Source organism: Diospyros lotus, chromosome 3, assembly GCF_014633365.1.
Source record: "Diospyros lotus cultivar Yz01 chromosome 3, ASM1463336v1, whole genome shotgun sequence".
Taxonomy (NCBI): domain Eukaryota; kingdom Viridiplantae; phylum Streptophyta; class Magnoliopsida; order Ericales; family Ebenaceae; genus Diospyros; species Diospyros lotus.
In genome coordinates, this window is record NC_068340.1 from 27,567,572 (window position 1) to 27,639,660 (window position 72,089).

The window sequence follows — 72,089 nt, forward strand, 5'->3', positions numbered from 1 at the left end:
CGCTCAAATAAGTAAGAAATTAAAGTGGCAGAGTATCAGTAAACTCGAAAAGAACATATCTTGACTTATGATTAGACTCATTTATATAGATGAGAGAAGGAGGGAGTTTTCTTGTATGTATGTTTGCATCGGGTGTAGCAAGGTGATGGGATTGTGATATCCGGCGCTAGGAAGACTTTTTGATGAAGGCATGGTGTCGATGGGACCGACAATAAATGTGGATGGAACCTGTAATAAATACAGATGAGATCTATAATAGGTGCGAGGGTGCCAGTATGTAGTGGCGATGATAGAATCCATAGTAGATTGAAGTTGAACCGAGATCAGATTATGAGGTGAGCGATCTTTAGATCTTTTGAACTAGGCTAGATCTGATTTAATCAGAACGATCTAATTTCTTTTGTTGTGAGGGTAAAAAGACTTTTTTTTTTATATGACGAAGATCCCAAATCAATTACTATTTCTATTTATTATTTGTATCGTTGTCCATATGAAACATTGTTCAAAGCAAAATAATAAAATCTATATAATAGGCAAATTACTCGAAAATGAAAAAAATAAAAGAGTCGGGTATGGTTCTTTGGTTGCTCTCTCTCTCTCTCTCTCTCTCTCAGAATTCTCGCATTTTCTCAGTCTGCAAACTTCTTTTCGACCTTGATATAATCGATTCTTCGGGATCAGACGGGAGTGGAAACTTTCCCATGGCCATGACTCGAGGTAGGAGCGAAAGGATTTGAGATTTTGCTTCGTCAATGGCGTCGCGTCAGTTCATCCCCCATTCAGTCAACAATCGGGTTTGCGTTTCTCCCTCTGCTCATGTTGTCCGCCATCGACATTCCAAAACGGTGACGTGTCTGCACAGGATTCTGCGCATAATCTCTTCCTTCCCACCGCCGACTGAATCCCCCAAATCGGAGCTGTCTTCGAGTTTGAGAGGTGGAAGTCGTTTGGCTTTGTTCGATGTTGACTTGAACCTTCGATTTGGCTCGCCTGTTTCGCCCCCATTAGAAACGGTAGAGACCGAGTGTTCGCCGGAGAATGCCGGCGCTGAGAGGAGCTCGGTCGCTGAATGTCAATGTGATCTCACAGTAATAAACTTGCTCGGAAGTGGCAAAGAAGCTGATGTTTTGGGGGGAAAAGCACTAGATGTATCAGAGATCACGGCGACGGAAGTTCCGTGCCTGGAGATGAACGGCGATCAGTCTCCAGTCGTCTCGAGCAAGGCCGAAGAAGCCGGAGAAAAAGAGCACCAACCAGAACCGGACCGGCACGAAGGCTGTCTCCATTTGCTCGTCGAAGCCGTGAAAATCATCTCCGGCGAGTTCGAAGACAGCGACTCGGAGCCGAAGCAACCGCATCGGAACCGCGAACTCGGTCGCGAGTTTCGCGGAAAGCGGAGAACGACGTCCGGTGAATCCGACGGATGGGAATCGAAACGGCGGAAGCCTAACTACGGTTGGACGGTGAACCTGTACGCCGACTTGGAGGATACATCGCCGATCGTTAGAACGAAGCGAGGGCGGAGGCAGGCGCTACCGCTCAAATACAGAGACTCGGTCCTCGAGCCACTGGAACCATTATCGCGGCATCGATCAAGGTGATACATACAAAATTAGCTATATATGTATAAGTAGAAATCGGACTTTAATTTTGCTAATCAAATTGAATTTTCATTATCTTCTACTTCTACTTCTTCTTCTTCTTCACTATAATTAGCATTAACGAACAATTTCTCACATATTTTATTCTCTACTTTTTGTTTTAACCCTTATCCGCTTTGGTTTACTAGTATATGTCCTGTTGTGGGGTTAGTTCTTATCTGTCCAGTTCCACTGCTAATGAAGACAACTCTGCTCCAAATCCCCTTCTTTTTGTCTTCTTTAATCACACCACACAAACAAACCTATTAGTAAAGAAAACAACAACAAAGCTCCGCAGAGATGTTGTAGATTGCGCGCGTCCTCTTCACTCTGCCTTGTTTTTATCAAATGGAAATCCAAGATTCGATCTACCACTGCTCCAATTGATGCTTCCCAACTAAATATGAACTGATCACTGATCCCCACCTCAATCACACATTACTCCTTTCTTCACTCTTAATTCTACAATCTTCTATTATACGGTGCAGGTACAGTACTAGAATAACAACTGCAATATATATTAGAAATTAATATTGGAAAAAATATGCATGTATTTATTTTCAGAGACTCCCTGTTCGAATGCAGATTTGTGGCTTTGTTACAGAGATTTCTCGTTTGAAAAAAAGAAAAGAATGAAAGAAAAGATCATTAATGGTTGTGGCAGAGCTACATGAAACAGGGAAACCAGGATTTATTTGGGATACAACGACCGCCTGGAAACCCACGTCCCCACATGAATAAGCAAGCCCATCAAACTGTCTGCTGCTGTTGCCTGCCTTGCCACCTATGAAAAGGACTGCCATTTTTCTTCTCATGTCATGGCCCAAGCAAGAAATCAATTTTGAGTTCACTGAGTTTTATTTTTTATTTTTTCAACTCATTTAATGTTTAATAAATTTTAATATTTCATATTGTTGATTTAATTTAATGATTATAGATCACTTCACTGTAACAAGTCCGTCCGTGGCCCAAACACCAAATAGAACGCCACCGCCGGCGCCGGCCCCCTTGGGTCGTGACTGCTCTTATTATCTAATTTTGGAATTTCAAATTGGTATAGTATGATTAGTATCACTTATATTATGGTCGCCGCCGCCGTCGTGAGCTTCTTAAATTTGTCCTTCCACGCAAATAAGTATCTTAAATTTTATTAAATAATGATGTGACCATTTTACTCTTAATTATTATTATTATTAGTTAGTTACAAGGTTTGCTTAACACATGAATGTAAATAAATTGAAGTCGTCTTATATACAAGGTTTGTTATAAAAAACACGCACGCCCAGAGTTACAACAAAAAATACAACTTGAAATTCTTTAATATTTAGAAGAAAAAAAAAAAGCATTTGTATTTTTCAATATATATATATTTTTTTGCAAATCCTAATCCATTAAGGAATATATTAATATATTTAAGTACTATTTAAGGGGAAGCAGTTAAATATATATATATATATATATAGTGTTGGAAAAGTTCTGAAAAGCCGTCAAGAAGCGGTGCTCCTCCATACATACGCGATATTTCTCTCTCTTCTCTGTGTTGGTAGTTTTGGTAGCCGATCTCCATAGAACTTTTGGCCTTCATCTGGGGAAGACGAATTGCCGTTCTGCTGTTTCTCGATCAACTGGCAGAATGGCTTCGTATCGGTTCGTGAACCATTCCGATCGGGCACGCGATTCTTTGTCTAGTGAAATCCGCCATGGACGCTCCAAAGCTCAAATCTCCCTCCACAAGATTCTTGACTTCATCTCCTCCCACAGTCGTTCCCTGCAAAACCCTAAGGAATCGTCTTCCTCCAACCATCAAATTTCTGGACCAGAATCGGGGAAGGTTAAGCCTTCGTTTCGGTTCGATTTTGACTTGAATCTCAAGTTGGCGTCCCCGCCGCACACGGAGGACTCCGGCTGCCTGTCCTGCGCCGTATCCGGAGGCGATGGTGGAGCGGAGAGAAGCGTGTCGATGGCCGTTGAACATAGCGTTACTGAATCTACAAATCCGCATTTTTACGGCTCGGAAATCGACAACAATGGACTTTCTGGAGAAGACGACGTAGTCGAAGCACGGGAATCGAACAATCCGCCCTCAGAGCCCCGCGACGTCGTCTGTCTCAGTGTGCTGGTCGATGCCGCCAAGATGATTTCCGACGACTTCACAGACGATGAGGCCAAGCCGGAGAAACCAGGCCATAACGATGTGCCCGCTGGGCCCCAGTCCGTCGAATCGGCTACATCCAAGCTGATCAAACGCAGCCATTGCACGGCGGCGGAGGAAATCGATGTCGCGCCCTCGCCGGCGCGGTCGAAAAGTAGGAGGCGCCGGGCGCTGCCGGCAAGGTACAGAGACTCGGTTATGGAGCCATTGATGCGATTGTCTCACCGGAGATCTACCTCTTCCTCAACCAGGCGAAGGGCAAGGTGAGATAATAGTTCTTTGCGCCGCGGTCTGAGCGAAGGATCAACGATGAAAATCAAAATCCGCCATTGAAGAGCAGGAAATTTTAGTTCTTGTTTTGTTTCCACTTTCTGGTTTTCGAGGTAGCGACTTCGAGGCTGTTTGTCTTAGCGTTTTTATTAGAGCTTTTAAGTTGTTGGTGGTTAATATAAAAGTTATATAGTGATTTTAAGTGGTTGGTGGTTAATATAAAAGTTATATAGTGATTAAGTTGATAACTAGATTAGATAAATATGCTTTTAAGTTATTTGTTAATAGTCACGTGTTTGGTTTATAAAAGTTAATGAGTTGTCACAACTTGACAAAAATACTAAAATAGATATGATGGTAAATAATATAATTAAAAAACATAAAAATATTATTTTTTATCAAAAAAATTATAAATTAATTTTTAATTAATAAAATACTTATAATTATAAAAAAATAAATTATATATAATTATTAAAAAATAATAATACAATACAATTAAATAAAATTAATATTTACAAACACATCAAACATTTCTTCAAAACCATACTTGCCCTGGAGAATGAGCCAACAACGGAAATAGAGGCAGCGATGGCGCGACATGGAAGAGACCCACCAACGATGACAACAGCGACGCTGGATCTAGAGAGGAAGCTCGGTGTCTTGCGGCGACGAATCTGGAGAAGAACGAGGCGACAGGTGATGGTGCGACGAAGGCGACGGCGACGGCCCAACTGGACAAAGGCGACAGCGACGGGCTAGCTGGACGAAGGCGACGGCAACAATTGTATGGAGAAAGGGCGATAGTTGAGGCGACGGTTATGGCAGAGTAGAGCTTCGGAGGAGATAATGAGATAAGAGAGTTTTGAGGGCATTTTGGTATTTTTCTTGGTCAACGCAATAACGGTTTTTGGCAAAGCTGGGGTTACCAGCTTTTGCTAAACACTATTACAACAGCGTATAAGTGAGGTAGTTTTTACGCTTATTATTGATCCCAAACACTTAAACATCAAACGCTATACAACTTATTAGCTACAAAATAACTTATACGCGGCCAAACCGCTAAACCAAACAGCCTCTTCGAGTAGTGAAATTAAGTGACCTTATGGCTTAGTCAAGTTAAGCTTTTCTGAATGTTCATATTCATAGCCTGTTAGCTCATTTAACCAAGATGTTTAGGAAATTCGATCGTTGAGAAGATTAATTAGTCCAAACTCATTTTACCAATGTTTTTGATGGGTTATTATGTTGGCGTTTTCAGAATGTGAATTAATTAAATCTTCGTAGGTATGAGTTTATAATAATATATATTTATATTTATGGATGCTACGAACAAATGATTGAAAGAAGGGTTGAAAGACTTCGATTTTGTTTAATCTTTACCTTTTTTGCGGATGCCAAGTTGCCAATTACTCCTCGTTAAGTATCTCTTAATGTCATATTAAAAATTTAAATCATTTTCTTATGTTGTGTGTTTGATTTTTTATTTTGACTCTTAGATATACTAATTAAGCACAAAGTTATTTATTTAATTTTTATTTTAAAGACCTAAAATTTGTGATTTTTATTTTTCATAACCTATAAAATTTATCAATGTATTATATCATATTCTTTATTAATCCTGCTTGTTACATTTATTGATTTTCTCTAAAGTTATTAATTAAAAACTACATCACCATTCATGTCATCTTTCCTTAAGTTGTAACGATTTTGATATAATAATCCATCCTAACTGATTAACAAAAATTATTAAAATAAAAAATATATTCTAAAATTATATATAATAATAAAGTTAAAAACACGGTTAGTAGTTTTATTTATGTGATTGATTACGTAGGTAGGTTGCGCTACGTACGTGGCCCGCTTTTTAATCCCATAGCTTTCCACGCAATCTTCTTCCTCATCTAGAAAACATGAGAGCTCTCTCAACCAATGCACCATCTGAAACCCTCTTCTCCAATCATCCTCCCCGATCTCCCCTCCACCCATCTAAACAAACCCTCTGCAAGCTCCTTATCATGTCCAACGCCATGGTTCTCCCCCAGCTCCTCCATAGAAGATTCGGGCTTTTAGAGCCTGTTTGGCTATAGTAGCTAGCTAGGCTTAATTTCATCAATCGGTAACGTACTAATATATTGTCGCGCTTGTACACAAAGAAGCACAAATTAAGCTTCAATCTAATCCATTTAAATTTCAGAAGATCAACCAGTTTCAACGAGAGATGCTCCTTTTCTTGCGCGTACCATGTAAATGCGTCTCTGTGTGTGTACACAGTGAGTGAGAGAGAGTATGTACGTACGTAATTGCATGATCTGTATATATATGCGTCCATGTGTGTCTGGTATGGTTACTTGTAATGTTCGGTTGCTTCTCCCTCTGTTATTTTGTATTTCTCCACCAGCGCAACGCAAAGTATACTCCAATTGAAGACACAGGATCGATAATATATAACCAATGCCATTCTTCCATCTTCCGCTTCTTTTTTCTTCTATTTATCTTGTCTTTCCATACCCTGTTTTCCACTTTCGATCTATATATTACGGCTTACAACGTGGATGGCCTTACAATGGCACAAGTCTCTTTAATTTTCTATATATTCTGTTTCTGGGTTTGATGAATGGTAAAGCTTCGGAACGAGAGCAGGGCATCACCGCCTCCATATATGTTCACCTCGACCGTACGTTGTATTAAAGAGGGAGGGTCGGACCCTTCGAGCTAGCTAGTTTGGTTTGATGGGGTTGACGGAGAAGGCTGCCATGGTTGTTGAATCCGTTTCCGCCAATCTGCCATGGTTGTCTATACTATATACCTCTCTTCTGTAGTCATCAATGCATAGCTGGTGTTGGGTTTAAACACTGGTCTTGGGTCTCCAAATTCACAAAGCAAGTGCGCAACCATGCAATGGAAAGGAACCACTCATGCAGCATAAATAATTAGTTAATAAAGCCAAACAACCCGTAAGGTAGGTCGGATCTGGTCGACGAACAGACCGCTTTCAAATTGAAGCCCATTTGGAGCAGCCCAGCCCAGGCCAGCGCAGACCCGTACGGCCATACCCATCCAATAAGAATGAACCCAAAAAATAGGAAAAGGAAAAGAAAAAGGGAAACGAAATAATAATTCCGGAAAAAAACCCTAGTTTCTCCTTCGAACCAGGCGGCATCTCCCCTATAAATCTCCTTCTATCCGTCTCTCTCACTCTTTTGTCAAAGTCCCCTTCCGTCTCTTGGTGTTGGAATCCCTAGTTTCTCTCTCCGTCGCTTCGTTGCCAATGGAGTTTTGGGGTAAGTTTTCAATCACCATCATCATCTACTTAGGATTCTGCATTTTCTGTCTATTGTTAGCCTACTTTCTCATCTTCTGAGTGCACGTCGCCAACATGCTTCTTTTATCTGCTGCGAGAACTTGTTTTATCTTCGGGATAATCTTGTGTCGGGAGCTGCCATATCGCTTTCCGAACTCTCGTTCGTGATTTTTATCTGATGTTCTCACGAGTAGCTTCTAGGTTTTACTGCTACAAGGATAGCTGATTTGAAATCTGTACAACCCTCTTTAATAAGGGTTATTTACTCCCGCCATATGTTTATTCGATGTTTTCATTTGTGTGTCAACCCCCTTCGAAGTAGTCATATCACGTTGCCTTTATGTAGTTATGAACGAGTAATATGTATTTGTTAGTCAAGATGTATTGACATGGGACGTTAACCACCATAATCGGTGTTTTAATCCTGTCACATAGAATATGTCTTCAATTAGCTTTCATTTGTGATTTTGTGACTTTATACATGCAGTCATACAATGCCCTTCGTTTTCGTAGTACTCTCAGATATCTCAGTGCCATTCGACTGTTTTCTTCTTTTCATTATTTTTCCCGCTCTTTTCCGAACTTTCTTCTGGAAATTGTGTATTTCTTCGAGTGCACTTTTGAAGATAAAAATACTCCTTTTTTTATTTTTGGGTGTCGTGCAGCGCATTGTACCCTGTTACCGCATTGTGGATTGATTATTCAATTATTCATTTCTTGTTTTTTGCGGAGTTAAGAAGTTGTGTATTTTGCCAATTTCAAACTTTTTTTTTTCACTTGCTTTTTACAGGTGTTGAAGTCAAAGTTGGACAGCCTCTTAAAGTGAAACCTGATATAGGCAGAGTTATACATATTTCTCAGGTCTAGTCAATATCCCTTACCAGTTTTGTCAAATTTGCTACTCTGTGGTGTTTAAAGTTTCTTGACCAATTAAAACATTTGCCTCTTTTTATGTTTTTCTTGTATGCCATTTTGTTTTGTAAATTATTGGATGTTGCTATTTCCAGGCTGCACTGGGCGAGGGAAAAAAGGCGAAGGGAAATGATCTCATTCCTCTTCGTGTGAATATTAATGGTGAAAAGTTTGTTGTAGGATCACTTTCGGGGGAGAATTTCCCTCAAGTTACCTTTGATTTGGTGTTTGAGAAAGAATTTGAGCTGTCACATGACTGGAAAAATGGAAGTGTCTACTTTTGTGGATATACAGCGGATAATCCTTTTCCATATCCTTTGCATCCAATTCTTCTCGTATTTACTTTCACGGTTGCGTGTTTATGTCTTTCCCTGTTCTCAATGTATATTTAAGGAGGATGATTTACTGGGTTCAGGTCTGTTTTTATTATTTGTTTGCATTATTGTTGAGGACATGTCTGATATCTCAATATATGTTGTTTTCTTTTTGCTTTCTCGTCTATTTTCTGTTGTCTCCTTGACCATCTGTGTTCTGCATGTCCACTGAAGAAGAAGATGATTTTGGTGAGTGTTAAAATATTTGTTGTGTGGATGGTGTTGCTGAAATGTAACTATTTTACGCTTACTAATTCTTGGTAAATTTTCCTTTTTCAGATTCAGATTCGGACGAGGAAGCTATTCCCCTAGTCACCACTGAGAATGGTTGGACTCAGATCATTGTCATTGGTTGTATGTGACTTTTTTCATATATTTGAATTGATATGTAGTTTGTTTTGCTTATGAATCTTTTAGGCAAAGTTGAACCTAAAGTTGAAGCTTTGAAGCCTGCTACAAGTAAGGGCAAAAATGCTAAACCTGAATCTTCCACCAAGTCAAAGGTAACTGTTGTGGAGCCAAAGAAAGTCGAGTCTGATGAAAATGAATCAGATGAGGATGAAGATGAATCAGATGATGACGAGGTGATTTATTGTCATACTTCAATTTAGTTGCACATACTTGTGATTCTTGTGTAAGTCACATTAATTAAAGAATCATTATTTCCTAATTGAAGAATTAATATCTCCTTTTTATAACATAGCTGTCTGGAACTTGGTCCTAAGTAAGGTTTTCTTTGAAGATAGAATTGAAAGAGAGGGAGAAATAGAAAGAATTGAGGGAGAAACAGAGAGAAATGAGGGAGAGACAGAGAAATGAGGGGGAAACAGAGAGAATAATAGAGAGAGAATTGAAGAGAAAGAGAGAAACTTGAAAGAGAAAGAGAGAAACTTGAAATCTGATCATTCTCATATGATATCCCCCCCCCAACTGTGGGATAGCTATTTATGTATAAAGCTGTCCAGCAGTTGCCACTTCCACTACTCCAATACACCTAACTGCTCCTAATTCATCGAGGTCGTGATGATAGCCTTTTTAATCTTGAAAATGACAGAAGATGGAAGTAACCCTTTTTTAGTTGGTCATCATTTGTCTGAGAATAAAAGTGAAATGCAATAAACTAAAATCTTGTATGTTTCCTTACAAATCAAATGCTAAAAGAAATGGGTTGTAATTTGTTCTTGAAGTATATGCCGGCATAACTAAATTGAAAATTGATTAGATTGTTTTCTTGGTTATTTACTTACTGCATTTTCTCTCTGAGCTAGATGTAGGTTGCATAATAGTGTGAGGTATGCAAAGCTGTTATGCCCTTATTGCACCAGGTTTGAGGCTTGTGTCTTATAATATTCTCATTCCTGTTCCTTATAATTCTGGAACAGTTCCTAGTTGGTATGGGGCATTTTAATGATGTTCATGCTTCGTGGGCAGAAGGATTTATGTATGCTACTGCAGTAAATTAAAATGCATACAAATAAAATAAAGGCAGAAAAAAGTAAATATGTAATAGGAAAGGGAATCATACTATCATAGTAATCATTCCCAAACCTTCCCAGAATAAAACTGGTACAGATACAATAATCCATTTCACCTATTGTACTGGTGAATACTAGTGGTACTCTCCTTTTCTTGCTTGGTTCCTTATTTCAAAAAACTAGATGATAAATGAAATGAATATCCAGTTGAGAGTTAAAGTGAAAATTTTGGTGGGAAGATTGTGTGAGCAAAGAGAATTTTTCTAGGTTGTTGAGTGCAAAGATTAAGTATCATGTACCAGTTCCAATGAACAGATTATTATTAAAACAAATTTTTTGGGGTACATTATTTCTCAAAAATCTATCCATTTTTTTGGTAGTTTGTGATATTTTAATTTGATGTGCTTCTATATTTTACTTATTTATACACTGGTCTTGCTTGGAGGTTCCTATTTAGAATCTACCTATTGTTAGAAATAACATTTGGCTTTGATATAGGATTATATCGATTGTAATCGCTGTTATTATTTCAAGAGAATAAATTTGTTCAAAGTTGAAGACATGAAAACAACAGAATTTGCTGGACTGTCATCAGTATATTGGAAATCCAATTTTTTAGAGACATGGTTCTTACCTTTTGTTTCTGTGGGCAAATGGAGTGAGTTAACTTTGCATAATCTAAGTGCCCTGGTGTGACTGTTTGAGCTTATTCAATTTTAAAGTAAATCAGTTCAATCAGATGCAGTCTGATTAATGTGTGGACAGTTATTTATCTGCAATATCTGTACTGCAATAATTTTTGGGTATTTTGAGTTTTTTCACTTGTGGCTTTGTATTTTATTTTGAATGGTTGATTATTTCTTAGGCCATGATGGATGCTTCGGATGACATTGATGACTCAGAGGATGAAGACGATTTGGAAGATGAAGAGGACTCGGAAGATGAAGAGACACCTAAGAAGGTAATTGCATGTAGGAAATAAATCATCTTATAGTGACTCGGTGCTGCACTTTCATCTATCGTTTAAGCCGTATTAATGTTTCGTCTTCAAGGCCAAAGCCAGTAAGAAGAGACCGACTGAATCTGCGACAAAAACACCTGTTCCTGCTAAGAAACCAAAAATAGATACACCTCAGAAGACAGGTGACTTAATTGTTTATATTTTTTTTTCCTTGAAAAGTTCTATTTGATGCACAATATGCTGATTTTGTTCTGATTTTGATTTGAGATGTGCTACACATGCAAGTATGGTAGGTTTCTGTAATGTCCTTGCACCTCGTATTGTGATATTTTTTGGGAATTTAGATGGTTGTCCTCTGTGCTATTTAGGAAGATGACCTTGGATTTGCATGTATGTATATCCTAGGCTAACAATTTTTTGCTGCAACCTAATCTCAACTTTTATTGTATGGTTTTAATTTTGATGCAATCATTGGATTGGCATTTGATGAAATGCAGCCAGATAGGATGATGAATAATTATCACTTTGTTTTTTTTACTTAACTGTCCCACTTCTTTCCATTTTCCACCCCAAACAAAGTGAAATTGCATCAATCTCTTTACATTCCATTCTTCCCAAAGAAGGGGAGGATATCAACCTATGTTATTTTACTTCTATTTGTTCCATCCCCACCCTCAAATAAATTATAAGGCCTCCTGCCATTCCAAGATGATGGGGTCACCGGTGGTGGTGTTTTTTTTTTTTTTTTGGGGGGGGGGGGGGGGGGGGGGGGTGCAAGGGAGGAAAATTCAAACAAAATGAAAAATGTGTGGAAGTACCTTCCTGTTTTTATTTGTAAAATAATTAAAACAAAAATAGAAAATGAAAGATTAAAGACCTTCAAGTGTTCAAGTGCATCCTTAGTTGTTTATGCCTCTCCAGTATGAAAAATGAGATTGTCTGATTTGCCAGATGGTAAGAAGGGTGGTGGTGGACACACAGCCACTCCCCACCCTGCAAAGCAGGCGGCAAAAACTCCAGCAAACAGCAACAACAAGGGCAAGGAGCAGAGCCCCAAGTCTGATGGAAAAGTTTCCTGCAAATCCTGCAACAAGTATGTAAACTGCCAAACATCGAAAACCTTTTGGTTATAAATGTTGGACAAACAATACTCACAGAATATTTTTTTGAAGCAGAACATTCAACTCAGAAGGTGCTCTGCAGTCTCATACGAAGGCCAAGCATGCTGGCAAGTAAAGACGGAATCCAGCAGCACTTCTGGGCGTTATTTTAATGGTTGGAAGTTGAATGGAAAACTGGAGGGCTTTTATTAGGTTTTATGTGCACAGGAAAAGAGATGTGAGACCAGCTTCTGTTCGGTATTTTTGATGTTGGCTTGTGTTATTTTTGGATGTTATAACTGTTACTGTTCGGTAGACCTCTGTCTGTGTTCGATGCTATGATGATGATGATGCTATATCCCAGTTTTGTCACCCCCTGGGAGCTTTTATAAAATGATAATATTATGATCTTTTATGTTTCTACCCACTGTATGTATGTAGCATGCACAGAAAGTTGAATCGGGTTTAAAATAATAGGGGGTAATGGCGAAGCGAAGTGTGATTGAATTAGGTTGGGTGGATGGATGGATTCCGTTGTCAATTGGTTGATTGGATTCCATCGATTTGGGTTTGATTTCACTCGTAGTCTCTGGACAAATCAAATCAAATCAGTGGATTTGAACGAGAACCAATGGTGGTGGTTGGTGCTTTTTCACAAATTAAATTTTCAGAAATTGAATAATATCTTTTTGGGAAATGGTATTTTTGGGGTTTGTTTTCAGAGAATTGTTAAATGCTTTTCATTTTCAAAAGAAATGAAAAAAAAATTATTTGTTTTTGTTTTTAGGGTCTATTGGCGGTTAGATTGTTTCAATTTGTCAATTTGTGATCAATGCAAGGGGGTGTTTGATTGATTATCTAAAATTTAATTTTAGATAATGATTATCTAACAAATAAGAATTACTTTATTTTTTAAAAAAATAAATTTTATGATTTTTTTTAAATATTCGTATTATATATATTTTTTTATAAAAAAATTAAAAGTGTTTGATTATTTTTATAAAAAATATGTATAATAATTATATATTTTGTATGATTAATGTGTAATAAAACATATTCTAAGTGAAGTATTTGGTGAAATTTATAAGTGAAAATATTTTTTTTATTTAAAAATTTAAAAATAAAAAAAATAGAAACAAAAATGTAATCAAATGGGCATTGATGTGTTTGGAAAAGTAGTTACTTGGAAATTAATTAAAAATTCTTAGATGGACATTAATTAAGTAATACAAAAGAGTGCTAAAAAGCCTTAGTTTTGTTGGGTGGGGTCCACACCCCTCTCTGATTTTGCGACTAACGTAATAATTTTGATATATATTATATATTATTATCCTAATGCAGCATTTTGTCCTCTATATTTCTTCTTGATATAGCCCAAACCCAATGAAGACACTGTTAAAATGTTTACGTCTGTCTGCTGGTCCTCCTCGTACGTATACACCTAACATTCTCAATGTTTTGAGTGAAATGAACTTAAGAACCCATTTGCTGCATTGATGCTATGCTTGTATCAAATTTTCTGGTGACTTCAAGCAAACAATTAAAAGTGAAAGTAAGTAACAGGCCATTTTCCCAATATTTCTTTTTTTTTTTTTTAACGAACAAAAATTCAAAATGACCCACAGAAAAAGAAAGAGAAAGAGAAAGAGAAAGAGAAAGGGAGGGAGTCAGAAGCAAGTTTTTTGTTTATTTTTTTGGCGAATTTTTGGGATCCAACTGAGATAATGCAGCAGCACAGCAGTTACTGCTTGTTTTGGGGAAATTGCAGGTAGAGAATTGCCAATATTATGTTACAAAATTCTTCAATGATGGACTGCAAATTCAATTAAAAAATTCTCTCCCACGTTTAACATTTGTATAAAGTTTAGTTCAACACATAATAATAGATTGCATTCATTCAGCATCTGAAGAAGTGGGATTTTAGTTTTAGCCCTTTATTTTTAATATATTATTTTGTTTTTTTAAAAAAAAAAGTTAAATCTGCTCAAGTCTCTATTATTTAATTTAAACTGGACGTTATCAAATCTAGAACAAAACTAAGTTTAAACAATATATATCAATTCAATCACATTATTTATGTTTTTTGAAACTAATTTAGTTTATTTAGTTTTGGTTCTTGAGTCTACCTAAATTGAGGGTAAATCCATAATTGTTAAGACTTTACCTGCAATTTGAGTTAGCTTTGATTTAAAAGAATATCAACCTCGTTTAATGTCATTTGTGTAAACATGTATAGCTGTCAATATAAAATTTTAGTTAGTTCTTTTAAAAGTAATTGACTCTCAAACTAAAATGCATTAACTAATTCAACACACTTTGCCTTTGTTTAATTATATAGTTTTTATAGGAGTGGTCTTTGATTTCATATTTATTCGTTAAGTCTTTAGTTCCAATAATAAACGTTTTCCTCCACCAATGATATCTTTAAAATGTCTTCACCTAAGGTGGTGAGACGATGAGTATTTATATTATTTATGTGTCTTGTGTAACTAAAGATATATATAAATAATGTATAAATAACATGACCCAAAAAATAAAAAGGCCCTGTTTGTTACAGTTTAAAAGCTGCAACTTTTAAGTTTTAGCTTTAAAAAAATTGGGATGCAGTGTTTGTTTTAACTTATAAAATTCTAACTTATAGCTTCTACTAGGTTTTAGAAGGGATAGAAGCTGGCTTTTTCAAAGCTGGGGTACCGCAGCTTTTATAACTTCTGCTTAAATAATTACATTTTTATGACAATTTTACCCTTATTTTTAGCAAAGAATTACCCTCTTGTCTACGCAATCATGGGTTTTTCTTCTCCACTGTCATTTTCATTTTCAAATCTCTTCCTCTCTCTATATTTTAATTAATTTTTTTATAACACTTGAAACTTATACATATACACTAATTAATTTTTAAATTATCATTCTACAACTACTAAAGGTATTATGGACAATTATACAAAAATAAGTTATTTTACAGCTTATAGTATCAAACACTATAACTACTTAACTACAACTTTTAAGAAGTTGCAGCAAACAGATTTACAACTTATTCTAAGTTTTAGAAACTATAATCTAAGAAATTATAAGTTATAATTTCTTTAATTAAACTGCAACAAACGGGCAGAGTCACAAGCGACTTCCTCCCTTATTGTATTGTTACATTTTGTCATGTCCATTTATGACTTCCTCCCTTATTGTATTGTTACATTCTGTCATGTCCATTTATTTACTTCCCCTTTGCCAAACACAGCATTAATGATACCAGCAATTGTTGTACGGAACATTAAACTCAGTTAATAATATTTAATATAATATATTAGACCAATTAAAATAACCCCCACTCTATCTACAGCGGCATCCTTCATGTGTTTCCATCTAAAGGTGAAATTGTATTAATGGCCAGAGGCCAAAACCAAAAGTTTAGTCAGAGAGACGGAAACCCAAGAGATAAAAAATCAGAAAACAGTCGCCCTAACCTAACCTAACCTAACCTCTGACCAACCATCGAGAAACAAACACATCAATTAATCGAATAAAGGGGGCTGCCACATTATTCATTATATGTCTTGTGTCGTCATGACCAAAATTTCATTAAAATTTCAAGAGCTCAAGACATATTTGAGATTAAAAGGCATAAATTTTTTATACGTTAAAAGATCTCATATAAACACACAAATAAGATAATTTTGATATTTAATTTTTTTTTAAAAATATTTAATTATTTATAAAAAAAATTAATTTTAAAAATATTTTAAAATATTAAGATAAACGTCATTCATAAAAAATAAATAACATCCATAACAATCTTAATTTTAAACAGATTAAAATTAATTAAGATAAATATTATTTATAACAATTCTAGTCTCAATTAGAGTAAAATTAATTAAGATAAACATTATCTACAATAATTTTAATTCTGTTATATTTTATATCACTTTATATTTTTTATAAATAAATAAATACTCATTTTTGAAAAAATACAACAATTGACGACGCCTATAAAAAACGTTCGAAAAATTTATAAATATTATGACGACACTCGCATAATTTCAAGTCACATGAATACAAATCAAATCAATTGAAAAAAAGAACATTACACCAAAGAGTCCAATTAAATGAATTGAAAAGAAACTTCTCATGGAAGATCGGCGATGAAGCGACAACCGCAGAAGGCTGACCACAACAATGGTCGACAGAGGATGGCAGTGATTCGCGAGGCGACGACCACGGAAGACAGAGACCGTGACCGTCAAAGCAAAGGCAAGCAATGGTGGGCTACGGCGGCGAGTGGCGACCGTTGAAAGTCGAATACGGCAATGGAGATTCTCACGCACGAGCAGCCGATTTTGTCAGTCCATTTGTCATCCAAAAGTTCTTCCTCAAGTTTCTCTTTGCTTTGGTGGTCGCTTCTGATCAGGGTCGTTTCCGATCATGGAAAGTTGCTGTTAAAATCCCCTCTGGTTATGGCAGCCATGAAGACCTGCAAGTGTCCCAACTCTCTGATTCCTCAAACTCAAGAGTCTTTTGATGCCCTTCCTCCGTTGCATCACTTTTGGATGCCAGTTCCATCGATAATACGCCCCCCAGCATTTTAAACGCTCTAATTAATGGGTCTTTTGATTATTGGGTTTAAGCTATATAGTGTTTTACGGTGAAATGTTTGCCAATAATATTAAGCTTAAAAGTTATGTACCTTAAAAGTTATGTTAATAGCATTTAGAAAAAGCCAGTTACCCTCAACTTTGATAAAAAACGCTACTGCGTTGACTGAGAAAAATACTATTCTACCCTCAAATATTTTTCATATTTACATGTTTGCCCGTGCTATCTTCTCCAATCATCTTCCCCTTCGCTTCTGTTCTGTCATTACTGTTGTCATCGCCCATCCTCCATAACAGTCGTCGTTCAAATGGGTAATTACAAGCAACCTCATGTTGATGGGTTACGCCATTGCAGCATCTAGTTCTAGATTTGTCGTTTCTGTTCTGCCATTACGTCACAAGCTGTCGTCGCCCCTCATCCACAATTGTCGTCGTTGTCGCCCATCTGGGCCGTTGCCCTCACCGGTCGCTTCACGCCGGCAATCGCCCCCACCAACCATCCCCACCCTCATCTCCTCCGTCCCCATCGCCCACTACATGTATGTATATATAATACATATAATAATATAGTATTAATATATTTTTAATAATCATGTATAATTTTTTAATATTTAATGATAAAATTTTATATCATTTAATATTATGTCTATTTTAGTTTTTTTATCAAGTTTTGATAGCTGCTCTTTCAAACCAAACACATAATTAATAATTGATAACTTAAATGCACATCTATCCAAACACATTATCAACTTAAACACTATTTAACTTTTAACTTAAAAGCTATTGAAAAAAAAGGCTAAGCCAAACAACCTATTAATGGTGATGGTCTTACAATTGCAATGATTATAATACGGATATGTTGGAAGTGAGTGCGTGTGTGTGTGGCTTTCCTTCCAAGCTTTGCTTTTCTTCCTCTAGAAGCTTGGTGACTTTCCTTCCAAGCTTGATTTTCTTTCTCTAGAAGCTTGGTAGCTTTCCTTCCTCTCCAAGTTTCCTTTATTGTTAAGATTGGTGGGGGCTATATATATAGGTTGTGTTGGCTCATTTTTTTGTGTGTGAAATTTTCCCTTCCTCCATAAACTTTCACGTTTCTTGCCTCTCAAGTTTTGTCTCCCATCTCGAGTTTTCTTCACTGAGAGCAAGTCTGTCCTGAGTTCTACTAGCTCAAATTGTTCGTGGTTGCCGTTCACCGGAGAGGTCATTTCATCCTGCTGAGACAGTCATCGTAACCTGCTTGTTGCCAATGCAGGGTGCTAACTGTCTTCAGGACAGCGCAAAGCGCGACTCGACTTGCTTATGTTCCTATCTCTTCCACGTCATATAAGTTTGTTCTTTTCAGAAGTGGAGTTCTTTGAGAACATATTCCCTTTTAAAGAAGATAAAGGCTATCGTCAGAAAGAAGGACAAGACTTCTTTGACACGTATTCTTCGATGACGAGAATCACGTCTATCAGGATGCTAATTGTTATTGCAGCGTTACACAACTTGGAGATACATCAAACAAATGTAAAAACAACATTCTTGAATAGAGATTTAGAAGAAGAAGTCTACATGGAACAACTTGAAGGGTTTGTTGTAAGGGGATATGAAAAGAAGGTTTGTAAACTAATAAAATCTCTTTATGGGTTGAAATAAGCACTTAAACAATGACATGAGAAATTTGATCACATGATGTTGTCAAATGGATTAAAGATAAAAGAGTGTGATAAATGTGTTTATGTGAAGGTTATAAATTAAGAATGTGTCATTGTGTGCCTGTATGTGAATGACATGTTGATAATGGGCACAAATCGAAGTGTCATACAATCCACAAAGCAGATGTTGAACTCTCATTTTGACATGAAAGATCTCGGTCTTGCTAATGTCATTATTGGAATTCGAATAATAAGAAATTTTGAATGGTATATTCTTTCTCAGTCACATTACATAGAGAAAGTGTTGAAAAGATTTGGTCACTTCGAGAGTAAGCCGGCAGTTACTCCGTTTGATCCAAATTCAAAATTAAAGAAAAATCATGTTGAAGGTGCATCTTCTCTGGAATATGCCAGAGTTATTAGGAGTTTGATGTACATCATGAATTGTACTAGACTCGACATCGTCTACTCTGTTAGAATGGGAGGTGCTATGGCACACACCAAGATGGGGGGTGAATTGGTTATATTAAAATTTTAGTTTGAAATTTATAATCCTTTTAATAGAAAATAAGAATTCAATGCAAGTGAGGATTTGATAAGTGATTGACAATAAAAAGAATTTAAGAACACAAGTACACAAGAACACCAAGATATGTAATAGTTCGGCTTAACCCAAACCTAATCCACTACCTTAACTCCTCACTAAGGATTTTCCAAGCAATTCACTAAAACCCCCTACTTAAACCAAATAGGTTCTCTAATATGCGATTAGAAAAATTACAAAACCTCCCACTCAAATGAGCCATCTAGCTACACAAGTTAGAAAATACAAGAAATAATACAAGGCTTGAAGTAAATAATTACAAGTGAAGATTAAAGCCTTGAAGAGAGAAAAATAAAGCACAGACAATGTAAATAAAAACAAGTATAAAATGTAAGCTCAATTCAATTTGTTTCCGTCCATTAGCCTTTTCTTGATCTCCTTGATTTGTATTTATAAGCATCCCAAAAGCCTTATCCAAAACTAGCCGTTTTGTGACCGTTGGAGTTGAAAAATTAGCCGTTATAACTTTCTGCGAAAAGAGTTAGTCGACAGAAGATAATCGACATGTTCATAAATAAAACAAGGCAACATAACAAAAATATGAATAAAACTTATAACATCATACACATAAATAGTCGAAAGAATAATTTTCATAGTCGACAGAAACTGCACAATAGTCGACAAATGCACAACACATAGTCGACAGTTGCCAGGCATAGTTGACAGAACATAAGCACATAGTCGACTATTCACTAGCAAAAACTTAATACTTAGACAACAGATGCTATAAAAATACTTTTAACTTCATTTTTCAATCTCCTAAATCATAAACAACACATATATATTGGAAAATACTTTGACCATAGACATTTGAGATTGCTTAAAGCATCATTTGATTTGGAGCATTAATATAATAAACACAATGGTTTTTCATCATCAAAACTATATCAAAGGAAAAACATCATACTCCGTAGGCAAGCTAACGAGATACACTAGCAATCCTGGGCATGACCATTGGAGTGTATTGATTAAGGTACTTAGATACTTGAAATACACGCTAGACTATGGATTACACTATACAAAATATCCACATGTACTGGAAGGATTTAGTGACGCTAATTGGATCTCTGATAGCTTAGAAACTAAATCAACTAATGGGTATGTGTTCACCCTAGGTGGTGCTGCTGTGTCGTGGAAGTCTTCGAAGCAGACGTGTATAGCACGGTCAACCATGGAGTCCAAGTTTATAGCTATGGACAAAGAAGGCGAAGAAGTTGAGTGGCTTTGCCATTTCCTCGAAAACATTCAATTATGGCCAAAGCTTGTTAACGCCATTTGCATATATTGTGACAACTTACCTGCCTCAATGAGGACTAAGAATAGTGTCTACAATGAGAAGTCAAGACACATTAGGCACAAGCATAACACTGTCAGAGAGTGTTACTCACAAATGGAATAATCTCCATTGATTATGTGAAATCAAAAGAAAATCTAGTTGATCCTTTGACAAAAGGAGTGACTCGCAAGCAAGTCAAATTTACATCGAAGGAAATGGGGTTAGAGCCTTTAAAATGACTTTTCTGGTGGTAACCAAACCTAGTTGACTGGAGATCCCAAGATTTAGGTTAAATTGGTTAACTGGCTGGAATAAGTCATAGTTAACACACTAAGAAACTTTTAGTTTCTCCCCATGTCTCAGAAATTGAAAAATGTGTCCTGTCGACGTTAAAGGGAAGGTCGATATCTTGAAATAAGAGGAGTAGTGACATGGTACTCTTAGTCAATGCTTTCCTATATAAGAATAGAAGTGGGGTCGCTTCTGTTGTTTTACTTTTGTATACTTAGTTTTGATGATGAAAAATAATATTTTATTTAATCCCTAAGTCATGTATCAAGGTTGTGGTTTTCAACATAAATCAATTTCAATATCAAGTATTATTTTGTAAGAATGAAAACCAAATGAATGTCAAGTATCGAGATTTCAAAGTCATATTTTTCTAAATCTGGAAGGTTAGCACCTTATAAGGAAACATATATGAAAATGTTTTCTTTTTAGAAAACTAACTCCCGGTATTTCAATAGCTAACATTCATTAGTGATAAAATAATTTTTAACGATATTTTTAAGAAATAGAAAGTGTATATCTTGGAGGCGGTAAAATCGCAAAATCTTAAGTTTATACTAAAACCCAAATTCTACTTTCTTATTTTTATGGATTTTGATTTTTTAGATACTTTTATTGAATACAAATGGGGGGTATTTTCTTATTTACATTTATATATTAAAGTAAATGGAAGATAAAATATAAATTAAACAAAATGAGGACATTTACTTAAACTAAAGAAATGTAAATATGTTGTGATATTTTGTATCAATCAAGTGTGCTTCTACATGTTACCAGTTAAGTGTTTAGATTTTTCAAATTGATAGTTGACTATATGCCTAAGTGTTGTCAACTATGCCTAAGGATAGTCGACTATGCCTGAGAATAGTCAACTATGCTTGATATTCTGTCGACTATGTATGGCTTCTGTCGACTATATTCTTCTATGTCGACTATGTATGGCTTATGTCGACTATATTCTTCTATGTTGACTATTGTGTAAGGATAATCGACTATGCTATTTCTTCTGTCGACTATGTTTGTATATGATATTCAAAATTTTCTTCATATTTTCGAATCTGTCGACTATGTGAATGTAATAGTCGATTATGAGTAGTTTTTGTTATACAATAGTCGACTATACCCTATTTTGTCCATCGACTGTTTGTTTCTCAGAAGTCAATAACGGCTAGTTTTTCAATTTTCAATAGCTAGTTTCTCATTCTCCAACGGCTCAATAACAGCTAGTTTTGGGCAAGGCTCTTGGGATGTTTATATATACATATCAAGGAGATCAAGAGAAGGTAAATGGACGGGAACAAATTGAATTGAGCTTACATTTTATACTCGTTTCTATTTACATTCACTGTGCTTCTATTTTCTCTCTTCAAGGCTGTGATCTTAATATGTATACATTCATTTAAGTCTTGTATCATTTTTGAGAGACATTGTAACTAAGAGATTTATCTCTTAGATTATCTCCAATTATACATTTCTTATATTTCCTACCTTGTGTAGCTAGAGGGCTCATTTGATTGGGAAGTTTGTAAATTTCCTAGTTGAGGACTAGAGGACCTACTCGGGTTAAGTAGGGGGTTGATAGTGGATTGTTTTGAAAATCCTTAGTGAGGAGCTAAGGTAGTGGATTAGGCTTGGATTAAGCCGAACCACTATAAATTCTTGTGTTCATCTCTTGCTTGTGCTTTTATTTCATTTATTATTTCAAGTATTTCAATAATCCTCACTTGCATCAAAATTTTCCATCAAAAGGATTTCAAAATTCTATCAAGTTTTTAAAATAACCAATTCATCCCCCCTCTTGGTGTGTGCCATAGCACCTCTCGGTCAAACAACTTCTATGAGAACTTTTCAATGGCTTGGATTCTTTAGAGCTCTCATGAAACCCAGAATGCTGTCCAAGACCAAAATGGACACAATCATCCAGAACTCAGTGGGTCAAGACGAGTTTGGTGTGATGTCTATTGTCTTAATTTACCTTCGGAATGATAGTTCAAGAGCTACTCTCACTATTTCTTTGATAAGTTCAATAAACATTCACTAAAAAAGATTCAAGTCCAAAATACACCTTGATGCATAATTTGTCTATTTGCTCTCAATGACTCTAAGTTTTCCTTCCTCTCCAAGTTTCCTTCATTGTTAAGATTGGTGGAGACTTATATATATATAAGTTGTGTTGGCTCTTTTTTGTGTGTGTGAAGTTTTCTCTTCTTCCATAAACTTTCACGTTTTCTCGCCTCTCAAGTTTTGTCTCCCATCTCAAGTTTTTCTTCACTGAGAGCAAGCATATCCTGAGTTTTGCTAGCTCCGGTTGTTCGTGGCTACCGTTCACCGGAGAAATCGTTTCATCTTGCTGAGACAGTCGTCGTAGTCTGCTTGCCACCAATGTAGGGTGCTAACTGTCTTCAAGACAAAGCAAAGCGTGACTCGACCTGCTTTTGTTCCTGCCTCCTCCACGTTCCAGAAGTTTGTTCCTGTTTCCTTGCCATTCTAGTTGCGAGCGTTGTTATTCAACTGCCTTCCTCGCTTTGTTGTTTTGTTTGCGGGTTAAAACTGTTTTCTTGTATCTTGGATTACTACTTTGTAAGTTTCACATACATATATATTCTTTTTATATTCCTAACAAGATCTGGGTTGCTAAAGAAGCACCCAAATCTGAAACAAATCTGAATTGTTAAAGGCATAAACCTAGAGTAGATCTAGTTTAAAATATATATATATAATGTGTGTACTTTTTTGAGCACGAAGATAAGCATTACGTTGAACCACAAAAATAAAATATAATAATTTTTTTTATTGTGGATGTAAGAGTTACGCCAAATTGCAAAAACAAAATCTAATTATTCTTTCTGAATGTGAAGATAGACATTACGTCAAACTGCGAAAATAAAATATGATTATTCTCTCTAATTACAGATGTAAACGTTACACTGAACTATAAAAATAAAATATAAATATTTTTTCTAATTGTAGATGTGGACATCACGCCGAACAGCGAAAACAAAATATAATTATTCTCTCTAATTGAGGACATAAACGTTACATCGAACCGCAAAAAAAAAATATAAATATTCTATCTTATTGCAGACGTAAGGGTTACGCCAAACCACAAAAATAAAATATAATTATTCTCTTTAATTGCAAATGTAAGTGTTATGTCAAACCGTGAAAATAAAATATTAATATTCTTTCTAATTGCAGACGTCAACAACTATATACACACAAAATTGGGGAGCCTCAACAAAAATTATTTCAAGATGACCGTTAAGATGTTCAGGGGTCGCTTGCACCAATAGATGAAGGACTCGCCCCGAACATACGCGAATATTGAAATCGTTAAGATGTTCGGGGGTCACTTGTGTCGACAAACAAAAGACTCGCCCCGAACACACGCGGATATTGAAGATCGTTAAGATGTTTGGGGATCTCTTGCGTCAACAGATGAATGACTTACCCCAAACACGTGGATGAAGACCATGTTTGGGGGTTGCTTGCGTCGATAAACGAAGGACTCGCCCTGAACACACACAGATATTGAAGACCATCAAAGATGTTTGGATGTCGCTTGTGTCGACGGGACAAATGACTCGCCTCGATCACATGTGAATGTTGAAGACCATTGCGATATTCAAGGGTCGAAAGCGTCAATGAACAGAAGACCCAACCCCGAACACTCGTGGATGTTGAAGTCCGTTAAGATGTTTGAGGGTCAGTAGATGAGCAAGACTCGCCTTGGACATACGCAACAACCGTTAAGATATCTAGAGGTCAGTAGATGAACAAGACTTGCCTCAGACACATGCGACGAAAAAGACCGTTAAAACGTTTGGGAGTTAATAGATGAATAAGACTCGCCTTGGACACAAGCCACAACCGTTAAGATGTCTGGTGGTCAAAGAATGAACAAGATTCGCCTCAGACACGAGGCGAAAAAGATGGTTAAGATGTCCAGGCGTCAGTAGATGAACAAGACTCGCCTCGGACACACGCAGCAAGAGTTAAGATGTTTGGGGGTCGTTTGCATTAACAGACGAAGGACACACCCCGACCACACACAAATGTTGAAGTCCGTTAAGATGTCTAGAGGTCAGTAGACATACAAGACTCACCTCGGACACACACAACAACCACTAAGATGTTTGCAGGTCAGTAGATAAACAAGACTCGCCTCAGACACACGCGACGAAAAAGACCGTTAAGATGTCCAATGGTCAGTAGATGTACAAAACTTACCTCGAACATATACAACAACTGTTAAGATGTTTAGGAGTCAATAGATGAACAAGACTCGCCTCAAACACACGTAGCGAAAAAGACTGTTAAGATGTATGGGGGTCAGTAAACATACAAGACTTGCCTCAAATACGCGCAATAACTGTTAAGATGCTTGGGGGTCAGTAGATGAATGAGACTCGCCTCAAACTCATGCGACGAAAAAGAGTATTAAGATGTCTAAGAGTCATTAAACGTACAAGACTCACCTCGGACACAACAATCGTTAAGATGTCTGGGGTTAGTAGATGAACAACACACACCTCAAAGTCACGCGACAACCGTTAAGATATTTGAGAGTCACTTGCATCGACGGATGAATAACTCACCCTAAACACACACAAATATTGAAGACTATTAAGATGTTTGCAGATCACTTGTGTCGACAAACGAAAGACTCACCCCCACACACGCACGAGGATGTTCAAAAAATCAAAGCGCGGACGTGCGAGAACGGTTTAAAAATCGAAGCACAAGGGTGTAAGAACGATTAAAAAAAACAAAAATGCAAAAAGCGTGCAAATGATCCAAAATCAAAAACTCAAAAAGTAATCTATCATAAAAAATAAAGACAGGTCATAACACAGTTTACTCTTCCATTCGAGAAACTCAAATGAAAGAATAAGGAGCAATTGTTGTATTATAAACAAACTAGTTCATCACCCGTGCGATGCACGGAAGTTCATATACATTAAATTTATTTAATATTAACAATCATAATTTTTGTATGTGTAAATAAATACGACAATAATAAAAACTTAAGAAGTGAATATAGTAATGTGATACATCTGTTTAAAAAGTTAATACATCTCGAGAGAACTATTATAAATTTTGAAAAACCTCTTTAAAAACTACATTTGTCGTTGAATTTGTCTGGCTCCCATCTTTGTCACAAATCAAAATTTTCAATCATTTGCGATTTGTAACTCTAGAAACAACTACGTATAATTGTTCGTGATTGAAAACTGGTTTCTTCAAGTACAACCCAATATGAGATAGTGATTGACCTTGACTTTTGTTGATTGTCATTGCGTACGACACAATAAGAGAGAATTGCCTCATTCGTAGTCTGAAAGGCAGCCTAGGGTCAGATGGAGTCAATGTCATCATTGGAATAAGAACCTTATGTCCAGCATTGCTACCTGTCATAATTTTTGCCTCAAGAACATGGTTTCCGGTTCTTGTGATAACCAACCTAGTGCCATTGCATAACCCCACAGAATGATCTATGCTTCTCAACAGCATAATCGAAGTGCCAACCTTTAGCTTCAATTCATGGTTCGGCACATCAGAGCACCTAATTGCATTTAAAAATTCAGGCGTGTGAAGGTTTTGTAAAAGATCAACATTGCAATCTGATCTGCAAGTTGTGTCTGAATTTAAGTATGTTTTTGCCTCAGCTGCATTAAGTGAAATCATGTACTCATTGACAGCCTCCACAACATCAAGAGTCGGTGCTAGTATAGCTCTACCTTGAAGATATTCAGTTTCATTAACATTAGAAGTAAAGTTCGGATACGTGTTGTTCACGATTGAGGCAACAGGATCATCAAATGCATTCAACAACAGGTCATCTAGTATATCAATAACTGCATTACTGTCGTTCAGACCGCCAATTGTTCCATCCCCTATGCTTGCTATCCATTCAGAAAAAGACTTTAAGTTGATCAAGTCTTCACCAAATTCAACATTTTGGAGCCTCATGTTTTTTGTCAATCTCAATACCTTACAATTTGTCCATAGGTACGATGAATTGATGGTTGCAAGCACGATATCTTGTCTAGTATCTTTTGGAATCACAGGTAATATTTGGTCGAAAGTCCCCTCCAAGGACTACTACCTTCCCTCCAAATAGTAATTTTGAACTCATTGGGTTATTGAATCTTAGAATATCTCGCATGCTCTTATCCAAAGCCTCAAAACAATATTTATTCATCATAGGAGCCTCATCCCAAATGATAAGACTACTTCTGATTATTAACTCTGCAAGAGGACTTCCTTGTTTAATGTTGTAGGTTGAATCTTTATTCGAATTTAGTGGAATTGCAAATCTGGAGTGAGCAGTCCTACCACCGGGTAGAAGGAGAGATGCTATTCCACTCGATGCTACATTCAACACGATTTCTCCCTTCAATCTTAGAGCTGCGGATAGAGTTTTCCACACAAAGGTCTTGCCAGTTCCTCCATATCTGTATACAAAAAACATACCACCTCTATTCAACCTCACTGCATTCATTAGAATGCCATAGACATGTCGTTGCTCATCATTCAGATTAAACACCAATTTAATGTACTCTTGGGACAAAACATTTCTGTTGTATCGTAATTCATCTTGTATATGTCTATTTTGATAGCAGGAAAAATATTCTGCATTTGGGAACGGCATTGATTGAAAATCTCGCAAACTCTTTCCACTACTTCTCAATATCTTTTTTATCTCCACAAGAGTATAACCTTTTATTTCTTCTTCAGTCAATTCCAATTCTGCATATTGTGGACACAATTAAAAAATATTGGAAACGTTGTCATAATACAATTAAATGCTAAATTACATATGTAGCACAAATATTAAAATATAATTGAATACCTTCATGTTGCAACATGTTTCGTCGGTTGTAAAGTATATCATCAGAGAGGTATTGCCAACATTTTTCCCATACAATTTCGGGTCGAGATAGAGAATCAGACAACAACAAAGTCGCAAAAAGATTTCTCAAACAATGTGCAGATCCCCAGTGACTTGCCTCTACAATACCATCAACATATTATTTGTCATCATTTAGCAATCCAAGTGCGTAGAAAGCATCTCTGTAAGAACTATATTGAACACCGCCAATACATTTCAATTCGTCGAAGCTTGTTGGCCCACGAACTATATTTAGGAGGCTTCTCAAGTAATACATTTCTCCACAACCCGGAGGTACGTAAAATATATGTCCAATAGAGAATCCACGTTTTCTCGAGTGCCATTCTCTAATTGATTGCTTCCAAACAAACTTGTTGGGAAATTCTGCATAAGTTAGTTCTCTTGCTTCAGGGTATATTTTATTAGCATCCATCCACACAAGGAACATGCTCTAGTTCACAAAAGGTCGATTTACCACTCGATCAATCGGATCAGGTACAGTTGTTTAATTTGTTTAATTTCCTTTATCTGTTGGAAATTTCACATTTATTTCTTGGAGTTTATCTTGATTTTGGATTGAGTTAATTTTTCTAAAATAAAATTATACCACTCAATTTAAATGGAAGAACAACCGAAACTCACCTTCTATTCAACGAACTCAAAATCATGATCTCGAACTAACAAACATACATTAGGCTTTAACTCCACTGATTAATTGTGTATATTGGGATTATTATTGGTGGTTTTTGGGTTGTCTCCACTGTGGTACCCGAGACAACCCACTGCACAACCAAATGTGCAGTAGAAATTGAAAAGACAGCTACACACCATCCAATGGTACACTTATGCACTTTGCCGGCTATGACAGTGTTCAGGTATAAACTTGTTTAATTTCCTTTCTCTACTGGAAATTTCACATTTATTTCTTAGAGTTTATCTTGCATTTGGATTATGTTTAGGCTATAACTTCACTGCTTAATTGTGTATATTGGTTGGGATAATTATTGGTGGCTTTTGGGTTGTCTCCACTGTGGTACCTGAGACAACCCACTGCAGTGGAAATTGTTTAGGTAGCTGCGCACCATCCAATGGTACACTTCTGCATCTTGCCGGCTATGATAGTGTTCAAGTACACTTGTTTAATTTCCTTTTTCTGTTGGAAATTTCACATTTATTTCTTGGAGTTTATCTTGGTTTTGGATTGTGTTTAGGCTATAACTCCACTGAATAATTGTGTATATTGGGATTATTATTGGTGGTTTTTTGGTTGTCTCCACTGTGGTACCTAAGACAACCAACTGCACAATCAAATGTGCAGTGAAAATTAAAAAGCCAGCTACACACCATCCAATGGTATACTTATGCACTTTGTCGGCTATGACAATGTTCAGGTATACATTTGTTTAATTTCCTTTCTCTGCTAGAAATTTCACATTTAATTTGTTTAATTTCCTTTATCTGCTGGAAATTTCATATTTTTTTTCTTGGAATTTATCTTGATTTTGGATTGTGTTTAGGCTATAACTCCACTGATTAATTGTGTATATTGGGATTATTATTGGTGATTTTTGGGTTGTCTCCACTGTGGTACCTGAGACAACCCACTGCACTATAGGTGTCAAAAGGGCCGGCCCGAGTCGACCCACGGGCTTTTTAAACCGGCTGGGTCGGCCCTTTTACTAAAAGGGCTGGGCCGGGCCGGGCCTGGGCCTGGGCCTGGGCCCTTTTGCCATGGATAGGGCCCGAGGCCCACGGCCCCCCTATAAAGGGGCCGGGCCGGGCCAGCCCGTGGGCTAGAGGGCCGAGCCGGGCCCTTAGCCCACAGGGCCTAGCGGGTCGGGCCCGGCTTTTTTTTTTTCTTTCTTTTTTTTAAATAATTTTTTTAAAAATAATACATATATAAAAATTAATTTTTTTCTTTTAAAAATATTTTAAATCTTAATTCTTAAGTTTTAAATATTATTTCATTATTTTATATTTCAAAATTCTATATGCCTTATAATTTGTTTTGTGAATTGATATGAAAAATAATGTACATATAAAAAGGAGAATGTTTATTTATAATTTAAATATATAAAAAATTTAACTTAAAAATTTTAAATAAATTGATGGTTATTATTTATATATATTGTGAAATTAAATTTTTTAGTATCCAATATCAATAATTACTAAAGAATAACAAAATTAAAAAAAAAAATTAGTAAGGGCATTATTGGCCCATAAGGGCCTCATGGGCTTGGCCCATAAGGGCCACGGGCCGGGCCGTGGGCCCAATTTCTTTGGCCCAGCCCGGCCCGTTTGAACAATAACGGGCCAGGCGACCCCTTTTGACACCTCTACACTGCACAACCAAATGTGCAGTGGAAATTGAAAAGGCAGCTGCTACACACCATCCAATGGTACACTTATGCATTTTGTCGGCTATGACAGTGTTCAGGTATACATTTGTTTAACTTGTTTAATTTCCTTTCTTTATTGGAAATTTCACATTTATTTCTTAGAATTTATCTTGATTTTGGATTGTGTTTAGGCTATAACTCCACTGCTTAATTGTGTATATTGGTTGGAATTATTACACCATCCAATGGTACACTTACACACTTTGCTGACTATGATAGTGTTCAGGTATTCACTTGTTTAATTTCCTCTCTCTGCTAAAAATTTCACATTTATTTTTTTGGAGTTTATCTTGTTTTTGGATTATGTTTAGGCTATAACTCCACTACTTAATTCTGTATATTGGTTGGGATTATTACACGATCCAATGGTACACTTATACACTTTGTCGGCTATGATATTGTTCAGGTATACACTTGGATTGTGTTTAATTTGTATAATTTCCTTTTTCTGTTGAAAATTTCACATTTATTTCTTGAAGTTTATCTTGATTTTGGATTGTATTTAAGCTATAACTTAACTGTTTAATTGTGTATATTAGTTGGGATTATTATTAGTGATTTTTGGGTTGTCTCCACTGTAGTACCCGAGACAACCCACTGAAATGGAAATTAAGAAGACAGCACATCATCCAATGGTACACTTCTGCACATTACCAACTATGACAATGTTAAATTATATTTGTTTAATTTGTTTAATTTCATTTCTCTATTAGAAATTTCACATTTCTTTTTTGAAGCTATAACTACACTGTATAATTTGTTTAATTTCCTTTCTCTTGCTAAAAATTTATTTGTGTTCAGGTTTGTTTTTGTTCTAAAAATGATTTTGTGAGTGTAAAGGTTATATAAATTCAATTATATTTTGTTTATTTTTTCAAAAATGACTTAACATGATTTTTAGTTTATAACAATTATTAATCATTGCGATATTCAAAATAACCCACTGTATAACCAAATATGCAATGAAAATTAAAAATACAATTGTCTGCCATCCATTAAAAATCTAGACTTAATTTTATTTTAGATAAGCAAAAAAAAATTAACAAAATATAATAAAATATCAAAATAAAAACTAAAAATAGGCAAAAAAAATATTTTGACAACTGTTTTATTATAATATATATATAGATGCCCATTAAAAACCCAAGAACCCAAAATAATATTTTGAGCTAAAAAACCTAAATTTCTCATATGCGAAGAGTCCCACGCAATCACGCAAACAAAATAATTCTAACATTCAAAAATTTATTTCTCTAAAAAGGTAAACAATTATCCAAAAAAATTCTAATTTAAAAAAAATAAAATATTAAAATAAACATCATCTATAACAAACCAAACTAATCAAGATAAACATCATTTATAATAATTCTAGTCTCAGTCAAATTAAAATTAATTAAGATAAAATATTATTTACAATAATCCTATTTCTGTTACACTTTATATCACTCCATATTTTCCTATAAATAAGCAGACATTCATTCCTAAAAAGATACAACAACATGTTTTTTGAATAACATGATTGCTAGCCAAATTACCTGCAAGCAAAAGTTAACAAGAAGTTCCCTCTCCAGATCAAAGTTCTGATCTCTGCTACATGATGCTCTCAGCTGTCCAACAAAACATAAAAAAACCACTCCTAATCTGGCATGGAACATGAATACAATAAAAACTTAATAACAGTTCCCAACTCAAGTACTTTCAGTCTCAGATCCTCCCTCCCCTGTAATCTGCATTCACCGCATAAAACCTGTCAAAAATTTCGTCATACTGTGTTAATATCCAAGTCCTTGGTCATTTGACGCGAGAAGGCCTGAATCTGCAGAGCTTGCGATGTACATAAGATAGGAGGAGCTAAAGATGAGGAAGATGACATAAAACGAAACCACAAGAAAATTGAATCATAACTTGCCTGGAAATGACCGGTGGTCACAATGTGCCTGATTGCAAATAAAGAGATACAAACAGACCTGCAACAAAAGAAAAGACTAGGAAAGAAACAGGAACCGGAACTTAAAGCATGCATCAAGACATGTGCTATAAAATACAACACAGGGTGGCAACCTCCAAGGTTGATATTGATAAGAATTTATTGCAGGGCAGTAGTGCTTTAGGAAAAGCCTAACTGCAGATTTTTAACTGAATTGTTAATTATTTTTATTTAGCATCACCCTGTAAGATTTTAGAAGAAATTCAAAATTTTGTAAAATTTAAAGATCCCATATACATGTCCAGTATTACACTCAGACTTTCTTCAAGTCACTGAATTACAAGCATTAAGTACAGGGGAAACCATAAGGAAAGCAAGAATGGTAGTCAGCTGAAAAGGTAAAAATTCACAAATCAAGCAGATTTCATGGCAGAAGATACAGATCCCTCTCCGGGGTTTTATGATTGAACCAAGCTTCTGAGCTCAGCCTTTTCTTTTTGCCTTGATGAAATTATCCTTTGAATTTGGCTTGTGGCTTCTTTTGTGTGAACAAGCCAATCTTGAGCTTATTAATTTTCTGAGTTCATTTCTTACTGAACACTGCTATATAAAAGCAAGAATATGGGAATATTAAGAAGAAAATACTATTGTGACATGCAGAACCATATCAAATCTAGTAATCGGTAAATGCTATCACTCCGAATTGCCTTCTTTTTCACCCAACAAATGCATCATCAACTTGAAATCTATCGTCAGAAGACAAACAGCATAAAGTCAACGCACCAAACATGCATAACCCAGAGCAGGGGGGTGTTTTGCCGTGGAGGTGTTTGTTCCAAATGAGAGTAGGCATGACATTTTAAGAGGAAAGGAATTTAAAAAAGTCCATAGCTAATTATGAAAAAAACTTTAAAGGGCTGCATTTAGAGGGTAAACAGGACATGATGCACGCAAACACACAAATCAAGTCACACAGCAATTACAAGCCTTATATGGTCAACTACATGAATTTTAAACCTCCAAGAAGAATCAAGTACAAAAAAATCAGGAAAGAGTATTTGGCACTCAAAAAAAAAAAAAATTATCCAACCATAGAACAGGGTTGCACACTGCCTGCAAAGTGGAAAAAGGCGTGACCTATATTTTTTAGGATATATCTGTTTTTGAAACTGGAGCTTCTTATTCAATGACCAACCAAAATATCACATTTATTAGAAAGCAATAATACATACCACAGAAATATTAATTGGTTCAATATCCATATCCTCCATGCTGCGGTGCCTGCTGGTTTCTGTAGTACTGTTGTCCATTTGGCATGAATCTGTCGTCATTTCTTTCGTCATTATTGTTGGAACCCAAGACATTGTCCTTATTAACTTGTTCTGCATGTTCCCTTTCCTTGTTCCATTGCTCAATTCTAGCACGTCTCTCTTCGCTTCCTTCCCTACTCGGGCTCCTCTTCCTTCTATGCCCACGACTCCCGTGTGGGCTCCTGCTTCTTCCTGTCCTATATTTAGGGCTTGTAGTCCTGCGCCTCCTGCTATGACTCTCATGGTAATAGTCCCCGTCATCATATCTTCTATGCCCATGACTTTCATGAGATCGCTCATCGTAACTGCGATGTCTGTATGGACTTCGGCTTCTGCTCCTACTGCGGCTATGCCTTCTGTGATAGCTCCCAAACAAATGGCGTCTCAACTCTCTATCATCAATTAAGAGTAAGAACGTATAATGAGTCACTTTAGAATAAAGTCAGGCTGCAAATTTTATGAACACAGTCAAGATGAGCAAAGCAAGTATTTGAAGAATCATACCTGCTTATTCTTTTCAGATGCATAAAGTTGCAATATCCACCACGATTGCAGGCATTCTCCTCAAATTGCCTACATGTAGCCTCGCGAAAATCAGTCACAGGGGAAAAGTCAACAATGATGGGTCGACCTGATATACAATACATAACAATATGCTGAGTAATTGGAAAGCAATTTTTCAGGTATTGAATATGTTAAGAAGAAAGATGAGTACGACATGGGACTAATCAGTTACTGGCAAAAAGTCAACAACAATGGTTGATCTGAGGCATAATAAATAAAAACATGCTTAGTAATTAAAAAACTTGTCAGGAATTGAATATGCTGAATGAAAAAGGATAATACAACACACAAAAAATAACCAAAAACAACAAAAAGGATGAAATGAATTTTTACCAGCATAAAATCTTCCACTAAGACTTTTTAAAGCATTTGCAGCTTGCTCTTCTTCACTAAACTGAACGTAAACATTACCCACCTGGCAATGCAATAGGGCGTGAGCTCATAAGACACTCATGCAATATAATTCAAAAAGAAATAAAACCAGTAGGTATACACTATGGTTCACATATGGTTACCATGTGGTCAGCTAGGTTGTCACAAACGTTAAGGCTTTCAATCTCTCCATATTTGCTCAGCTCTTCAAACAAATCTTCATAAAAATCCTACATTTCACACAATAAGCAAGATAAGAAAAGCTCACCAAATTGCACAACTCTTGATGCAGAAATAATGTTGCTTAACTGAAAATTGATACAATGGTGCTGCTTATAAAAATAAACAGTTAAATAAAGATATTGACAAAAGAGTGGTTAACAACACACAACTTTTTTCAAGAAAAATAAAAGGTATACAAATATGAGTAGATTTAACTTGAAAATTATTGAAAATCATGGTTTAACCCCTCTTCACACCTGAGAGAAAACAAACACTCAAAATCCACAAATTACATGAAATCCAGAGCTATAACCAATGGAACGCGATCTATACAATAAAGAAATATGCATTGTTCAACCTGAAAAATCTTCTTTCTCCTTTCTTCTTTTAAAATTTTTTGGCGTGGATCAAATCACCAAAAATTCCTACACGACACCTTTCCCATGCAAAGCATAAATCCTAAACAATTTCATGCGCTCCTTTTTCGATACTCGGAAACTGTAAATAAAATCAGAAATTTGGTGGGTGGGGACTTAACATAATAACACTAAATTGAAAGGACTAAAAAAAAAAAACCTGTTCACTACTTTGATTGATGGACACATGGAAAAAAAAAAACCCCAAAACCAAACCAGAATCCAAGAAAACAAAACCAGACGTCAACCAATAAACCTCTAGTCAAATACAGAAGCTCGGAGCAACACATCACCAGAAGGTAAAGAACCGAAACTAAAAAGAAAAACGGCGAGAACGCCTCACTTCGATATACACGCAAGGGAAGTGAGAAAAGATAGAGCGTGATCACTGCCAAACATGCGGAAACCCTAAGATATCCGCAACGATACCGAGTCACCAGACCGAAATCATGAATTTTGCAAAATACGATGAACCAAATCTAGGGGGCAAACGTACAAACCTCGAAGTGTTCCTGGATTTTGCGGGGGTCGATGGGATTGCCCTGGGCGTCGACGCCGGGAGTGATCATGTCGGGGCGCTGGTACATGTTGGAGAGGAGAAGCGTGGGGCTGATGGAGGGCTTTGTGTGGAGCCTCGAGCACCGGTCACCGTGCCGGCACGCTCCGATCTTGAAGTAGAACGGACAGTTCACTCTGTCCTTCTCCGTCCCGAATATCGACGCCAAGTGCTCCGCCATTCTCACACAAACCCTTCTCTCTCTCTCTCTCTCTCTCTCTCTCTCGAGCTGGAAGTCTCTGAAGCTTTGTAGACCGGTAGAAGATTGGAATAGAATGTTCTAGGAGGAACCGTTGGGGGTTTTATAGGGTGAACAAGGGGCCTGCCATGGGCCGGAGTACCTTTTAGGCCCAGTAACATATATCGCCCGGCCCACCATGAATTCTAATCCGACGCTGGATAAGATTGCAAATCAAACGAGTGGACTCGAGACGTTGTTGTGGGATCGTTTATATTAAATGAGCATCAAAACAAGCAGAGTTCTAAACTTAAAAGCACATTTAAATTACTTTAAACTAGTGGAACACATAAAAGAGCTATATTTTAGCTTTTATTTAAATTTTAAATAATATGATAAAAATGTAAATTACAAAAAAAATACATATTATTTTAGAACAAACCTTATTCACAGGTTAAATAAATCATAAATTTTAAAATTCAAACTCGATTTGTTTATTAAATTACAGTACAAACTTAAAAAAAATTGATTTGACTCTGCTTGCCTAACTAATAAAATAAGCTTAGCCTGTGAGTTTTTTACCGGCGGCCTGTTCGTCTGCAGCGTAGGGGGTGGAAGTGAAATTCAGTCTAGTAATAGATAATATATATTTTCTTTTCCAAAACGTTTACAGGAAGGTGGTTTGCCCGAGAGGTTAAGGGGGAAGACTTAAGATCTTCTGCACATAAGTGCGCGTGGGTTCGAACCCCACAGCCACCAGCCTTTTTCTATTATGTTATCAGACCAACATAACAGAAAAAAGGGTACAATTTCCTTTACCTTTCTTTCAACACAAACTCAAAAGTAAAAATACACAACAATCATTTTATATAATAAATTAAAAATAAAAACCCATGCGTTTGCCGGGAGTCGAACCCGGGTCTATTGCTTGGAAGGCAATTATCCTAACCGTTGGACTACAAACGCTGGTTGCCTGGCTGTTTTATTGTTTTCTTTTTAACTTAATTTTCATACCCGCAACAATATTTATTAATAGGCACTGTTATCAATGATAAACATTTTCTACGAGTTTTTTTTTTTTTTTAACTTGAAGCTACCTTTTTTTTATCTTAATACAAATAATATATTCAACCATAACATTGGGTTAACTGCATTTATGGTCTAACAAGACATTGGGTTATTGTTAATTTTTTAATAAATATAAATTATTATTTTATCTTTATCAACTAGTATATATTTAAATAATATATACACGTCAATATATTATTTACAATAACATGGTATTTATGGTAGACGTTAGAGTCAATTAGAACTAAAATGTTTGATAATTAAATATTCAATAATTGATAATATTCTCTAATTATTATATTCGAGTGAAGATAAATTTAAAATTAGGTGATTAATCAAGAGATTGTAACACAAATAAGTAATACCGATCATTTATGTTATTTTGACATCATACCTTTTACAAAAACTAAGTTAAAAGGAGTCTAACATTCAAGCTTCCATTATTTGAATCAAATGTATAAATTTACCTTTCAATTGCATAAATCTTTATATAATAGAGATATATAATATTTATATAATAGAGATAATATTTTCCTAGTGTTCTATAGAATAAAGTTAAAAGTAAATTTTGAGCTTTTTGTGAAATTATGTGAAAGTCCATATCCTAGAAACTAAAAGTTGGGACTTAGGGTCGGGACACCTTGCAGTCTCTTGAAAGTGTTAAATTAAGAGATCTTAATCTCCCAACGAACGAAGGCTAGGAAACTTATGATTTTTTGGAGATTGTCTATTGCCTTAAACATTGGTCTCATGAATGTCTATATCTATATCGGGGGACTATTTTTGTTTCCTCAAGATTATAAGTTATTATATAAAATTTCTTTTAATTGAGAGGATTTTTAAACAAAACATGAATAATTTAACTTTGATATTTAAAATTTTTTCCAAGACTTATGCAAAAATGACAACAAATCAACAATAATACACCATTCATAAAATAAAATAAAATACATAAAGGGAGCTAAATGGGTTATGATAACTCTAGTTGGGTGATCTAGGCCTTCATTTGTCAAGTCGTCATTGAATTAAATAAAAGTAATTGTCTTGTATAGTATTCAGTTAAATAAATTAAATTCATTAATGTACCAAAAGAAAATGCATTTTTATTCTTAAAATTTGGATAGTTCAATAAAATTCAAGTAACTTGATATCAAAGTTAAAGTTCAAACTCTAATATGATTTAGTTGAATCTCAATTTTGGAATTATGAAAAGAAAATTCATATGTCAAAACCTTTGAGATGCCAAAATACTAAGATTGATTTTTGAGAATTGATGTATCTTGCAAAATAAGTGGATTAGTGAAAATAAACGAAAGAATTAAAGGAAGAAGATAGAGCTACGTGGCCACGCAGGGAGCCCTTGCATGCATGACTGCAACCCACCATGCAGGCTCTGCAACAATTCCATGCATGCCCACGCCTGTTTTGTCGTGGCACCTCCTAGGCCCCCATGTGTGCTCGTATGGCCACGCATTGCTCAACGTGCTCGTCCACGCAGCCTAGTACGGCTTGCACCCTCGAGTGAGGTCACCCGGAGTGCCCCAAGTGTTAGAAATCATGATCTGATCATACGCAGTGGAAAAATAAAATCTAATTTTATTGGTATCACGTTTTTCAAATCTTACGGTTTAAATCGAAGACATAAAACGAAAAGTTATCTTGAAACGAAATCTGATTTCGTAGCCAATAACCCGCTTGATATCTCCCACGCGTGAGATGCCGAGTCGGTCCACCCGAAACTGTCAAGACTCCAAAAGACTTGAGAGAAAAGAGACACGAAAAATTTCTCTAAAATTTTCGTTTTTGATTCAACAGATTGATCATTCGGATTCTGGGTTTAATGTTATATTTATAAACAAAAAACCCTAAAACCCTAAGTGCTATTGGACTGGGCTTTAGGTGCTAACAAAAAGCCCAATCTAACTTAATAATTAAATAAATAATCATATTACTTATTTAATTATTCTTATTTCTTTAATAAATAATTACACTTATAATTTAGTAATTCCATAATTACTAAATTTGCCCATTTTTCTTTTAAAACAATTTCTATTGGGTGGAACTTTCTAGGTTCACAATTAAATTGACAACGAGAATTAATCAATTATTAATTCTCATAAATCATGAGTGATATCTAGCAATATGTCATAATTACCCAATTTAATGTGAAGCGGGAATGTGAACCTTATACTACGGTGCCCTGCAATACAGTCCCTCTATCATACTATATCCCAACGAGATATGAGATCATGGTCAGCAGGTCAAATCTCTAGATCTCGTCATATGACCAAATTCAATAATCGCACTTGACTAATATGACACAACCTCTACGGAATCCAAATTCCGTCGTCATATTACCTCAGCCAAGGATTTATCATCAAGTGACCACTGAATCGCATAGGATATCCTCCTCGTATATCCCGAGGTGATAAATTCCATGTCTGATGCACACATACCTCGTGTGTCACTGAACTAGGCACATAGATACGTACGGCTATCCCTGATTAAGACAACCATATAATATCGTTGATATCCTAATCCACCAACACATAGATATTCATGTCATCTCAGGTCTAAGGACTAATAAAAATTCGTAGTTAATATTGAATCATTGACTCGTGAGATAAAACCCACGTGATTCAATATTAACAGTCTCATTCAATGAACTCATTCCTACAACGAGCACCCACTCATCTTCCTTCTGTATCTCATACAGAGTGGTACGAGACCCACTAATATTATCTTTCGGTATCTTATACCGAACAAGGAGGAAGACGATGTACCGGCCTTTGCGAGTTGCTAATTATCCGGATTAGGAACTCTATAGCCAAGAACATATTTATAGTATAACGTATTGTGGATTATCCGTCTCGATTATTCTTAACAATTAAGAATAGTATCCACTCCTTATTATACTAAAGGATATTTGTATGTTTAATTCAAACCATATTGCAATTTAAATTAAACATAAAACTTGCCATTAAATAGTGTTTAAAGAATTACAAGATCAAGCCCTATTGTGTCACTAGAACTGGTCTTAAGGGCTTATATCTAACACCAAGCCCACGCGGCCAAGCACAACCATGAGCGGCTCCACTTAACCATGCGCGTTGTTGACCCCTTGCCCACGCAGCCCCACACGTGCTCACACCCGCACCCCTGAGTGACCCTTACACAGTGACCCCCACTCGAGGGTATCATAGGTATACCCATGATTCGAGCGCCATCACTCCTACAAGACTTGGTCAAAGCCACCTCTGAGTTACTAGCCGAAAAATCAGGTCACCTGACACCTAGTTGTCTTTTCCATAACTATAAATAGGGAATTTTCCCCCCTTCATTCGATATGAAATCTCTTACACTCACATTTTCTTCTTGTATTCGACTACTCTACACTTTTGAGATGCTAACTTAGACATCGAAGGGTCTGCGCAAGAATCCTCACTCGTGCCCCTTATTGATCTTCTTTTTGGATAGGCCATTCATCGCTCTCAACCTAACCGAGGGTCATTCATCGCTAATGCTACCCCCAGGAGAGTCATCCATCATTATCGCTCCACCCCGATAGAGTTATCCATCGTTTAGATAATTCACACGCGAGTCATCTTAAGGCGATTTTCCATTTATAAATTCATTGTTGTAATTGAGCAACAATAATTGGCATCGTTTATGGGAAACCAAAAAAAGGCCACGAAACAACTCACTTGACATGGCACAAACTAAAAGCAATCATCAGACCCTCTCTCGTAGTGCTCAATCACCCTGACAATAAACCCTATATTGTGTAGAAGATCAACGTCAGTCCACTTATGAGGGTCAGCTCCCCCATATCCATCAGTTCTCCTGGGAGGGCCAGTCACCCCTCACCCATCAGTCCCCTCATGAGAGTCATCCATCTCTCACTCATCAGCAACCACTCTGTCCGGAGCCTCCTTAGCCATTGGGAATTTAACTTTAAGCGCCACCTCTTAACACCTCACATGCCTTTCCAGGACCCTATTTTTCAGGTCACGTTGGCTTGAGTACACAGGCCCAACCTATGGTTTCTTGGGTTAAGTACAAAGCACTACGACAGCAACATGTTGAGGAGGTGCAAGCTCTTCTTGAAATGGTTGTAATTTTGCAAGGCTTGGATCCTCATGGATCAATTACAGCCACCTTGAGAAAGTTTATACCATAAACAATTTCGTCCAATAGGGTTGGTCAAGAGGTACTAGGAAACGACTCCTATCGAGTGGCCACCCCCAAGACTCATGCTCAATCTGCCCCTCTTCAAAATAATCAATCAAGGTCTTCATGTAATAACCAAGAATCTCCTGAGGTTATAAATGGTATAAAAGGAATTATCAAAAGAATGAGGGTATAGGACACACTATCGTAGTCTTAAGTGACTGAAACGACCGAAGAGAGTACCCTGGACCCTAGATTTTTAAGGAAAATTGTATAGTAATGACGAGTAATATGAGTTATGATTTTAGGTATCAAAAGAAGTTGGATCAGGAACAGTTTCCGGTACAGTTATCTACCAGGTTGAGAAAATCGAATGATCGTAAGGGATGTAATACTCGAGATCTTTAAACTCAGATACTTGGGGAAATAGGATATTTTAAAGGATTGTGGATATTTGGAGATAAAAGTTCAATTTCTGAGCCAGGAGAAAAATCATAATTTTTTAGATTCGAGTAAAAGTGTAATTTACCTAAAAATTAGGGGTATTAGCGTAATTAATCCATTCTTCAGGGATTAAAATGAAATTAAAAATTAGCCCATGGACTATGTTCAAAAGGGTCTAAGTGTAATTATTTAAAAGTTCAGAGCAAAGTGTAATTTTTGAAACCTTTTTACCATGGGCATTTGGGAGATTCAGGAAAAGCCTCATAAATGACTTTAGAAATAAGGAAAAAGTCTCATGATGACATTAGAGATAAGATGAAGCCTTATGATGACGTTAGAGATAAGATGAAGGCTCATTATGACTTTAGAGATAAAGATGAAACCTCATGATGACTTTAAGGATAAGATTTCGATAAGATTTAATTAGATAAGATTTTGTTGGATATGCTTTGATTTGGATAAAGATTTGATTCAGATATCAATGATTGCATAGAATCTTAAAAGATTTGAAATAATTATATAAAATCTTAGAAGATTTAGAATGATTGCAGAATATCTTATAAGATTTGGTAATGATTATATAATATCTTAAAAGATTTAGAATGATTGCAAAATATCTTAGAAAATTTGGTAATAATTATATAATATCTTGAAAGATTTACAATGATTGCAGAAGATCTTAGAAGATTTGAAATGATTGCAGAATATGTGTTTCTTGGTGGCTAAGTTTCCAAAACCTATAAATAGGGGTTCATGGCCAAAGGTTTCTCATTCGAAATTGTAATAAATTCGTGCTAGACAAGAGTGCTTCAGGTTTAGTGAATAGAGGGATTTTTAAGCATACACGAAACATCACACGCACAGAGCACTTGAGTAGTGCGTGAGGGCGTGTAAGGAGGTGGTTTGGTCAAAAGACTTGAGGAGTTGCACAAAAATCGAGGTTGGACACAAGATTCGAGGTGTTATGAGTTTCATTCGAGGTGAGTGGTTTGATCCTATTCTTACCTTATTTTGAAAGTATGTTGGATGTGTGTAATGGGTTCAGGTGAGCGGTTTTACCCTTCCGAGCTTAGGATACACATGATTGAACCAGTTCGAGTGGGTGGTTGTATCCTCCAGAACTCAGGTTGTTATGCTTATGCGTTTTACTTATGTAATTTTGGCATCGAATGCATATTGAACATGTGGTATATTGCATCAACTATTTTTACTTGCAAAAAAGTCAGTGCATGGCGTGTGATTTTCATATCATTGGGGCATTGATTTTTGTGTCGTTGTTATGTCCTTGGGGGACTAGATGGGGTCTTCTTGAGAATGGGACAAGGTTAATCCAAGTGAATGAGTGACGCGGTAGGGCACTCGAGGGTTAAGTATGTCGCAACAAGATCAACCCCAACGGTTTGTGGAATGGATTTTTCACGGGAGGTTAAGTATGTCAGGGAGATTTCTCAAGTTAGACGTGTTGCATATTGTTGTGTATGTATATGCCATGCTCGTGTGTCTTTCATGCATTCAGTATACTGTTTCATGTCATCACTTAGATGTTTTATCATCTAATCTGGGTTATGCCCCTGGAACATTCAAACGTTCCAGCCAGGGACTGCTGCGAGGGTGAGGACGTGGCCAGTTGAGACCAACGATGTTTAGCTTGCTAGTCATTGTATCATTTTGGAAGCTTTAGTATGTATTTTGGTTGAGTATGAACGGTAGTATGATAATATTGTTATCATTTGGTAGTTTTATAATAAGTGTTTCGGTGTAGAAACACCTTGTATGAACTTGTGGTAGGCCACGGTATTTTGATGTTAATGTATCCACTGCGTTATAATATGTCTTGTTTAGTTGTTAAGATTATTGATCTTGTTAGTTAAACAGGCAAGACTGGGGTTCTCGGGATTCGTTATCTGCACGTGAAGATTATTCTTGAAATCACCGCGCGTGATGAACTTGAAAAAAAAAAAGATTCCTGAAAATACCCTTATAGTGACACGCCTGGCGAGACAGGGTGTTACAATTGGTATCAGAGCCCTAGGTTAAAACCCTATGATGGTTAAGCTAGGTTGTTGAACTTAGCATGGTTAGAACTATTGAATGAGAATTTAGAACAAGGTTATGGATTCTAAGAGACATTTGGAACCTAGATGGAAATGGGTACGGAAACTTTAGAAATGTGAGATTTGAGGTTTCTAACTAGAATCTAATTGTTTTGGTTACTTCCCAATTGGGATGTCGTGAAAATAACGGTCATACTTTGATGAGTTAAGTAAACGGCTGAGGTTATTAGGAAAACTTATCAAATAACTTGGGAGAGTAAGAATGGCTTGGAGTCAATATAAATCTTAAGGTTTGGTTAGACACCCCAAGTGGGGACTTAAAAGGAATAGATTCAGTTAAGCCAGTTAATGGAAGTCCCAAATGGAGACTTAGTGAAAAAGGAACTAATGGATCGTAAAGACGAAATCCCCACTTAGAGATTTTGGGGTTTGTCGGTTGGGGTCTTTAAGGCTATTAATTAGAGAATACTAGACCTTGCTAGGTGATAGAACGTCGAGTTGACTTAGCTATGAGAAATAGAGCTGATGATGTGGTTCGAATATAAGGTTGGTTTGGTAACCACAATTGAGGATCTAGGAGATTTGGGAACTGTAAAATTGGAGATCATTAGTCAAAATTATTTTTGCTAAATGTGGGGATATTTGGTGGTTATTAGGAGTGATCGAGTTATGGATGGATAGTCTGATATGACATAAATTGATTGTAAATCAGGTTTGTGAATAAATGATATGAAATCATCAAGATTCGATGGTAAGAATGACTCAGTATAGATTGAGGATCCTAAGGAATGATCTGTAGTAAGCAACCTAGTATGGTTCGATAAGCGCTTTTGAGAATAGAATTTAAGGGTTTTAGGAATCCGAAATTGTTGATGGAGATATTGAGACAAAAGATCCAGAATTGATGACAAAGGAAATAAGGAAAGATTACCTTAAGGGAACAGTAAGTGTTTGGTTTCATATGTTATTCAAGGGTAAAGAGGGTCAGGGTGTAGGCTTAAGTCTTGTGGAAGTTTTAGGTAATGATAAAACAAAAGAACTGTATTGAGGATATTAGTTTAGAATCAGACAAGGAAAACGAATTGGAATTAATTGAGGATCAAATTCCTATTTCAGGGTTTTGAAGTTTTCTTAGTGGCGACTAGAGAATTAGGTAATATATTTTTAGTGGCAATGAGAATTTCTCTTTCGAGTAAAATTTTGGAGTATGATCTAAACTTATTTCCCTTACATATGGTCATTACTAGACAAAGAGGGAATGACTGTAAGTTGGCTATAGTTAGGGTCGAGTTGCGATTGAAAAGTATTAAGATATCAAATGGGAAGTTTATATATTTTGAAGATTAGAATTTTCCCTTTAGTTGGAAATTTAAAAGAATCTTTCGGCTTTTAGAGGATTTGCAAAATAAAACCTTACGCTAGTATCTGGGACTAAAAATGATATAGGGATTAATGATAAACTAGAGATTAGTGATTTAGGACAGGACAAAGCTTGGAGGTTAGAAAAATTTTGGGATAAGAGAATTTCGAGTTTGACTTTGATGTTTCTAAGGAAAATTTACTCGTACTATATAGATTTAGGGATGGAATGATATTTCAAACTTGAAGGGATGATTGTACCTAAAACTTGAATCGACCTAGTTGGTTTAAGAGGGTTAGGATGTGGGATAAAAGAGCTAACAAGGTGTGAGGAAGCCAAGTCAAAAATTATGCAAAGGGTCATCTGGATGACAAGTCTTTATAAACCACATAGTTAGCACAATGATTGACAAGGACCAAGGGGTAATCATAAAGGTCTTGGCTTGAGTTTTAAGGCACTAAAGCAATAAGATAGGACTTGTTAAAGCTTGATAAAGCTCGTAAAGATATCATGAGACATGATTAGATCTTAATACATTGGAGTTAACCCTAATAGATCCAAAGAAATAGGAATGATTGACATAATGACCTATGGAGTGAGTGTCAGTTGAAAGACAATCGTGGAATAAGATGTCAAAAACATATAAGGAGTATGGAAACTTCTAAGCCAGTTTTGTGATGGATTGAGCCTACGACAGTAACGTAAGTTTATAAGAGAATATAGTTGAACGATCTAGTATAAATTTAGAATATGATAACTAAATTGGATGGATTTCTAATAAAGGAAATTTAATTGATGTTGGAATGTTTGACAAATTATGAATGCCTGTAAGAGCAGCAATAGGAGCGTGAGGTTCCGTCACATGCGTGATAAATTTGGAAAGTAAAAGAGATTAGATTGTGGGAAAAAAATCTGAAGTCTTAGGAATGGTTAAGATAATGGTGCACGATATGATTGAGTGTTACTCTGGAAATAAAAAATTATGAATCCAAGAGATTAAGGATTTGGGTTAGTATTAATAGAACCACTATAGTTCTCGGAGATGGAACAAGGAATTCTAGCCTAGTGATAACACCATTGGTGCTTGGCCTGTAACAACGGATCTGAGCCTAGAGACCAAGGCAGAGGACTGGTGGTTGGCTTGCAGTTCGAGTGTGATACCCATGAGTCGGAGCAACATAGTGAACTGTGGAGAATGTTAGACGCCAAGATTTGGGCGGCAACGTGGATGTTATGTACGGATTAGAATCCAAGTTCCTATGGGCCGAAGCATTGTGGTAGAATCCCTAACCGTTATAAAAAGGTTGAAGGTTTGGAAGATGACTTAACCTAGATATTTGCCTTGTGGACTATGATTGTCAAAAATTAAATTGAAAGAAAGAAAAGTAATCTTGAGCGAAGAAATAATGTTAGACGAGTTGTTATCGGAGATTTGTGGAAAGGTTCTTGGGGATAATTACACCTACGACAGAACTCGTGAAGTTATGGTTACCAAGAGGTGATGAGTGGGCCTGGGAATTCAAGAATTATGGTGAAATAGTAATTATGTTCTAAGGGTCAAGGTAGGTCTTAACCAGGAATGGAATAATCCATGGTATAGACATGTGTTGTGGATTTGCTTAGGAAATGTGTTTCCAGATTAAGCGAGTGGTGGGACGATTGTTTTCCGGATATAGTCTTTGGGAGGAATTTAATTATGATTATTAACTTGGCTTTTGGTTTAGTGTATATTTACGCACCCCAAGAAATTGTGGGCAATTGGCTTTGATTTAGTTGTCTTGAATCTTACCTTTAGTGATATAAAAAGGTTGGAGAAATAGTAGATATATTTTGGTACTCTCAAAAGCATGAGTTGATCTTTAGAATGGGACGAAGCCAACATAAAGATATGGTAGATTATATGTTGATAAGTAATCAAAAGTGTTATTCTTTTCGAGAGACATGTTGTAACTCTAAAAAGCATATGAACAAGTTATAATGAAAAATATGAGTTTCAGTTCCACTATGAAAATTCTACTTGGGTTGTGGGATTGTAGGCTGAGCTATAAAAGCTATGTTAGGTGTTACCAATGACCCAGTGGGAATCGAAAGTTGTCCTGTAAGGTTTCCATTTAAGGAAGTTGTGTAAAAACTATATCGCCTAGTAAGGAACGAGATTAAATCTATTCCTAGAATCGGGGATGGCGGAGACCTTGTTTGACTTAATAGTGAGATTTTTCTCACGAGATGGATATGGAAAGCACTGCTTAGTTGAGATAGAGCATTTGACAGTACTAGGTTGAGGTGCCACAAAAGACGTATGTGACTAAAGTGCTCGAGTTGATAATGTGATTATGGAAGGTTGTGGTAATGAGAAATAAGGAATTGAGACGAAACGAAGAGTAATGTGTTGGGACAATTTGGGTCATGATTGATGGATAGTATTTTGAAAAGGAATAGTAACATGTCAGGATGTTAGGTTGTCATAAGAGAAATTGTGTTCTTGATAGACCTACATTGATGATTTGCGTGACCAGCCGCAAGAGGCTAAGAAATTATCTCTAAAGTTAATGTGCAATCGAGATACTGATAATGTAGAAAGGTACGCCGAGTTAATTCAATGTTATCAATTTCTGTGTGATCATGGCAGCCGAATTAGTTCAATGTTATCAATTTCTGTATGATTATAACATATGCACTAGCATAAGAGTGGATTGGGAGAATTAGAAGTCAAATAAAATGAGATTTGAGGACACGATTAGAAGTGGTATTAGGTTTTATAAATTATTTTAGGATTCATGTAGCCACTGGTATAGAGCTACAACAAGATATTCTGGAGAATAAGAAACATGTCTGGTAAGGTTGGACCATATAGAAATGTGAGTTAGGAATGATACTTATGACATTTTAATTGGGAGTCATTAGCAATAGCAGTGATTCAATTATCACGGGCCAAATTTCGAGGAGAAATTTATTAAGGGGGGAGAATGTAATAACCAGGAATCTCTTGAGGCTATAAATGGTATTTTATGAATGGTATAAAAGGAATTATCAAAAGAATAAGGCTATAGGACACACTATCGCAGTCTTAAGTGACCGAAATGACCAGAGGAAGTACCCTAGACCCTAGATTTTTAAGGAAAATTATATAGTAATGATGAGTAATACAAGTTATGATTTTAGGCATCAAAAGAAGTTGGATCGGAACAATTTCCGGTACAGTTATCTACCAGGTTGAGAAAATCGAATGATTGTAAGAGATGTAATGCTCGAGATTTTTAGACTTAGATACTTGGGGAAATAGGATATTTTAAGGGATTGTGGATATTTGGAGACAAAAGTTCAATTTCTGAGCCAGGAGAAAAATCATAATTTTTTAGGTTCGAGTAAAAGTATAATTTACCTAAAAATTAGGGGTATTAGTGTAATTAATCCATTCTTCGAGGACTAAAATGAAATTAAAAATTAGCCCAGGGACTATGTTAAAAAAGGTCTAAGTGCAATTACTTAAAAGCTCGGGCCAAAGTGTAATTCTTGAAACCTTTTTACTATGGGCATTTGGGAGATTCAGGAAAAGCCTCATAAATGACTTTAGAAATAAGGAAGAAGTCTCATGATAACGTTAGAGATAAGATGAAGTCTTATGATGACGTTAGAGATAAGATGAAGGCTCATGATCTCTAAAGATGAAACCTCATGATGACTTTAAGGATAAGATTTCGATAAGATTTGAGTGGATAAGATTTTGTTGGATATGCTTTGATTTGGATAAAGATTTGATTCAAATATCAATGATTGCATAAAATCTTAGAAGATTTGGAAATAATTATATAAAATCTTAGAAGATTTAGAATGATGGCAGAATATCTTAGAAGATTTGGTAATGATTATATAATATCTTGGAAGATTTACAATGATTGCAGAAAATCTTAAAAGATTTGAAATGATTGCAGAATATGTGTTTCTTGGTGGCTAAGTTTTCAAAACCTATAAATAGGGGTTCATGGCCAAAGGTTTCTCATTCGAAATTGTGATAAATTCATACTAGACAAGAGTGCTTCAGGTTTAGTGGATAGAGGGATTTTTAAGCATACACGAAACATCACACGCACAGAGCACTTGAGCAGTGCGTGAGGGCGTGTAAGGAGGTGGTTTGGTCAAAAGACTTGAGGAGTTGCACAAAAATCGAGATTGGACACAAGATTCGAGGTGTTATGAGTTTCGTTCGAGGTGAGTGGTTTGATCCTATTCTTACCTTATTTTGAAAGTATGTTGGATATGTGTAATGGGTTCAGGTGAGCGATTTTATCCTTCTGAGCTTAGGATACACATGATTGAACCAGTTCGAGTGGGTGGTTGTACCCTCCAGAACTCGAGATGTTATGCTTATGCGTTTTACTTATGTAATTTTGGTATTGAATGCATATTGAACATGTGGTATATTGCATAAACTGTTTTTACTTGCAAAAGAGTCGGTGCATGGCGTGTGATTTTCATATCATCGGGGCATTGGTTTCCGTGCCGTTGTTATGTCCTTAGGGGAAGGGGTGAGGTCTTCTTGAGAATGGAACAAGGTTAATCTAGGTGAACAAGTGACACGGTAGGGCACTCGAGGGTTAAGTATGTCGCGGCAAGGTCAACCCTAACGGTGTGTGGAATGGATTTTCCACAGGAGGTTGAGTATGTCAGGGAGATTTCTCAAGTTAGACGTGCATGTTGTTGTATCTGTATATGCCATGCTCGTGTGTCTTTCATGCATTCAATATACTGTTTCATGTCATCACTTAGATGTTTTATCATCTAATCTGGGTTATGCCGTTGGAACATTCAAACGTTCCAGCCAGGGACTGCTGCGAGGGCGAGGACGTGGCCAGTTGAGACCAACGATGTTTAGCTTGCTAGTCATTGTATCATTTTGGAAGCTTTAGTATGTATTTTGGTTGAGTATGAACGGTAGTATGATAATATTGTTATCATTTGGTAGTTTTGTAATAAGTGTTTCAGTGTAAAAACACCTTGTATGAATTCGTGGTAGGCCACAATATTTTGATGTTAATGTATCCGCTGCATTATAATATATCTCGTTTAGTTGTTAAGATTATTAATCTTGTTAGTTAAACGGGCAAGACTGAGGTTCTCGGGATTCGTTATCTGCACGTGAAGATTGTTCTTGAAATCACCGCGCGTGATGAACTTGGAAAAAAAAAAAAAGATTCCCGAAAATACCCTTATAGTGACACACCTGGCAAGGCGGGGTGTTACAGTCTTCTATGAGAGGGACTTATACCCAAGCTTCTCTCCATCAGGAAAATCAATAAAGGACTGATCGTCAAAGGGTAGATAAGCGAAGCCCTCAAAGGAGGAAATACTCCAAAATACTGGCCACCCCATGGAAAGAGGTCGGCATTCTCCTAAACCTGTAACAAGGTGGAACAATGAGCCTGACCAAAACCCTACTACCTTTAGTGCTTAGGAGGCAGCGAACACGAAGAAAATGTTTGAATGAGTGTTGCAACAAAATAAGTTATTACTAGTTATAGAGGAGTAATTCCGATGGAGACTGCCATTTGTGGCTAATATAATAGAAAAACCCTTGCCTAGGAAGTTTAAGATGCCCCAAATAACCCCTTACTTAGGTAAGGAGGATTCTTATGATCACGTTCAGAATTATGAGTATTTGATGATACTCCATGGATGGAATGATAAGATAATGTGTAAGGCCTTCCCATTAACCCTAGTTGGACATGCTCGGGTTTGGTTTAATGGTTTATCCAAAGCATCCATTTCCTCATTTGGGAAACTAAAGGTAGAATTCATTAAAGGGTTCATTATTAATAGCCAGAGTAAGAAAAACACAACATATCTCCTTAACATTCAACATAGGAGCAAAGAGACCATACGTTATTATGTGGACATGTTCTGAAATGCCACGCTTGAGATTAATAATCTACCGATTGAAATAGCAGTGTCTGCTATGTTCCAAGGGATGCGACTAACTTCTTTCCAAGAATCCTTGTCTCTAGACCCCCCAAAAGTCCTAACAAACTTGTTTGTCAGTGCAAATAAATACATACACCATACGGAAATAATAAAGGTTGTGACAATAGATAAGGATAGAGAGCGAAAAAGCAAAGAACGGTATGTAAGATAAGACCGTAATCGACAACTAGAGAGTACCCGAAAGGTTGGAAGATGCCAAGCCCTAATTCAATCATTACACTCGGCTCACCCAACCTCGGTCTGCCATATTAGTAGTCATAGAAGGATCGAGCTTTATCAAACTTTCGAAAATGGTGGATCAACCTATAGGAAGAATCATGATGAGTATTGTCGATACCATAGAACTCATGGCCATTCCACTAATCAATGCTAGGAATTGAAAAATCAAATTGAGATGCTTATTTGGGAAGGACACCTATGAAGATATACACAAAAAGAATGGGAGAACGACAAGGAGCCATGAAGGAGGGAAGAGATATCTGAAGGACATGAGAGACATAATAGAGACAAAAAGAGATAAGGAGCAACTACAGACATAATTCACCTCTGAATAACAAACTGACACACCAAGCTATACATATTATTTCGGGTGGTGAAACCCCAAGTTGTATTGTCCCCCTTGTATGAATTGCATACTTAACAATTATTAATAATATGAACCCAAGGCAAATCTGTGAACGTAGGTGCATTTGGCTGAACCACATCAAAAAGAAATGCTTGTACTTTCTCATGCAATACATTATCTTTATTGTGTCCATTATAATGTCTTCATTTTTCGGATGAAATGAAAGATTAATCAAAAGTTATCTTCAAAAATCTCGTTGTCCTGCACATGGCCCGGCAATGAAGTAAAAACTAAAGACTCGCTATCTCGTTAACAGCCCGGCAAAGAGTAAGACAACAAGCTCGTTGCCCCACGCATAGCTTGGCAATAAGAAAAAAATAAAAGCCTGTTGCCCCGCACATAGCCCAATAAGAAGGTGAAAGCTAAATGCCCATTACTCTGCTCATACCCTGGCAACAAGGAAGATAACAAGTCCATTGTCTCACACGTAGCCCATCAATAGGGGAAAAATAAGACATTGTCTTGCATGTAACCCGCCAATGGATATTTTTTCTAATCACGAACGTAGGTATTATGTCGAACCGCAAAAACAAAATAATGATGCCATTTAATTGCGGACGTAAACGTCACACCGAATTGCAAGAACAAAATATGATTGTTCTTTCTAAATCGCGAACGTAGGCATTATGTTGAACTGCGAAAACAAAATATATTGTAAACGTAAACATTACGCCCACAATACCAACAAATATGCGCACGCGGAATTATGGAGCCTCGACATTATAACAAAAAATGCTCATTGTCTAGCTCATAGCCCGACAACAAGGAGGCAAACAAATCTCATTGCCCTATAGGTAGCCTGACAATGAGAAAGCATAAGACCATTGTCTCGTGATTAGCCATACATCAAGGAAGCATAATATCAGTGGCCTCTTAAATAACTTATGTTGCTTCGCCTGACGTTCGAGTGGCGCAATAATCATTGTCCTACAAGAAGAAATGTCATATTCATCATTTTGCAAGTAATCCGACAAACCAGGGAATGGCGCAGCTTGCATCCCCAAGTGACGTCACTCTCGCAAGACCCGATCAAAACCATATTTGAGTTACTCGTCGAAGAAATCGAGTCACTCGACACCTGGTTGCCTCTTCCATTGCTGTAAATAAAGGAGTCTTTATTCCCCATTCGGTATGAAATATCTCATGTTCACATTTTCTTTTTGTATTCGATTACTTTATACTTTCAAGAGGCTAACTTAGGTATTAGAGGGTCTGTGCAGGGATCCTCACTCACGCCCCTAACTGATCTTCTTTTTGGATAAGTTATCCATCGCTCTCAACCTACCTAATGAACTCATCCATCGCTTTCAACCTAGAGAGACTCATCCATCGCTATTGCTACTCTCAAGAGAGTCATCCATCACTGTCACTCCACCCTAAGAGAGTCATCCATTGCTCCCGATGGTCACCTATCGTTCGGATAATCCACACGTAAATCATTCTAAGGTAATTTTTCATTTATAAATTTATTATTGTAATTGAGCAACAACATGAATATTTATAAAATTAGTAGTATTGAAATAGATACAAATCCATTGAACAAAAGTAATTTAAAATTCAAATTATATAATGCAATAATTAACAAATGAAAGAGATTATAGGTTTAAGATAAAATTTTAAGAATCCCTTCTGCTTGAGTATTGGTTGAGTTGTAGTTATCAAATTCAATAATTTATTTTAAAGTTAAATCAGTATCAATAAAGTTAATTATTTTTGAACTAGACCCAAACTGTTTAAGGAAAAAAAAATTGAGACTATCACTTTAGTCCAAATATATTTATTTATATCTACCCATATCACAAACCACGGGAAAGAAATTCTAAGGGTGCGTTTGATTACAAGGGTGAAATTTGGGTAGAAAGAAAATGAATTTTATGAAATTAAATTACCTAGAATTAAATTTTAGGAAAAATAACAATTGAAGGCATTTGATTAGCTTAATTTTCTACTTAGAAATTACCTAAAAATAAATCAAATATATTACACAAAATATTCAAAAAACCAAATATATATACACAAATACACATACACGCAACTTCAGGTTGAAGGAGCTACTGCTGCCTCCTTCAACCAAATTCATTCTGTCATTTATACACAAAAATACATACACAAATATTCATTCTGCCGTTCATCCAAGATTAGTTGAAGAAAAGCATCTGAAACATTCACAAATATACATACACAAATATACCAAATTCATGTTGCTGCCTCCTCCTAGGTCAATGGAAGTTCTCAGCATCTGAAACATTCAACTATATGTTCTCTCGAATATCTTCATTCATTTTCCCAGCAATCAAATGCAGAGGGAAATGAAAAGCATCCATGCAACCCTCGAATACAGTAAACAATAAAGCCAATTGGAATTGAAATTGATTCCCATGAATAACAAACAGGAAAAATCAGAGGCAGAGAAGATTGGTACAAAGATAGACGAACCCTCTATGTACTTTACCAAATTGCTAGCACTGACGGTGCATAAGCCATTCACGACGTCGACAAGGATTGGTCTTGACGTCACCCGTGAGAACCAAAGATGCGCCCTGCTCCACTGGAAGCTCCACCTTCAACTGATCGATTATCTGAGATGATGCCATATTCTTTTCTTTTTTTTCTTCTTGATCTTCCCTCTGTCGCCATCGTCGTTGTCCCCTCAGCCGCTGCCTCTCGTTCGATTGCCCTCTCTCTCTCTCGCCTTTTCGTTTGGCCATTATTCTTCTCATTTGCCTTTGCCAGATCGCTCCATCTCCTTGCCTGGAAAATCTATTCCAGCCCTCCATGGAAAAATGAATTCCAATAAAAGTGAGAAAAGAGGGTCACATAAGCCAAAGTAAGAAAATATTTTTCATGGAAAAATTGGTTAATCAAACACTACAAAAGCTAGAATTTGGGTAGAAACTGATCATTTTCTATGAAAAAAATGTACAATCAAACACACCCTAATTGAAACGTTAAAATCTAAAGGGCAAAAGAAAAAATGAACAACAATCGCTCAATAGATGTATTTATTAGGAAAAATATATTTTAAGAATTTAGAGGTAATATATTATAAGCAAGGTGGCCATTATGCAATCAACAAGAAGATTAAGTTTTTTCCGCCAACTTCTCAATTTACAATGTTGTTGTATTTGGCACGCATTTCACTTATTCACATAGATGCACCCAAAAGTAAAATCACTAAACGGCAAAAAGCCGCTCATCATGGAAAGGTGGCACCCGTCTGAGTTGACTCGTGTCCTTGTCTTTTTTTTTTTTCTTTTTAAATGCTCCCCTTTTGATTTATATATAAATTGAATAAATTTCTGCAAATTGGGACACATTCAAATAACCGTCTTGAAGGTTTTGGATATTTCATTATAATCTTTTACGCATTCACATCACAATTGATAAAACATAATCATAATCAATTCAAAATTATTAGGATTATGCATTTGATTATGGTACATATTACCATTTATCACGATCAATTTAAACAAAGGCTAGAGTAGAGTGTATAATTAACAACTTAACATTTATAGCATAAAATTATTGAATATTTTAATGTAGAGTTTGTAGAATCTTCACACACACACATGTATATATATATATATATGTTGTCATTTCATTGAAAAGTGCAGTGGTCAAGTCATTTAAATTTGCAAAGAAGAAAATAGTTAGAGGGCGCATGAGGGTTCCGTACAAATATTTTGATATTTAAGTTAAATAATGAAAGTAATAAAATGGCAAAAAATAATATTTATTTTAGTATCAAAGATGTAATTTTTTTGAAATATGTATCTACCTATTTATAGAGCAATATTAAATAATTCAAAATAAATCATAATTATAATTCTTATAGATGACACATATCTTAATTATTCATAGTCTAGCTAGGATTAGAATTGTTATAAATAGCTTTTATCTTATATAAATTATGTTTATCTCGCCCATTTTTTGAAATGAAATTTCTTATGAATGATTTTTTATTTTTTTTAAATAATTATTAAAATTATTAAATTCACGTGTTGTGTGGGACCCTTCTTATATTCCGGAAAATATTTTGACGGTACATCGAATTTCCTTTTGACTTTATTGGACAAAAGGATCACGAGCTAAGGCGGCGAGCCGTGCCTTCAACTACGGTCCTTTGGGGCTATGTTGCACGGAAACACCTCATAGGTGCCGTTTCTCCATTTTCGAAACGTTTTGAAAACGTTTCTTATTCCCATTTCGGACCCTATTTATGCTTATTTTTTTAGAAAAATATATATTTCCACGTTTTCGTTTCCTATCAGAAACGTTTCTCGTTTCCATGCAAGATAACTTTGGGGTTGATTGGGTTCCAATAATTTTGTATGCCTTTTTTTTTGTTTTGTCTGTTGGGGTTGATCAATTGATTTAATCAATTTTCTCCTTTGGTTTTATTTTTTTGCACTATGGCGTATCAATATATATATATATGTATGTATTTGATTATACTTAATAATAGATTTAAAATTTGCAGATGCTTATAAAAAACAATTCATTTATTTTTGTGTGACATAAAACATTTTGTATAAATTTGTTATCGAATAGACAGGTAAATAATATTTTTTTCACTAAACAATATTATACTTAACAATCATACCAGAGTTGTAATAAATACTCAATTGTTACGAAATTAGATCGAAAACCAATCATAATTAAAATATCAATCACACACACGAACATAGTACGTGAAAAATTATGAACACAAAAATAAATTATCACTAAACAAATATTATTATAACAAAAGTGATATTGTCACATTAATTCTAATAACCTGAATACCTATTTATAGATCTAAATTTATTTATGGATGTACACAATAAATTATATTCTAATATTTTTCTTTCAGATAAAATAAATTTCAATCAAAATCGAACTTAACAACATTTTAATCACAATTAAATTTGAAAACTTAATCACAATCATAATTATCAATTCTATAATTTACAAACACGCATTAAATTTACTTATGTTGGGTTCTAGAAGCCACCCCGAGATTGTATGTTTTGAGGTTTTTTAAATTTAGGCAGTCTCCAAGATAATAATATCTTTTTGTTTTTATTTTGTGTGTTCATTTAAAAAAAAATTATTTTATATTTTAACAATACTGAGTAAATATCAAACCTTTAATTTTATTTTTTGAATTTTTTAAAATTGGGTGTTTAGCTAAAGAGTCTTAGAACATTTTTTAAAATAATAAAAAAAACTCATTTAATCTTTTTAAAACCCAAAACAATACAAGTTGTTGTAATTAATGGACAATTACTAAAACTTACTCTTTTCATTTTAAATTCAACAATTGTGGCTTTACAGAGACTGTTAATAAATGCAATATATTTTCCTATAATTTGTCCATTTTCATCATGTATATTATTTCATTTATTAGAATAGAATCCCATAGTTTAGGCAACTATATATTCTTTCATAGTAATAATTTGTGTATATTTAGCATATATATATATATTAATTTCTTTATTAGAATAGAATCCCGTTATATAAATACATGTAACCCTATATTCATATACATTCATATAAGAGAAGAAACAAAAATATACATTATTTGGGACTATTAAAAATATCTATTAGTCAAATTTTATTGGAATATATTAAAAAAATTAAAGTAAAAAACTCAGACAAGGCAAGCTTCGACTCTGATGAATCAAATCGTGTTCAATTGTGCCCTCTATAACTCGTTTGCATATTTCTTCATTAAAGTTCTTTTCAATTTTTACAACAATTCCCTTATTTCTATCTATTTCTGAAAGCACTAAAGGCTTATCAAATGACGATCATTAATTCGTGAACTTTCACAATTCATTCTCATCAATGTGCATATTTGTATATAATACGACTTTACATGTCCTGATGTGTTGGCAAAGACTTGTGATCGTTGGAGTCAAATTGATAATTAATGCTTGAACTAGTCGATTGTTGTGGTTGGTTTATTATATTAATTTTAAATATTTTTACTAGATTAAGGCTTGTTAAGTTGTTTCTGAAATCGGTAAGAACCCTAGATTGTGTTTTGATTTGTTGAATTAGGTTGGCCAAATACATATTTTGGCTCATCTAATTGTATGTTTTTTTCAATTAGACACTCAATTTTTTTTTATTTTAATTACATTCATGAATTATGTAATTTCGAGTCAATTACATTCATAAACTTTTTGTTATTTTTATTATATTTTTAAATTATGTAATTTCCAATTAATTGCACACCTCGACAAATGCATGGTTTAGAGGTATAATTGAAACAACAAAAAGTTTAGGAGTGTAATTGATTTAAAATTGTATAGTTTAAAAGTGTAATTGAAATAATAAAAGGTTTAGTATCTAAATGAAAAATTATATAAGTATAGGGGCTAATTGAAATAACAAGAAGATCTAAGTGTCTCAATAAAAAAATATATATAAGTATAGGGGCTGAAACTTTGTCAATTAGGTTTCTGGACTGTTTAGTCGAATTTGAAGGGTTTTTTTTTTTTTTTTTCCCTGGAAAGATAGGGTTCGCGGAAGTGTGGATTCAGTTTAGGGGATTGATCGAATTCCGTTCGGTCAAATGGAGCCTGTGGTGGTTAGATCGGGACGGCGAGGGAGGAAAAGAAAGCAGGATGTACAAAACGGTTTGGATGATCGGCAAGCGAAGAAGCAGGTGGTTGAGACAAGGTCGAAGGCATATGTTGGAAGGTATGTGAAGAAAGAGTTTGAGGGCAGTGGGGTTTTCCTGGGGAAGATTGTATCTTATGATACCGGTTTATACAGAGTTGAATACGAAGATGGGGACTGTGAGGATTTGGACAGCGCCGAATTGAGACAGTTTCTTATTGAGGATGCTGATTTAGACGATGGCTTGATCTTAAGGAGGAAGAACTTAGATGAATTAATAGCAAATAGAAATTGGAAGGCCAAGGTTGTGGTAGAGGAGAATATACAGGCGCCTGTGGATGCTGTAGACAAGATCGAGGCACCTACACCGAGTGAATTAAGTAATGAATATGCTAATGAAGGTGATGCAGTTCAAGTTGATGATGATGCTGATTCATCAAGTGATTCATGTGAGCATGCTCAATATCAGGATTTCAGCCCAGAGGCTGACACCCTAGTTGTTCCCCCGCCATATTTGCCTCCTTCTTCTGGAAATATTGGGGTACAAGAGGAGTTTGTTTCACACCTTTTCTCTGTGTATGGCTTCTTGCGGTCATTCAGCATACGGCTGTTTTTGAGCCCCTTTGAACTTGATGATTTCGTGGGATCACTAAATTGTCTTGCTTCAAACACCTTATTGGATGCTATTCATGTTGCTCTTATGCGTGTATTGAAGCGTCATCTTGAAATGCTCTCTTCCAACGGTTCAGAGTTGGCATCCAAATGTCTGAGGTATTTGTTTGCTTTTCTTTTGATTTCTTTCACAAAATTATGACATTTAATTATTTAGTTCTAGTTTCCTTTCTTGTTGAAAAATCTGTTTTGGTGCCTGACAAATATAATTTTCTCTTATTGAGACATTGAATGACTGGTAAAAGATTTTGCTCATTTAATCATCCTCATGGAAAAAGAGAATTTTCAAGGGAATGATAGTTTATCGGTTGCCATGCAGGCTAAGCATGTTTTGGGTATGCATAGCCTAAACTGGATGGCATGATCTATGTGCCTAGTTTGTATCCATTTTATTGGCATAGTTTGCAGTGTGATAAAGGCTTGGGATTGTTGTTATTGTATTTTGCAATATGAGAAGCATTTATTCAAACAGTAACTGATCAGAATTTAGGACTAACACTATACTCTTGCCTGTAGGTGTAATGATTGGAGCTTGCTTGATACATTAACTTGGCCAGTTTACTTGGTCCAATATTTAATGATAATGGGATACACGAATGGACCCGATTGGAAAGGATTTTATGTTGATGCATTAGAGAAGGATTATTACACCTTATCTGCAGGTAGGAAGTTGTTAATTTTGCAGATGTTGTGTGATGATGTTTTAGACTCTGATGAGCTAAGAGCAGAAATAAACATGCGTCAAGAAGCAGAAGTTGGGACAGATTCAGATGCTGTTGCAGCTGTTGCTGCCGAAAATGGGCCAAGAAGGGTTCATCCTAGATACACGAAGACTTCTGCTTGCAAGAATGAAGAAGCTATGGGGATCATAGCAGATCACCGGGCAAAGTCCTCCTGTAGCTCATCTTTTTTGGATGTAAAAGGCAGAGAAGTGAATGCTGATGATATTGTTGATGATGGTAATGGTGATGAATGCCGACTTTGTGGTATAGGTGGGACTTTGCTTTGCTGTGATGGGTGTCCGTCAGCTTATCACCATAGATGTATAGGTGTGAGCAAAATGTCTATACCAGGAGGGGCATGGTATTGCCCAGAGTGTACAATCAATAAGGTTAAGCCACCAATTACAAGGGGTACATATCTAAGAGGAGCAGAGGTTTTCGGAATTGATTCATATGGACAAGCGTTTCTGGGAACTTGTGACCATTTACTCGTGTATGTACTTGATACCTTAGTTCATGGCACTCCTTTGTTTCCTTCAATTTTTTGGATATCATGATCTATGATGTTCTATATGGATCGCTTTTTATACTTGATACCTTGGTTAGTGCATGCTGTTGCTGATGTTATATATCATGTTCTTGTTCCCCCATCATGCTAAATCCTTTTTACGATGTGTTTTAACAATTGATTGCAGGCTTAAAGTTTCAATCAAATTAGAACCACATCTCAAATACTACAGCCAGCGTGATATTCCAAAGGTCCTGCAAGCACTGTATTCATCTGTGCAGCATCTGGCATTGTACTCTGAGATTTGCAAACGAATTTTACAGTATTGGGATATCCAAAAAGATCTTTTGCGTATTCTTGAAACAGTTGAAATGCAAAAACAATCAGCAAACCTGGACACTACTGTTTCATGTCTGGAAAACTCTGGTAAAGAGCCTGGGTCTAACAAGAATTTACCGGGTATAATGACTCAAACTGAAAATCCCAGTGAACAAAGGAGCAGTGACACTCTGACAAAACAGGTTTCTTGTTTCAAGAATACAGAGCTCTTAGAGCAGGTTAAAGTTGATTGGACCGTGTCTTCAAGTTCGGTCATCCAGCAGGCTGATTCAGCAGACTTGACTCAACAAAGCTTGTCTGTAAAATCAAGCTTGACAGAATTTGCTATGTCTACTTCAGGAAATAGCAGTGTGAGTTATGGAGGACATTCGCGTGGGATGTGCGGGGGAAATACATTCTCTCAAAGCAGAGAAAGTAATGCGGTAGTTACAGGAAGAGGTTACAGGAATTCATCCAACGATTACTTATATATGGGATCAAATTTCAAGCCTCAGGCATATATAAATGCCTATACACATGGAGACTTTGCTTCTTCTGCAGCTACCAGTCTGGCTGTTCTCTCATCTGAAGAAAACCAGGTTTCTGAGTCTCATGCTTCAGACAATAGGAGGAAAGTGTCTGCTAACTATTCCCTGCAAATAAAAGCCTTCTCATCAGTAGCTGCACGTTTTTTTTGGCCGAATTTTGAAAAGAAACTTGTGGAAGTTCCTAGAGAAAGGTGTGGTTGGTGCCTTTCCTGCGAGGCTTCTGTTTCAAGCAAGAGAGGATGCTTGTTGAATGCAGCTGCCTCAAATGCCACAAAAGGCGCCATGAAGATTCTTGCTTGCCTTCATCCTGTAAAGACTGGGGAGGGAAACCTTTCTGCCATTGCATCATACATTATGTTAATGGAGGAGAGTTTACATGGTCTGACTGGTGGTCCCTTCCGGAATCCTACATATAGAAAGCTATGGCATGAACGTGTAGAACAGGCTACAACTTGTGGTGCAATAAAGTCTCTCTTGCTTGAGGTAACTACTCTGTTTCATTGCATTCCATTGTGCACACAATAACATCATCCCTCATGTTACATGTGATGTTTAATTTTATCTATACTTTTTTTTTGTTTGATGATGAAAATTCTCTGTTGTTTGAGTTTGCATCGTGTAAGTCCTTAGAAGTCAGTGGAGGCAAGTGTCAAAGTGGCAGTCAGTTAGTTGGTTAGGTCTTCTAACGGTAACTAAATATATTGGGGGTAGAACCGATAATAACTTACCCGGTTAATTCCATTGTATTATCCGTCCTTTATGTTTATAAATAAGAGGGCAGGGGGTAGTCACTTAAGGCATGATTAGCGAGTACAAGATTGTATGAGAGGAAAGGCTAGTTCATGATAGTTCTTTGTAATCTCGAGTGATCAAGTTTGTACTCATGAAAGAGGCTTGTGTACTGATTCATTCAAATTAGTGAAGGAGAATGCTCTTAAAGGCTGGATGTAGGGTCATCTCAAGGGATGATCTGAACTAGAATAAATTTGGTGTTCTCTTGCTTGGTTTGGTTTCTGTTTCTTGTATATTTCAATACTGTTATTGTTTGTTCTTGTTTCTATTTCGGTCCTATCAATTTGTGTGTGCATGTGTGTTTCCTATCCTAAATAGAGTGCATTCCAGTGCTCCCGAGTCAACATTCTTTTTAGGTGCTTTTCCCATGAATATGACAAGTGAGATTTTGGGGGTGGGATGGGAGGTCTTTTGGATCTTGTCCCCATTGGGTTCAGCCTCTTGAGCACAATCACAACGATTCTTGGAGTTAGCCAATTCAATCTTAAGTACCTGCAAGGCTGGTAGCAACGGTGGCCTGTAACCATAAAGAGCTTCAAAGGGTGACCTCTTTATGGAGTTGTAGTGACTGGAGTTGTACCACCATTGAGCCATAGCAAGCCATTTGTGCCAAGTCTTAAGTTGTAGAAAACAGGAACACCGCAAGTACATCTCCAAACACTGATTGACTCTTTTTGTCTGGCCATCTGATTCAGGGTGGTAGGCAATGGACATGTTGAGCTTAACTCCCAATAATTGCATCAACTTTTTCCACAATAGGCTACTAAAAATGTTGTCTTGGTCAGATACCATAGCTCTAGGGGTTCCATGGAATTTTACCACCTAATCTAGGAATACTTTAACTTTTCTTGAGTAGTGTAGGGATGAGTCAATCCAATGAAATGGCCATATTTGGTAAACTTGTCCACCACTACCATAATGTAATCTCGCCCTTCTAATTTGGGATGTCCCTCAATGAAGTCCATTGGGATACTCTCCCAAGGTGCTCCTGGAATATCCAAAGGTTATAATAGCCCTAGAGTAGCTACATCCTCTGACTTGCACCTCCTGTAAGTATCACATCTCAACACGAATTCCATCACATACCCCTTTAACCCTAGCCAATGGAAGAGTTGTTTGACCTTGTGATAGGTGTTCACAATGCCTGAATGTCCTCCTATGGGAGAATCATTTAGGGCTTTTGCTATTTTCCTCCTTAGTCCTTTATCATCCCCAATCACCAGCTTCCCTTGATACCTAATTAGGCTGTTAAGGTATTCCCTGGCCTTGCTGTTAGATCCGCTACTAATTGCTGAAGAAGCTCTTTAGTGTTCCCATCTGCTTTATAACTAGAAACCACTTCTTGGGACCAATTTGGAACCACTGTTGTGATTGCAGCAGAGCTTTCCTCAACACCTGGATAGTGCATCAGCTACTAACTTTTCCTTTCCCTTCCTATACTAGATTACATAATCCAACCCCATCAACTTAGTCATTCCCTTCCATTGCAATTGTGTATGCAACTTTTGCTGTAGCAAAAATTTCAAACTCTCATGGTCTGTTTTAATTACAAACTTACCTCCCTTTAGGTAATGTCTCCATTTCTCTACAACCATCAATACTAGCAGGAGTTCCTTTTCGTAAATGCTCAATCCAAGATGTCTAGGAGCTAGTGCCTGGCTAAGAAAAGCCAATGGCTTACCCTCTTGAACCAATACAACCCTAATTACATTAGCACTAGCATCTGTTTCAAGAATGAATGGCATATTGAAGTCTGACAGCCCTAGGGTTGGTACCTCACTCATAGCCTACTTAAGCTTACAAAAGGCCTCCTCTGCCTTAGAATTCCAATGGAATCCAACCTTTTTCAATAACTCGGTTAGGGGTTGGCTGATGATGCCATAATTTTTAACAAACCGACAATAGTAACCGGTTAATCCCAAGAAACCCCTAAGGCCCTTAACATTGTGTGGCCTGGGCCAAGTAACCATGGCTGGCACCGTACTAGGGTTAGTACTTACCCTTGCATTGCATATAATGTGGCCCAAGTACTCCACTTGTCTCTGTGCAAATGCATATTTTGACCCCTTAATATACAATTTATTAAACCTAAGGATCTCAAATGTGGTTTTTAGGTGGTCAAGGTGTTTGGAAAATGAAAGGCTGTAGATTAGGATATCATAAAAAACACAAGGATGAATTTGTGCAAATAGGGCTAAAAAATCTAATTCATCAACGTTCGAAAGGTAGTTAGGGCGTTGGTGAGACCAAAAGACATAACTGTGAATTCATAGTGCCTTTGGTGGGTTTTGAAGGCTGTTAATTAGAATAGGAAAAAAATGCTTCTCTTCAATCTTGTTCATCTCTCACGAGAGGAATTCAATTTATATAGACTTCCTTACAAGATTAGGAAGTTGCTAAAAACTAGTTTAGGAAAGATTTCTAAACCTAGATTAGGAAACTATACAACAAATCAACTGTAGATATACTAATCTAGATCTAGAAGATACAATTCTAATTTTAGAAAATATATACAGCTAATCAATCAATCAATACCAATTGAGTCTTGTTCGAGATTGGGAACAAGACTAGAACCCTTAATTGTTGACACTCCCCCTCAAGATTGGTTATGGATATCATGCATCCCAATCTTGCTTGTCATCATTCTAAACACGGCTGTAGGCAGGCCCTTGGTTAGCACATCTTCTAACTGATTATGTGATGAAATGTAGGGTATGCATATCAAACCACTATCCAATTTTTCTTTTATGAAATATCTGTCCACTTCAACATGCTTTGTCTGGTCGTGTTGAACTGGGTTATGAGCGATACTGATTGTCGATTTGTTATCACAATAGAGTTTTATAGGTGCAGTTCATTCAATCCTGAGATCATTTAGTAAAATTTTTAGCCACAATAATTCACACATACCTAGAGTCATGGATCAGAATTCTGTTTCAGCACTTAACCTAGCAACCACGTTTTGTTTCTTATTTCTCCATGTCACCAAATTACCTCCCAACATGGTACAATAGTCAGAAGTTGATCTTCTATCTACAACAGATCCTACATAGTCAACATCTGTGTAGGCCTCTAATTTCATGGCTTCTCATTTCTTGAATAGAATACCTTTCCCAGGTGCTCCCTTCAAATAATAAAGTATCTTGTACACAGCTTTAAGATGACTTTCTTTTGGATTGTGCATAAACTGACTTACCACCCTTACAGCATAGGCTATATAAGGCCAAGTATGAGCCAAATATATCAACTTCCCAACTAACCTCTGATAAGCTCCTTTGTCAACCATATTGTTTTCTAAAGCTTCTCCTAGCTTATGATTCGGGTCTATAGGGGTTTCAATTGCGTTGCAACCTAGCAATCCGGTTTCATTTAGGAGATCCACTATATATTTTTGTTGGAAAATGAATATGCCTTCCTTTGAATGAGCCACCTCTATTTCCAAAAAATATTTTAATCTCCCCAAATCTTTAATCCCAAATTCCTTCACTAGACACTCCTTTAATTTTGTCATACCTTTCTTATTATTTCCAATAACAATAATATCATCCACATACACAATAAGCACTATTACTCCCCTCGTGGCCGAGTGGTGCATAAAAAGTGTACGGTCTCCTTGGCTTTGCCTATACCCCATGTTAAGCATTACACCTGTAAATCTACCAAACCAAACCAAGCTCGTGGGGACTATTTCAGTCCATATAAGGCCTTTTTTAGTTTACATACAATTGGTTCTTTTGTCCCATAACCTGGTGGTAATTCCATATATACCTCTTCTTCTAGATTCCCATGCAAAAATGCGTTTTTAACATCAAATTGATACAGTGGCCAATTTAGGTTAGCAGCCAAGGAAAGAAGAACCCTAACTGTATTCAACTTTGCCACGGGTGCAAATGTGTCCAAATAATCCACCCCATACACTTGTGTGTACCCTTTGGCAACTAATCTTGCCTTGTACTGATCTATAGACCCATTAGATTTATATTTCACACTATGGACTCATTTATAACCTACCAGATGTTTTCCTTTAGGTAATTTCACCAAATCTTAGGTCTGATTTTTTTTCTAGGGCTGCCATCTCAACCTCCATGGCATCCTTCTAATTCTTATTCCCTATAGCTTCAGAAAAATTTCTTGAGATAGGAATAGTGTGTAGGCTGGTAAGAAAGGCTTTATGGGCAGATGATATCTTAGAAAAGGAAAGAAATAGATGCAAAGGATGTTTAGTACCGTGTCTAGTTCCTTTTCTAAGTGTAATAGGCCAATTCATGTTAAAAGTTGTCTCGAGTCTCGAGTGTAGGATAAGAAGATCAATTATAGAAGTGTATTTTGAGAGCCAATGAAGCATTAAATAGAAGTTTATATCCCAACCATGTAATTAGTGATAGTTGGGGGGTTAAACTATAAATATCTAATAGTCTTTATTGAGATATCTGTCCATTTTAAATAGAGGGCAAGCGGTAACCGAGACAGATAGAGGTCTCATTTTTCTGTTTGTAACGAGTAGTGATCATTCCAAGAGAAAGGCTAGAGTTTGATAGTTTTGTAATCTTGGGGCGAAGGCTTGATGTACTCGGGAAATAGAAAAGGAAGAGAATCGACTGTATACTGATCATTCTGTAAATAAAAGAAGGCTGCTTGAGGAGGTTCAAGACTGGATGTAGGGTTGTCTTAAAAGACAATCCGAATCTGGATAAAATCTAGTGTTTGTGGTTTGTGTTTTCTGTTTCTTGTTTGTTTCATTCTGTTATGTTTTGATTGCATTTATTATTTCTGTTAAATTCATTAAATCTATTCTTAAGATCAAATCTGTGAGTGTGTGATTGAGTGTGGCAGAATTCCTGTCTAAGAAAACTGGTCCAGTGACCTTAGGTATAACAATTCAGATTATATGTATCTGTTTTGGGTGTGGATTCAATACATGTTATAGGGCTATTATCAAGAGTATTAGTTGAGGAGATACCTGGAGATGGCTCTAAAATAGTGGTAGGATTGTTAGTGTCACTTTTGCCTGTAGAGATTTCAGGATTGGTAGGACTTGTAGGGGATGTTGGGACTTGCATAGGGTTAGATTTAGGTTTCTTTCTCCTTGAATATACCTGTAGTGGGCGAGGAGTAGATGATGGCGCCTCCTCTGATGACACTCCTAATAAATCCTTTAGATTAGAAGATGGGTTCAAGGAGAGTGACAAATCATGGTCAGAAAGAGACAAAGGAGAAATCCCACTAGTTACGGTTAGATTTTGTTCTAAAGTACTAGAGGTTTTGAAGTAAGATTTGTTCTCAACAAAGGTCACATTTGTAGACACAAAAAATTCTTTGAAGGAAGGTGATAGCACCTATAACCTTTTTGTGTAGAGGAATATCCAATGAACACACATTTTAAGGCACAAGGATCTATCTTCCCTCTATTGACTGTAGGAACATGAACGTAGACTACGCACCTAAATATCTTTGGCTGCCAACTACTAGCCACATGAAAATCAGGAAAATGGTTAGTCAACAATTGAATTAGGCTACGAGATTCTAAGGTTTTTGATGGAAGTCTATTGATGAGGGAAGTGATCGTTAGAGCTGCTTCCCCCCAATAATGTTTTGGTACATTATGGTGAAAGACAAGGGCTCGAATAATAGCTAAAAGGTGGATATTCTTCCTCTCAGCCACTCCATTCTGTTGAGGAGTGTAGGGACAAGAGGACTCATGAATGATCCCTTTTTGTTGAAAGAAAACAGATAGAGATAGGTTGAAAAAATCTCTAGCATTGTCATAACTAAACCGTTTTATTCCTACTCCAAATTGAGTTTTGATCATGGTATAAAATGTAGGAAATACACAGCTTACTTTTGATTTTGTTTTCAGCAAATATAACCAAACCACCCTAGTACAATCATCCACAAATATAACAAACCATCTTGCCCCAGAAATATTAGGAACATTTGATGAATCCCAAATGTCACTATGAATTAGAGAAAACGGAGAATCGATCCTTTTATTGGATAGAGGAAAAAACACTCGTTTATGTTTTGCAAGTTCACACATAGCACAACTAAAATGTTTAAAGTCAAGACCTTTGGCTAAATCAGGAAACATTAATTTGAGAGTGAGAAAAGAGGGGTGACCAAGCCTATAGTGTTCTAACGGCATCTTATCTTCATTGGATTGAGCTAGGCATGACATAAGAGGAAGAGACTGTTTCTTATCCTATCCACCTCATTTCTCTAGGTAGTAAAGTCCTTCCCTAGCCCTAACAAGCCCAATCATCCTCTTCTTACCCTGTTCGTGTATCTCACAGACATTAGAATGGAAAAATACATTGTAATTAGTGTCTTCAATGAGTTTTTGGATAGATAAGAGATTAGCAAATAGCTTAGGGACATGAAGAACATTTTTTTGGGTTAGATGCTCATTGAGGAGAATAGTGGCAAGAGAGTTGTTTGCCATTGTGATTTTTCTTGAGCTAGAACATGGGTTATAGGAGATGAACAAGTGTGGGTAGGAAGTCATATGGTCTGAAGCATCTGAGTCTAGGATCCAGTAATTTTGGTGCAAAGTTTCTGAAGCATGTAGGGAAAAAGATAAGGAAGAAGTACCTGTGAAGGCAAGAGAGCAGGTACCTTTTTTTGCCTTCTTGTCTAGGGACCCTAACAAAATCCTCAGCCTTTCGATTTCTGTCTTGCTGAGTTCAAAAATCTCCCCGCCTTGTTCTGAATCCCTTGGTTCGAATTGCTGATTCTTGCTTGCCATATAGGCATGTCCCTACACTTGGCTTCTTGCCAGTCCTCCTTAGGGTGGCTTTCCATGAAGCTTCCAACACTTCTCTATGGTATGCCTAGCCTTTTTACAATAGGTACACCATAGAGAATCCCTATCTGTAGGTTTCTTCTCATCTCTAGGTCCTTTGCTTTGATGGTGAGCTTTCAAGGACACTAGAGCCGAGCTCTCATTCGAAATAGGTTCTAGCATTATACCCCTTCTCCCTTCTTTTACTCGTATTAGAGAGATTACCTCATTCAAGGAAGGGATGTCTTCCTTGCCAAGAATCTGCACTCTAACTGCATCAAATTCTATGTTGAGGCCGACTAAAAAATCATACGTTCACTCCTTTTCAACAAATCTCTTATGTAGTGCAGCATCCTCACTACACTTCATCTTTAGACACTGGCAGTAGTCAAGCTCTTACCATAGAGTTTGCAACAAATTCGCATACTTGGTAATGGTCTTCGTACCTTGCTTGGTTGCTGCCACCCTTGCCTGTATTTCATAGATTTGAGCCGCATCCTTGACCTTTGAATAGGTCAGTTTTATAGCCTCCCATATATCCTTGGTTGTTGTCAAGAACATGGCAGTGTCATTGATTTCTAGAATCATGGAATTCCAGAGTCAAGACATCACCAAAGAGTCTTCTTCATCTTATGCTCCAAATGCTGGATCATTGTCCTTTGGGCTAGTTCCCAACAGGTGGCCGAGCTTCCTCTTTCCTTTAAGGAAGGTTCTGATCAGCTATGACCACTTCAAATAGTTCTTACAGTGGCAATTCTCGATCAATAGAAGGATTGAGAGAGAAATAGAGAGATACAAGAGAGAATTTAGGGAGAGCAGAAGATAGAGACGAGGGAGGAAGAGAGAAAAGAGAGAGAGAAATCAGAATTTTCAGTGTATTTTCATGTATCGGATCAGCTGTATTTATAGCTGATCCTAACCTCCCCCCATGTGCGGGTAACCGCTTACATGTGCTGGGAATGTACAAGCTACCAATGCAGCAACAAACTTAGTACAACCCCTTACAACATACTTTGCTAATATACTACTTTTCCCTTCTATTACATTCTAATTACAGTATCTTCCCCCCTACCTCGTTAGTACATAACAATCGGACAATATTCTCTATGATAATTCAAAACTTGAATTTTTATGGCTATCTTAAAATAACATTGTGTTTCGTTGGATTTGCTCTCATAAGATGTGCAAGTATTTCTACTTTAAATGCATAAAGCAGTGTTAGTTTAAGAAATAATGTACTTTGGAGGACGTATACAATCAGCTAAATGAATCCCCTATATACACAGAGGGGTGAGCAAATCCTTCCTATAATCAATAGAAGTGCTTAAAGTAAAATGAAAAGTTTCTAAACCTAAGAACAGGAAAACAATAATTGCACAATTTAAATCCCTCGGGAACTGAACCCTCTTCAAGAATTATAGCTTGCTTCTGTCCTTTTTGTATTACGTTACACCAAATATTAAATTTTGTTCTATCTCACATAATAAAGCATTAATAGTCTTTTATTGACCTTGTTCTAAACTACAAGTAGTTTCTTGTGAAGACTTTAGATGCAGTCTGACGTACAACTTTATGGTGCAATTACAGATGAAATGAAGTAATTAGCTTGCACTTTTTATTGCATAAGGACCTTTAAGATGATTTTCAAATATTGTTTTATAACTACCTATTGTATAAATAAGATGGAGGATAGTATCAAGAGGGCTGTAGGAGAGAATAGACTTACATTAAATTGAAGGGAAAGCCTTTAGGATTGTTACAAGAGCGGCTATGGCATATGATACAAAATGTTGTGCAATTAAGAAAATGTTTAAAAAATATATACCTGAAATAAGACGAATATTGAGATAGATATGTGTGATACTACTAGGCTAAGTTGCTACGATATAGACCAAACTTTTAGCAAAATACACAAAAACTGGCTACTCTCAGATGCAATGTTTAGGAAGAGTGGGCAGCCTCAGGTTTTATCATTGACTGATTGATATTTCCCGTTTGGAGGTATATGGTTTGAGATTTTCCCAGTATATTCTTGCCATTGATACTACTATTGTCTGCTCTGATATCTATTGCTGAAAGCTAGTTTATTTTTTTGGCTAGGGAATAACCAAATGCATGAGATTTGCCCAGTATATTATTGCTATTGCTACTACTATTGTTTGCTCTGATATCTATTGCTGAAAGCTAGTTTTTTTTGGCTAGGAAATAACAAAATGCATTCCTACAGGCTGCAATGCTTGGAACCACAATTAACCCTTGATTAATATAAATCATCGTATATGTGCTTTGTTTTCTTGGCAATTGCCAGAAAGTTCATAGATGGAGCAGAAATATGTATCATGCATGGGGAGGAGATGCTGAGATTTCTCCAATTACAATTGGATTTGATCAAGAATCTGAATTGAGCCCTTATTTTCTCTTTGCCCTAGTGATGGATGAACTCACTAAACACATCCAAGCAGAGGTGCATAGCTGTATTCTATTTGCCAATGACATTGTCTTGGTGGATGTAACAAAACAGGATATGAATAGTAAGCTTGAGATATGGAAGGACAGAGTCTAAAGGCTTTAAGATGAGTAGTTTGAAGACTGAATATATGAGTGTGAATTAGTAAAAGTGTAAGTCTGAATTACATTATGGAGAGATTTTAATATCAAGCCATTCCAAGAAACGATTAGTTCAGATGTTTTATATTAATAATTCAAAAAGACGGGGAGATTATTAAGGATGGTACTCATAGAATTAAGGTAGGATGGTTTTGGCATGTTGTGTGATAGTAAAATCCCATTAAAGGTATAAAAATTTCTGAAGCCTACAGCTTTGTTGTATTGTATGAAATGTTGGATTAATTGGATAAATGTAGACAATCCTAATCAGTTGGGAAAAGGCTTAATTTGTTTGATTTGTACAGGCACATCTACATGTAAGAATCCAATCCTGAATTTTAGAATATTCAAATAAGAATATTCTGTCTTGTCTGCATTTTTATAGAAGCACCAGGAACATATTTGAATGGTTTCCTTCTGATAAGTTGAACTTTGAAATTTACGTACCAAAAAAAGTTGAAATTTAAAGTTTAAACAATCAGACTTAATAAGCAGAAATCTTCTTTAAGAGTTTGTGTTGTTGTCCTTGCTTGTACTACCATCTTGTTTATGGTTGCAGCTTGAGGAAAACATCTATACTGTTGCTCTTTCTGGAGACTGGGTTAAGCTGGTGGATGACTGGTCGGTTGGATCTCCTGCGAACCAGAATGGTACATTTGCTGCTGCATCAACTCAGAAACGTGGACCAAGTGGGAGGCGAGGTAGAAAACCGGCTGCTATATCTGAAGTCACTTCTGATGATTTCCTTGACAACTTAGGTGACTTCAACTGGTGGCGAGGAGGAATCCTGTCAAAGCTCATATTGCACAGGGGCATTCTTCCACGCTCAATGGTTAAGAAAGCAGCTTGCCAAGGTAACTCTGACCTTATCTCGCTGCAATGAGGTTGACTGCCATATGAGTTGTTGGATATAGTCTATATATTTCTTCTGTATCCTTTTCCTGGAACTTTAAATTCCTTGAAGATAGTAACACTCACACTATGCTTACTTTATAGGTGGTTGTAGAAAGATTCCAGGCATTTATTATGCCGAAGGTTCTGAGATTCCTAAAAGAAGCAGACAATGTTTTTGGAGAGGTGCTGTGGAAATGAGTAAGAATGCATCACAGCTTGCGCTACAGGTGTTTGATTATTGTCCACATCCACTGTTTCTGTCTCTATGTTCATTTTCCAATGTCGTGCCTGTTTATGGTGACGTTTGTGATGTTTGTATACACAGCCTTTGACAATACAGTTGGCCTTTCTTCCAGGTAAGGTACCTGGACCTTCACATAAGATGGAGTGATCTCGTTCGTCCTGAACAGAACCTTCAAGAGGGAAAAGGTCCGGAAACAGAAGCTTCTGCTTTTAGAAATGCTTCTGTTTGTGACAAGAAAATTGCTGCAGACAATATTATATATGGAGTTGCTTTTGGAAATCA

General features: G+C 36.3%; 5 protein-coding genes and 2 non-coding genes across 9 annotated transcripts in view; 4 read left to right on the top strand and 3 right to left on the bottom strand.

Annotated features, from left to right (window-relative positions):
* Positions 1-572: 572 nt before the first annotated feature.
* On the top strand, positions 573-2,620 carry LOC127796567 (uncharacterized). Its single transcript, XM_052328753.1, has 2 exons — positions 573-1,597; positions 2,226-2,620. The coding sequence occupies exons 1-2, from the start codon at positions 753-755 to the stop codon at positions 2,257-2,259; spliced, it is 879 nt and encodes a 292-aa protein (XP_052184713.1). The 5' UTR covers positions 573-752; the 3' UTR covers positions 2,260-2,620.
* Positions 2,621-7,181: 4,561 nt separating this feature from the next.
* LOC127798195 (histone deacetylase HDT1-like) lies at positions 7,182-12,595 on the top strand. The gene is made up of 10 exons (XM_052331578.1): positions 7,182-7,343; positions 8,154-8,224; positions 8,371-8,584; positions 8,818-8,838; positions 8,929-8,976; positions 9,067-9,233; positions 10,990-11,085; positions 11,177-11,267; positions 12,037-12,178; positions 12,261-12,595. The coding sequence occupies exons 1-10, from the start codon at positions 7,331-7,333 to the stop codon at positions 12,319-12,321; spliced, it is 924 nt and encodes a 307-aa protein (XP_052187538.1). The 5' UTR covers positions 7,182-7,330; the 3' UTR covers positions 12,322-12,595.
* Positions 12,596-25,754: 13,159 nt separating this feature from the next.
* On the bottom strand, positions 25,755-26,549 carry LOC127796905 (uncharacterized). Its single transcript, XM_052329311.1, has one exon. The coding sequence runs from the start codon at positions 26,547-26,549 to the stop codon at positions 25,755-25,757; it is 795 nt and encodes a 264-aa protein (XP_052185271.1).
* A 4,773-nt stretch (positions 26,550-31,322) lies between these two features.
* LOC127798147 (splicing factor U2af small subunit B-like) lies at positions 31,323-35,489 on the bottom strand. 3 transcript variants are annotated; one of them, XR_008022341.1, is made up of 7 exons: positions 35,182-35,489; positions 34,187-34,273; positions 34,005-34,086; positions 33,612-33,738; positions 33,030-33,499; positions 31,780-31,837; positions 31,323-31,617 (listed from the first exon to the last, which is right to left on the bottom strand). XR_008022341.1 is itself a non-coding variant. In XM_052331494.1 (6 exons), the coding sequence occupies exons 1-5, from the start codon at positions 35,416-35,418 to the stop codon at positions 33,049-33,051; spliced, it is 984 nt and encodes a 327-aa protein (XP_052187454.1). In that variant the 5' UTR covers positions 35,419-35,489; the 3' UTR covers positions 31,323-31,617; positions 33,030-33,048. The 3 variants fall into 3 exon arrangements, 1 of the variants encoding a protein (XP_052187454.1); XR_008022342.1 differs by having other exon boundaries at positions 31,323-31,686; XM_052331494.1 differs by lacking the exon at positions 31,780-31,837.
* A 602-nt stretch (positions 35,490-36,091) lies between these two features.
* On the top strand, positions 36,092-36,174 carry TRNAL-UAA (transfer RNA leucine (anticodon UAA)). Its single transcript has one exon. It is a non-coding gene; the product is annotated as a tRNA-Leu (tRNA).
* A 135-nt stretch (positions 36,175-36,309) lies between these two features.
* Positions 36,310-36,381, bottom strand: TRNAG-UCC (transfer RNA glycine (anticodon UCC)). Its single transcript has one exon. It is a non-coding gene; the product is annotated as a tRNA-Gly (tRNA).
* Positions 36,382-57,577: 21,196 nt separating this feature from the next.
* Positions 57,578-72,089, top strand: part of LOC127796682 (DDT domain-containing protein PTM-like) — an 18,790-nt gene continuing 4,278 nt past the window's right edge. Inside the window, exons 1-6 of the mRNA XM_052328963.1 lie at positions 57,578-58,495; positions 58,913-59,611; positions 59,814-60,975; positions 71,229-71,523; positions 71,666-71,790; positions 71,920-72,089. The exon at positions 71,920-72,089 is cut by the window's right edge and continues 297 nt beyond it. Coding sequence (XP_052184923.1) covers positions 57,678-58,495; positions 58,913-59,611; positions 59,814-60,975; positions 71,229-71,523; positions 71,666-71,790; positions 71,920-72,089 — 3,269 coding nt within the window. The 5' untranslated portion in view covers positions 57,578-57,677. The remainder of the gene's footprint in view (positions 58,496-58,912; positions 59,612-59,813; positions 60,976-71,228; positions 71,524-71,665; positions 71,791-71,919) is intronic.

Excerpts from the sequence above, each read along its gene's own strand:
- LOC127796567 (XM_052328753.1), top strand. The coding sequence starts at position 753 with ATGGCGTCGCGTCAGTTCATCCCCCATTCAGTCAACAATCGGGTTTGC. Across the intron at positions 1,598-2,225 it reads TTATCGCGGCATCGATCAAG|ATTTGTGGCTTTGTTACAGA; the intron begins GTGATACATACA and ends GTTCGAATGCAG.
- LOC127798195 (XM_052331578.1), top strand. Across the intron at positions 8,585-8,817 it reads TACAGCGGATAATCCTTTTC|CTGAAGAAGAAGATGATTTT; the intron begins CATATCCTTTGC and ends TCTGCATGTCCA. Across the intron at positions 8,977-9,066 it reads CCTAGTCACCACTGAGAATG|GCAAAGTTGAACCTAAAGTT; the intron begins GTTGGACTCAGA and ends TGAATCTTTTAG.
- LOC127796905 (XM_052329311.1), bottom strand. The coding sequence starts at position 26,549 with ATGAGGCTCCAAAATGTTGAATTTGGTGAAGACTTGATCAACTTAAAG.
- LOC127798147 (XM_052331494.1), bottom strand. The coding sequence starts at position 35,418 with ATGGCGGAGCACTTGGCGTCGATATTCGGGACGGAGAAGGACAGAGTG. Across the intron at positions 34,274-35,181 it reads AAATCCAGGAACACTTCGAG|GATTTTTATGAAGATTTGTT; the intron begins GTTTGTACGTTT and ends TGTGAAATGTAG. Across the intron at positions 33,500-33,611 it reads CATCTGAAAAGAATAAGCAG|AGAGTTGAGACGCCATTTGT; the intron begins GTATGATTCTTC and ends AATTGATGATAG.